This window comes from Camarhynchus parvulus, chromosome 21 (assembly GCF_901933205.1).
Source record: "Camarhynchus parvulus chromosome 21, STF_HiC, whole genome shotgun sequence".
In the NCBI taxonomy this organism is placed as follows: domain Eukaryota; kingdom Metazoa; phylum Chordata; class Aves; order Passeriformes; family Thraupidae; genus Camarhynchus; species Camarhynchus parvulus.
Window position 1 is genome coordinate 4,516,725 of NC_044591.1, and position 70,880 is coordinate 4,587,604.

Sequence of the window (70,880 nt, forward strand, 5' to 3'; positions counted from 1 at the left end):
CTCTCTTCCCTGGGAACTGCAGCACTGGCCCTGCCCCTGCGGAGGATGCTGCATTCCCCCTCTTGGCTCCCTCCCATGAGGCTGCAGCTGGACCCTGGGAAGGAATTTCATGGAGCTTGGGAACTTTCACTTCCCCTTTTCTTTCCTCTCTTTGCAAGCCAGGCTGGCACTCCCTGAGCTGACACTTCGTGCCTCTCTGGCAGGACTGAAGGCAGTTCTTGGCCACCAAACAGCTCCAAATCCATTCAGTGGGGCCCAGCAACCCTCGGTGGTCTCCAGTGGCTTGGGGGGCTCTTGTCCCCCTGCTTTGTCTGCTCTGTCCGTGTGCCCAGGGCTTTTGGCTGGTTGCCACCAGCGAGGCTGCACTGTCCAGTCTCTTCCCAGCCCCCTGGGGATGGGATGCTCGGGCTTTGGCAGCTGCTGCTCGGTGCCACTCAGCTGTCACTGCCTTTGTCCCTGCCAGCAGGCTGTCTCCTTGCTGGGACAGGGGCTTCTCACCCACTCCCAGTCTCCCTGGCACTAAGCGGTGCTGTGGGCTCTGGAGGGAGTTTTCTTGGGCTGCTTCTTTTCCCATCCAGCCTCAGAGTCGTTCCTCTGGGATGTGAGCACAGCCCTGCTCTGCGCTCCCCTTGCTCAAGGAGAGGTGACCTCAGTGCCTTTGGGAGTCAATTACTCAAAGGCAGACAATTCTAAAATCTGCCAGCACTCAGGGAAAGGGGTTTATTGGCATTTAAACTATCAGTACTGGCACCTGGTTTTCAGCCAGGCTCTCTGCTGGACTTGGAAAAATGCTGGACACTGAGCCAGGTTCTGGGATGAGGGACACTGAGCCAGGTTCTGGGATAAGGGACACTGAGCCAGGTTCTGGGATAGCACACTGAGCCAGGTTCTGGGATGAGGGACACTGAGCCAGGTTCTGGGATGAGGCACACTGAGCCAGGTTCTGGGATGAGGGACACTGAGCCAGGTTCTGGGATGAGGCACACTGAGCCAGGTTCTGGGACAGGGGACACTGAGCCAGGTTCTGGGATGAGGGACACTGAGCCAGGTTCTGGGACAGGGGACATTGAGCCAGGTTCTGGGACAGGGGACATTGAGCCAGGTTCTGGGACAAAGGACACTGAGACAGGTTCTAGGATAAGGGACACTGAGGCAGCTTCTGCCCAGGTGATGTGGGACATGCAGCACAGCAAAGCTTCAGCAGGCCAGTGCCTGCCCAGGAGGGGACAGGTTTTGAGGGTTCCTGTCTCCTTAACCCCTGGGAGAATGCCAGGGCAGATACAGCAGCCCAAACATTAACAGCATCCATGGATGCTGAATGGCTTTGGCCAAGAGGCTCTTAGAGCTGATTGAAAGCAAATTGGTGATTGTGGGGCTTTTTATCTCCCAGGGGCTGAGCATGGCTAGCTGCTCCAATGGACAGCTTTATGGACTGTTACATGGATATGGCTCTTCCCATGGCTTCACAGACCCATTTCACAAATGGTGCTGGCTGCAATCCACTGCTCTGTGCCCAGCTGCTGGTCGGGACATGGTCGTGGAGGCTGAAGCGATGAGGAGGAAAACAGGGATGAGAAATAGATAGGGAAAAACAAATGTCAAGCTGTGCTTTTTATAGTGCAGGGGCAGAGTACTGGCTGGGCTTTTAAGAAGGGAAGGATGGCCTGGGGTACCTGCAAGCACTCAGGACCCCTGGCCAGCCAGCCCTGGGCTGGGGTGCTGCATTCTGAGTGCCCACACTGAGCCTGGCTGTGACCAAAGGCAGTGTCCCTCACAGTGCAGCCCTGATCACCCCAGCCATGGAGCCTGCAAGGTTAGAGAGAGGAGACTCAGAGGAAAGGACCGAGCTGGATTTCCAGGCAGAGCAGTCTTCTGGTGTTGCTTAACTGTGGCTTTTTGTGGGAAACAAAACCCTCAAGGCCACACCTGTTAGTGCTGTCCATCGGACACATCAGGTGATGTGCTCCTGTGGCGGTGATCACAGGGGTCCCAGGATGAGGGAAGAGATGAGAATCTTGACTCCATGTTTCAGAAGGCTGATTTATCATTTTATGATATATATTACATTTAAAGAAAATGATATGTTGAAACTATACTAAAAGAAGAGAAGAAAGGATTTCATCAGAAGGCTTGAAAGGAAAGGAATGGAATGATAATAAAATCTTGTGACTGACCAGAGAGTCCGAGACAGCTGGACTGTGATTGGCCATTAATTAGAAACAACCAACATGGACCAATCAAAGATGCACCTGTTGCATTCCACAGCAGCAGATAATGATTGTTTTTCTTTTCCTCTGAGGCTTCTCAGCTTCTCAGGAGGAAAATCCTGGCAAAGTGATTTTTCAGAAAATACCATGGCTACACGCTCCTGCCAGTGAATCCTGGGATCTATTCCTAAACACGGTGTTATTGAAGGCCAGAGTGAGTATCAGGCAGAGAAATCAACTGTTCCCTGAGCTAAGCCAGCTGGAATCAATTGCTGCAGGGAGAAAGTGCGGTCAGCCACCTCAGAGCCCTCAGGCAGGTCAATAAACACACCTGGGAGGACATGCTCGCCTGCAGGGGTGGATGTGTTTCCCCTGGCATTGATGCTTGAGTGATGCCCTGCTGTTCTCTGTGACCTGGGTGCCACATAGGCTTCCCACTGCGATGTCACCTTGCCCCTCCAAGTGCCACCAGGGCTTTTCCCCCTCCTGCTCTCATCCTGCTGTGGCAGAGGCAAGGAGCTGGCTCCCAGGACACCCACCACCAGCTCCCGCCTCCGTCCTCTGCGCCAGCCACAGCACTTATTCACACTTGAAAATTTGCAAGAGAAAGATAATAAACCTCCCAAGAAAGTCTGTCCCTGTTTTGGCCTGACAAGGAACTAAGATAAATGTCAGTTTTCAGTTAAAATCATGCTCGGAGGATGAGCAGGAACAACAGGGATTTCATTCTGCTACGTTTATTAAACACAGAGAGACATGTCACTGCTGGCAGAGCCAAGCAGGTCCCACAGCCCTGGGGCTCAGTCCCTGCCAGCGTCAGAAATACCCAAGATTAGATCCAATACAAGCCTGGCATTTGAAACCTGGGGACTGCATCCTGAGTCCTTAGGAGAAGTCCCAAGGGAAGCCAATCCACCACACAAGTCACGAGCTGATGCCCTGCCCATCCCAGGTGGGCTGGAGGAGATTTTGGGCTGAGCCCACTCTGGACTGAGCCCACCATGGAGAAGCCCCACCATGGGCTGTGTCCCCATGTGCCATGCAGGCTCCTCCACTGCAGCGCCCTCAGGGCTCTTCCTCTCCAAGCCCTCCTGCCATAACTCATCTCTGCGGAGAGGCGTGGCTGCCTTGAACTGCTCATTAGCCCAAATGGCCTGGCAGTAACAAACTGATCTCTCATCTCTCATCATTCACCGGGCACACCGGGTGCGGCCAAGAGCGGTGACGGAGCCGGGCACGTCGGCATCTCGCTGTGCCACGGGGCACCACGGGCTGCTTCAGCGAGGGCAGCAGTGATAAACCCTCTGTTCTGCAGCAGAACTTACTGAGGGATTGTGGCTGCAGCTCTCCTCACAGAGAGGGGTCAGCTAATAATAATAAGGGTCAGCTAATTCCAATTTTAATAAGAGGTTTTGTTCAGGCTTTCTTGTGCCAGGAGCTGGGCGTGTGCTGGGGATTGGTACCTGCCTGGGGAGGGCGAAGCAGGGAGTAGGGATGAGCTGCTGGGCAACCTTATCCATCAGTGTTCCCTCTGCTCTGCTGCTGAGACACTCTGCCTGGCACCACAGGCACCCACATGGGGCCCCCCATTCCTGTCCCCCATCCCCTTGGGGACCTAAGGGCACTCAGAGCATGGAGCTCTTGGCTGTGAGACCCATCAGCTGGGATGATGTACTTACACTTTTAATAAGAAATAGCACTTGATTCAGAACCGTTCCAGCATTTATTGAACCAAAGTGCCTTCCGCTGCTTCAGTGCAAAGCCCTGAAGCCTGTCCTGGATGATTTAAGAATGATCCATCTGGAAAATGATGCAGACAATTTGTTACATCCAGCCAGAGAGCCATAGAAACCACCATAACAAGCTTAAATGATTTCAGCATCACTACATCATCCGGCCCCAGCCAATCTTCCTCAGAGCTGGGGTTGCCTATCCTGCATGGCTTCTCTTCCTGAAGCTGATGCTGCTCCTGCAGCCCATCCTGTTGCTGCATCCAGGCTTTTAGTCAATGCTTTGTGGGACATGTGGGACCCCTTTCCACCTTCCCACTGCCTGTCTCATCCCCCCCAGCCTCCCAAATCCCTATTTTAAGACAAGAAGCTCCAAGCAGCTCACAAACCCTCCCGGTGGGCTCCTCTGGCTGCCAGCAGCACGGGTGCCTGTTGATGGTTACCACCTCGCCCTGGGTAAATCAAGGCTTCGGTTTTCAAAATAGCGTGTTGATTGAAGCTTAAAATATCCCCAGCAATTACTTCGCCCGGTATAATTATAATAATTAAACTTGGATAATGCTTAGTCCTACTTTTTATCAGAACTGTGTGCTGCGGCACCAGTGTGCGGTGTTTTGTTTCCAGCATCATTTTCCAGCCTCGCCCCGCCGAGCAGTGCTGGAAGGGACATGAGCTGGCAACCTTCAGTGCTGACAAGGGGACAGTGACCCTGTCACGGCCCCTCCAGCCCTGGGCACCACTCGTGGCACCGTTTAACCCAGGGCGTGGTGTGTGGTGGCCATGCCCTGGCCCTCGCTGCACGGCGGGACGAGCAGCAGGAGGGGATGCTCCCGGCTCCATGCTGGGGCAGTGGGTGCTGGAGGGAGTAGGGATGCTGGTTCTTCCCTCTGGCTGCTTGCCTCGTCCCACCCCAATCCCTCTCCCACAGCTCAGCACAATATTTCTCCTCCACGCTCCCAGCAGCGTCACTTGGAATGGCTCAGGCTGGTGAGTACGTTTCCGGCTGTGATAAATAGCAGGGAAAGGAATGAGAACCTAACACTGTACTTCATGCCCTGAAATCCCACTTGCATCTGGAAATGAACAGAGTTCTCCGGCTGATATATGCAGCTCTGAGGCCATTCGCATCCTGTTCGCTTGTACACATTGTCTCGGTGATTTAAGCTGGCAATTTGGCCTTAAAATGAAGAGCAGCTCACTTTGTCCCTCCCCATTTTTCTATATATTTTCCTGCAGAATGGAGCTTTTGAAATTTGGCTGGGCTGGGGCTGGGCATCCTCTCTGGTCTGGCACGGAGAGCTGTGGAGGGTGCTGGCACTGCGGGAAGGCTGCTGCCACAGCCTGGGAATGCAGGTGGCTGTGCTGGTCTCTGTCATCCCAGGCCATCCCTCTTCAAAGCCAACATGGACACCAATAAAGGCTTTTCCTCCTTTCCAGGTCAAGATGGCATTGTGAGGATGACAGCCGTGCTGTCCCACAGTGCCCTGGGGAAGGGGGATATGGTGGGAGCCAGGGGGGCTATGGGAGCTGTCCCTGCTGCCTGGCAAGAGCCCTCCTTGTGCTGCCCAGTCCCCACATCCCTCTGTCCATCTGTTGAGCAGCACAGCAGGGCCAGCCTGAGTGTGACCCATCATCACCTGCTCCACACCCAGTGTGCAAACCAGAGCCACCACTTACCTGTTCATGGCCAGGACTCCTCCTTGGGTAAAAGATGTAGCTGGATGAAGTGATTTCACAGCAGAGCTGTTTGTTTAAGGCATCTTTAGTGATGCTTAATTAACTCCCCAACAGTCCCGTTCAATGTCTTCCCTCTTCCAAGCAGCTGTCCCAAGGCACACAGGGTCCCTTCAAAGCCCTGGGGGACACTGGGTGAGCCTGGGGAGCTGGCACCCTCCCACCTGTGCCACGGGGTGTGGAGGTGGCACTGCGGTGGTGGGGACTCCAAGGGGATGCACAAGACCCTCTTCCCAGGATGAAGGCAGGGCCATTTCCCTGCTGCTCACCCGAGGTGTGCACAGCTGGGAACATGGGGATTTCCCCAGAAAGACTCCTTGCTGAGACATGGATCCCCCTGGAGACCAAACCAACCCCGTCCCCTCCCCGGGGAACGCGCGCGGAGGAACCCAGTCAGCAGCGGCTGCGCGGTTCTCATATCAGTTTTAATAGCAACATCAGAGTACTAAATATACAGAGGGCAAGGGGACAGGGTGGCATTTACAGTGCTTCCAAATACACGGCTTCCACGGACAGAGACAAATTAAAAACCGCTCAGGAAGAAAAAAGGTCCTTTTGGCACCGCCCCAGCTCGCGCCGCGGGCGGGTGGGGCAGCCACAATGCCAAAAGGCGATGGCGCTTCCACCGGGTGCCTCCTGGTGCAGGATTTTCCCAGGAAAAGAAAGAAGTACTCAGTGATGTAAAACCGGTTACAAAGTAAAACTGTCTCATGTTAGAAAACGGGTTTTGGCAAAATAAAAATAAAGTGTAAACTTCACTGTACATGTCCTATCAAACAAAAAAATAAACCCCTTGGAACCTAAAATAGAAGAATCTGGGTCAGAAATCTGTGCCCTTAGTGTACATTTTTGTGCAACATATACTTTTTTCAAAGTAAATATTATCTTCACTCGTGACACTATTAAAAATGTACCTACAAATGTTGAGAGTAATTCTTAAAAATGTGTGAGAAGCGTTAGATGAGCTCGGGAGACCAAACCCACAGACTTGGAAATGGCAAAGGATTTCTTGCTGGTTTTGAAAAAATCGCGTACAGATTTAATATCTGGTTGAACGAAAATTCCAACCACATTCATCCTGAAATGGGTGGGCTGAGATAGGATAGATATATTTTTGTTCTATTTTATTTTTTTTTTAAATTTTTTTTTTTACAAAATATATATTATGTGTAGAATATCTACTATTTAACTACCGTTTCAGCTGAACTACCTTCCTTCGCAAACAAGCTGCCAGTGGAGAAGAGGTAACCTGAAATCCGTCCCCGCGCCAGCTCTGCCATCGCTACGGTGACCTCCTGGCAGGCTCGGTGCCCTTGACCCCACGGTGTCCCGTGGAGCACTGGTGTTCTCTGGAGCACGGCTCCTGCCACCACCACCGGCCGCCCTTTCTCCAGCTGGGAAGACAGAGTGAAGGTAAACGATCGGATCTGGAGAGACAGGCGGCTGCCCAAGGCCAGCTCTGCCTGGGGTGCTGTGGGGTGAAGCCGCCTTCGGGGCTTCCAAATATCAGGGGATTGAGGAGCAAACCCTGCCCGCCCTACCTGTTGGTGCCATGATGTGGGAGCTCAGACCTGGAGCCCCAAACCTGCTCAGTTTGGTGCAGGACAAAGCCCACCGGTGCCGGTGGCAGCAGTGGCACTGACCCCCAGCCCGGTGGGAGCTGCACATCCTGTGGCCCCTGCTCAGGGTTTGCAAGGGATGTGGAGGGAGGAGAGTCCCAGACAGCCCTGGGAAGCCTGGGCTTGCTGCAGAGCCCAAGGAGAGCCAACCTCTCCTTGCCATGGGTGGTTTGTGACACACCACTTTCTCTAAGACAGAGCCACAAGTGACACACAGGCACCCCATGACACGTCTGGGGAATGTGGCAGCCTCTTGGCTGCCATGGTGTGTTTCTCAGGGACTGTTCAGGGGCTAAGAAATCTGGAAAATGAACTGAAAACAAACAAGCAGCAGCGGGCTGAGGGCTTACAGCAAAGCAAGGAGCAAAACTTTTCTTTTTTCAAGCTTCCAGGACCTTGGGGTGAGACGATGTGCCCAAAACATGACAAAGCTCCCACAGGAGCGTGTCTGAGAACACCATGCTTCCCTGCCTTTCCACGGTGGGAAGATCTCCTCAATAGACTAAGCCATGGAAATGCGACTTTCTATTCTCATTTCTTTCTTGTTTTTTGGCTTTCCTCAATAGGAGGGAATGAGATCAACACAGTTCATTTCTCTTCACTGTGCAAGACCTTGGGACGCCTGGATCCTGCCTCGTCCATCACTGCATCAGCAGCTCCATCCCAGCCCTTCCTCCTCCTCCTCTCCCTCCACCGCAGTGACCCAGCATGGATGGGGGGAGGCTTCCTCTGATAAAGTGCAAGTGCTGTTGGTCCTTATAAATAAGGGAAGATTGTGCATCTACTTTTGTTCCCTGGTTCACTGCTCAGCTCGGGGAGACCAGGACATGTCCTGCTGCAGACTGCGGGGGAAGCTCATGCAAGTCCTGCCCTCTGAAACCTGTGCCCATCCTCAGGGTTGCAGTGATTCACCTTCCTTCTCTCTCTCTCTCTCTCACACACACACACACACACACAAACACACATTTTCCCTTCCTCTTCCCCAGCTCCACAGGGAATTTCCTGTGAGCCAGGTGCCTCTCCATCACCACTGCCACCATCACCACTGCTTGCACCAGTGCTGCCCTGGCACCTCCCAGCTCTGCCTGACAACTTCCCTGCGGGCAGCAGGTTCCATCCATGCAGAAACACAGAATGCTGCTTCAGATGCCCTGCAATGAAGGAGCTGAGATATATTTCTTGTCACATTGCTACCGCAATTACACTGGAATACCTGTGGGAACGAAATAAATAGGAAGATCAAGGGGAGAAGCACAAGGAACATGGCTCAAAGCTGGCGTGGATGGATTCCCAAGAAGTCACAAAGGGAGGAGAGCCTGTGGGCAAGGGCTGCACCACTGACACCAGCATCACAGGAAAGCCCCAGGACACTGAGATGACCTTGGAGCAGTTGCTCAGACTCCACAGTTCCCAAGGACAGACACTCCCCACGTTCCCCAGGAACAGCTAAAGCTTTGGGGGCCACTGCTCTAGCAAGACACTGTCTCCTCTTCTCCCTGGAGGCATCCAATGCTCTGGAGAGCAGGACATGAGCCACCCAGGAGACACAGCTCTGCCCAGGGGATGGTTGGCTCAAGTCCGCAGGTAATTGTCAGGGCTGGCAAGGAAGACTTCTGTCTGAGGCAGCGTCCAAAAATTCAGGACAAATAATCCAGACTGTGCAATTCCATGGGAAAAGGACAGAAAAGGACACGGGAACAAGAGACCGCACGCGTGGCTATGCGCAACACCACAGGGTTCTACTTTTTTTTTTTTTTTTGTTTGTTTTTAAACTGCACGTTCATTATCATAAAGAAAAGGAGCTGAGTAATCAGTGGGGGAGTAGAAACGTGGATCTGGACAATTCTAAAAAACCACTAGTATTTACCAAGGGCAGTTTACAAAAAGAACTGGAGGACTTTGGTCTGATCTCTGCTGTCGTTTCCACCCTTTTAACATTGAAGGGACCCAAGCGAGACCCATCCCAGTGTCTGATGTGCAGCACGGCATGGCAGCACCTGACTCCATGGAAAGACTTGGACAGAGGGTTTAGGGTCAGCACCCACGAACACCACCCACCCCAGCAGGAGCTGGATGGGCGTGGACGTGTTTCTAGAGCAACACACCAAACTGGAGCCTGCAGAATCGCGCTTCCCTGGCAAAAATTCCCTTTAAACACTACTAAGAGATCTCCAGGATTGTGGACAGCCGGCTGTGTCTTCTCCTGCTGCAGCAGAGCCAGCCAAGACCGGGAGAACAAAGGAAGAGGCTCTCTCAATCCCACAGCCCCAGGCTGGGGGAGGACGACATGAGCTCCTTCCTCTGGTTTCTCACACAGGGCTGAGTAAACTTTGGTGCTGTGGCTAATTCAGAAGCCACATTTTCCAAAAACCTTCCCACACCCCACTCCTAAAATTTTTTCTTCTGTGCCAAGAGAGGCCCATCTTTTGGAAGTCCACCCCTAAAATCTGTCCCGTCCAGCCCCGAGGTGTCATGCCTAGCATGGCAGAAATCACAGCACTGTGGAAAAGGGGCAGGCTCAGGCTTTCCAGCTTCTTCCCATCAACCTTGATGATGTATCGGGATAGAGAAGCCTGGAAATACCTTCAGCACCGCCTTGAGCTGTGCTCTGGATGGTTTTGGGAAGCTTTTCCTCTGCTTCCTTCCGGCAGCACAGCCCCAGCTGTCTCCCACCACGGTCACGTTGCTGGAAAAGCATTTCCAAAAAGAACCAAAATTATATATATATGTATACATACATATATATGTCTATACATACACACACACACGTATATATATGTATATATGTCTACCTATATATACACATATAGGTTGACAGGCAAGCTGCCAAAGTAGAAAACATCAGATCACCCAGTTTGCATGATGCGTGTTAAAGAAATGAGACTTTTAGCCCATGACATCTTCTTTAAAAATGAGTATTTAAGATCTTCAAAAATTGCTACAGTACAAAAAGTGTTTGTGTGTGTATATATATATATATATTTTCTCTCTACATATACCGTATGTATGGACTGGAATGGATGACCCCACCAGAAGAGATGCCCCACTTGTCCTCCACAACATTTCCAGGCGTTATTGTCTCAGCTCTTTGCAAAGTCTTTTCATCGGTTCATGGCACATAATGGTAATTATTGGCACAGGTTCAGAGTCACCGTCCATGGCCGGGCTCCAGGCGCTCATCCTTCCCTTTCCATCCCTTTGCTGGTTCCTCCTCCTTCTCCTCCTCCTCTTCCTCCTCCACGGGGTTCTTTACTCGCACACTTTCCTTCCTCTCCTCCCAAAAACGTGCTCCTTGACAACGCAGTTACCTATAGGCGTGTTCATTTTTATAAAAATATATTTGGCCCATAGAACGCTGCTCTTTGAGTCTCCTACTGGTAAACAGAAATGGTAGGTACAGGTAACCCATTATTTTTTTATATTTTTTACAGGTTCACCAATGGAATCCTGTTGAGGACAAGAAGACAAAGAAAGATATAGTCACAACAGGGAATTTGCACCAAGTCTTGCATCACTGCTTGGATGATCTCCACAGCCTAGAGGTTTCCTCCTCCTTCCCCCTTGGCTGTGGAGCTGTGGGATTCCTGGGGGAGCAGGGTACCAGTGACCTCCTCCTCTTCCTTCTCTGCAGCTTCTGGTCTGTGCTGGGGATTGGGACCACTACTTCTCTCTCCTCAGGGCCTTTTCCAGAGTGGGATTTATTCCGGATCATCCCTGCATTCTGCAGCTTCTCACACTCGGGCCTCGAGCAGCGAGTGCTCTGGCAGACGAGCAGATGATGACAAGCACTAACAAGATTTTCTAAAGTTAAATCTAAAGAATCAATAGGGAATTGGTTAAGCACCAAACCAGAGATCCTATCAAAGTCCTTAAGCTATTTATTTACCATCTACTGGAAGATGTCTTCCTATGCAATCTTGGACCCTCAATGTGAAGACAATCACTCCCCATCACTGGCGTGTGGCCACTTGCTCTACATGTCCGTGACATTTAATGAGCTGTAGCACAGCTGGGTGTGCCAAAGACAGCTGCCAGCAGGTACCTACACCCTGTAAGCCATGCTCAGGATACACATTCCTGACCCACACATCCCTAATCTGTGCCCTCTGCTTCGCTGGGATCAGCATCCAGAATGTGCTGTGCTTTTTGTTCCAGGATTCTTTCTCTAAAAACCCGCTATTTTTAAGCAAGATGCCCAATACACCATCTCCAAGAGCAACCCTGAAGTCTTAATTAGCGAGACAGATTTTCCAGAGTCCTTAATCTCCTGTGCTGGGGCTGTGCTGGGACTGCTGCTACTCCTCCAAAGACAAGCTGGGATCTTTTATGATGACTCATTATCTGTTAATGTTAACACAAACCATTTGCTGTTGTTAGGCAGAACGGGGCCAGCAGCAGCTGCTGCCGTGTTCCAGCGTGGCTTTACCACACAGCTCTGTCAGCTCTCACCGCCCTGTGCCAGGGCAGGGTCAGGCTGGTGTCACCAAACCAGCACAGCTGCTGCCCCAAACTGTCCCCTCCCTGCCAGAGGTGCCCAGCATCCCGTGGCTCCTGGTGGGCACTGGTTAATGCACAACAGCAGGGTGTACAATCGGTATTGTATCCCAAATAGCCTCTTTGTGCAAAGTAGGTCAGCGCTTGATCAACCTTACAGATTTTTGTATAATCTCATTCCATGGGGTTTTTCAGTCAAAGAGAGCGGGATTAAGGACAAGAATAATGCGGCATCTCAAACTTCATTTCAGAAAGCCCCAAAGCCAGGATGAAACCAAGCCAAACCAGCCATCCTGTGCTGTGGTGCCTGGACAAAGCCACTCAAGTCTTTGGCATGTGTCCTGTGCTAGTCTGCAGAGTGGTGCCACTCCTGCCTCTGTCTGGGTGCTCCTCCAGCACCACTGGCACAAGGCAAGAGAAGTTTCCATCCCTCCCTTCAGGTAACTCCTGAGAGCTTCGACTGACTGCTCCACTCCTCCCCTCGCCAGCCCAGGGCTGCACTGAGGCTGCACTGCCACACCAGGCTGCTGCAGACAGACTGACTTCTCTGCCTGCAGGAGCAGCTGCTGCTGAGGTGTGACATCCACCGAGGTGTGACATCTACCAAGGAGCTGGTGCTCCAGAGGGGCCCAGAAGCCAGCACAGGCAATCTGCTGGAAAGCTCCACCAGCTGCTTGCCAGGGGCAGCATTGCCTGCTGTGGGGAAGGATGGGGCCCTGACAGGGACCATGCCTGCAGCACAGGAACCCTCCCCGTGGCTCCTGCTGGCACAGGAGGAATCTGACCCCAGGAAATAGCTTCAACATCTGCTCCCTGTGTACCTGGATGAGTTTTACCAGGTTTTCTGACACAACCGTGGCGCTGCCTGCAGCTCTCTGGGCTGGAGATGCTCTGCAGTGCTGTCCATTATATCTGCTGCCTCAACTGCTCAGCCCAGCCTGATGATGCTGTCGGCATCACCCAAGGCCAGGGTGCCAGCTGGGCAGCACCATGGTCAGCCCTCACACCAGGCTCACAGACTGTCAGATGTGAATTCCATTAACTGACATTAAATTCCAACTTGGCTCCTAGTGGTCATCTCAACATCTGTAGCACCTCTGTCCTGCCACCCTTGTCCTGGGACATGCCACCTGCCTTGTGCCTCCAGCTCTGGCCCCACACCATCAGGAGCACTAATGTGCACACAAGACAGCTCAGAGCTGTGAAGTGCTGTCAATTAAAATGTGTAAAACACCAGGAGAAAGGGGCTGTGAGGAGAAAGCTGCATGTAGCCCCTCCAGCCAGAAAGCTGCACATGCTCCAGATTATCCTTCTCCTCTGCTGTAGTGCAGTGGGTCAACAGCAACTGTCCCCTTCAGGTGACCTTGCTGCAGCTGTGGATGCCAGCCAGGAAATACTCATTCCCCCGGAAATGGTGCAGCCCAAGCAGCTGCATCTCCTTTTCCACCAGCCTCTCCCCTAGAAACAAGAGCTGGAGAGGCATCCTCCATGCCTCCACTCCTCTGCTTCCCTCCATCCCACTGCTCCTCTGGCACTTGGCAGCTGGTGACAGCACAAGGCAACCACGGTGGCAGGGACAGCCTGGCAGGGACAGCCTAGCAGGGAGCTCATCTCCATGCCATCTGCACCTTACACAGTGACACATGAAACTTGGAATGCTCATTTCACCTGAGGGATTCCCCACCAGCACCTGGTCTCAGCTGGGACACACCACTTATGCAAGTGTGCCCCAAAAACACGCTGGTGCAAACACACCTGTGCAGAGTAAACATGCAGAGAACAGGTAGAACAGGTTTGGGATCAATCTCATTTTGTTTTCCTTAATGAAACCAAACAGCAGCTTCCAGAATTGCATCTGTAATTGAAGTGCCATTACAGAGCTAATGCTCCAGGTACGAGCCCGATAGATTTTTCCAGAGCGTGTCAATGTGCGTTTTATGGATTCCATGAAAACAGATCAATGAGAATTTCAAGGATTTAATAAGGCGTAATGGAATGGCTTCGGGCTATTTCAAGAAATCTATGGAGGTGACCAGGGCATAGTTTTGGCCTGGGGTTTCACAGGACCTGGGGCAGGAGCAGTGGGATCCACACAGGATTCCTACAGCGCTTCAAGCTGCTCCTTCCTTCCCTCTACCTGAGGCATGGAGAGCTGTAGATGGCATTGAGTGCAGCTGTGTTATTTCTTTTTAATTCACTTTAAGCCAATGGAAAGACTTCCCAAACTCTAAAACTGACGGTGGAAAAAGCCCAGTGGGTTATTGCTGAGGCTGGTGCTCCCTGCAGATCCTCCACGCTCATTCTCCTGCTGCCCTCACTCCTGGCATCAGCTCCTGCCTGGGTTCCTTTGCCCTCTGTCCCCTGAGACAATGGCCACAACAAGAGTCAGAGAAAAAACATGAGCTTATCAGTGGATGGGGAGTGAGAGCCTCTCACCTTCACCAGTGAAGCTGCTGCAGCCAGAAGAGGCTCTGGGGGGGCAGTGGGGCCATGCCAGGTGAATCCCTGCTCTCTGCCCCACTGTGCTGGCACACACCTCGCCTGTCCTGTCTAGACACCACAGCCCCAGCACGGCCAAGATCATTAACTTTTTATTCCCTTCCATTCTAATCTAATTATATTTCTGTGTTCAATAGCTGTGCATAATGTTAAACAGGCTATTCCAAGTGAGCTGCAGCCAGGGAAGGCTGGAAATTTCATTTACACTGAATATATGATTCATTACAGCAGGGACTTGGGACAGAGCAATTAATTCACCTGAGCACGTGGCTCAAGCGGGCACCGCTGCCCAGGGCGAGCTGGCACACACAGACTTTTCCTGCCACTGCTATCAGCTGTGCCACCTTCAAAAGTGACACAAGGAGGTGAAAACGGCTCAGGCCAACTCAACGAAAGAGAAGGAAATCCCCAAAGATTGTACTGTTGCAACCAGAACATCACCGCGCTCCTTCAGTCACAGCAACACCCCAGGTGTGACCGGCTGCTGGGGACTGTGCTTGAAGGGTTGGCCTTGCAGAGCAGCAGGAGGAGGAGGAGGAGGAGGAGGAGGAGGACCCCAGCACCCTTGCAGTGAGCATGGAAGTGTTCATGACAGCAAACATCACCAAATGAGCTTTCAGATACTGGTGGAGCGTGCACGCTCTGACACGGCGGGCTGTCCATCATGCCACCAGAGGTTAATTACAGATCAGGCCATTTCCCAGCACGGAAATTACTGTGGCTTGCTGAGGTTTCAGAGGTGGGCTGGAACCATGGGATCAGGCTGAACTTCAAGGCTGCCCCAGGCACCCTTTGCTTTTGAGTCCTTGTCCATCCCAGTCCCTCCCTGTTAGTGTTGGCCTGTTTGCAATTAACCTCCCTGGAAAAGGGAGCCTCGTTTGGCTCCCAATGCCCCATCCACAGCATGGAATGAGTTCCAGTCACAGTGAATGAAGTGCAGGAGGGAGGATGGCACCGGGCAGGGCACGATGGGCACAGCAGGGGCACAGGATGGATGCGGGATGGGTGCAGGGAGCGCGGTACGTACCAGGAAACAGCCCGCTGGCGTCTGCCCTGCCCCCAGAAGTCAAACAGGCTTCGGCCAGTCAGCAGGAGATTTCAAACCATTTCTCAGACACAAAGGCCACGGGAATAAGATGCCGGTCAGAAGAAGAGGGTCTGCAGTGAGCAGAAAGAGGGGCTTGTACACGCTGGTACGTAACACACATGGTGCAAGCCGGGGTGGCCTGCTGCACAGTCAGCTGTTCTACATCTCACTGGAGCGATGCTTTGAGTGGGCCTGGGTTCACCAGGCTGCCTGGAAGTGCTCTGGGATAGAAAGCATCCCTGGATGGTGAAAAAGCCATGGTCTCTGCTAGTCATAACACAGGCACGCTCTCTGTCACCTGGCTGGAGTTCATATCAACCCAACAAAATGGTGTGACAATCCCTGCCAGTTCTCTACCTCCCGAGATGTGAAGAAACCCCGGAAAATGCAGATGAGCAGAACCCTGCACACACGCAAGAAATGCTGATTGAAAAGGCATCAACGCTGGCTGAAAGGCATTAAATTGTTGGCTCCAGGCCTGTCCTTGGGGCAGGCAGATCTGGGCTGTGGCTGCCACACATGTCGTGGTTCCTCAAGGCTGTCTGGAGCATCAGCTGCTCATTTTCTCCCTCAAAACTCTCTGCCTGGCTTCCCCTCTACCTTTGATGGGGACACACATTTACCATATGGTGAAACCACACCAGTACCCGGTGAAAGCACTCTGGAGACAGCCTGTGGTGTGGGAAACATCAACCTCACTGCTCCTGATCCCCTCCCTGGGCAGGCAAGGGGCTGGCAGAGCACGGCCACATCCCTTGGCTGCAAACGATGCTCCTTGTTAGCGCTGTGCCATTGTTTTGCAGCAGCCAAACGGTTCATTTGGCTCTCGCTGCCTGCTCCTCCATTAATCACCTGCTTGTTTGCAGCCCGGCAGCTTTGCCGATGCCACTGAGGAGACAGCACGGGCGCTGGAAAAATGGATCCAGTGGCATTTTATGTGCTGGCAGGGGTAGCAGCAGCTGGGAAATGAACGCTGTGTGTGGTGCTGAGCTCGCCCAGCCCTGCAGGGCCAGGGGCTGCTGAGGCACCCACCCAGCCTCACTGCCAGAACTGGGGGTCAAGGGGCCAGTCCCACACTGAACTATGAGTGGGTGAGCACCCGAGAGGTAGGAGGCTCTGCCAAATGCTCCTGGAACATCCCCCCCTGTGGAATTTGCAGGCAACCTCGACAAGGGAAGAGTTGAGAATCTTGACTCCATGTTTCAGAAGGCTGATTCATTGTTTTATGCTATATATTATATTAAAAATGCTATACTAAAACAAATAGAGGAAGGATACAGATAAAAGGCTAGACAAGAATGATAATAAAATCTTGTGACTGACCAGAATATCGACACAGCTGGACCTGTGATTGGTCATTAAGTAAAAACAATCTACATGAGACCAAAGATGCACCTGTGTCACAGACATCTTTTATGAAAAATCCTTTCCTTAGGATTTTTCCTCCTGAGAAGATGAGAGGCCTCAGGAACAAAATGTAACAATGGTTATCTGCTGCTGTGGAATGCAACAGGTGGATCTGTGATTGGCCCATGTTGGATGTTTGTAATTAATGGCCAATCACAGTCCAGCTGGCTCGGACAGAGAGCCCAAGCCACAAACCTTTGTTATCATTCTTTGCTATTCTATTCTTAGCTAGCCTTCTGATGAAATCCTTTTCTTCGATTCTTTCAGTATAGTTTTACTGTAATGTATATCATAAAATAATACATCAGCCTTTTGAAACATGGAGTCAGATCCTCGTCTCTTCCCTCATCCTCAGACCCCTGTGAACACGGTCACACACCTGTTGGTAAGCAACCTCCAAACCACACTCTAAGCAATCAGATAATTATTGTTTACATTTTGTTTTAGAGGCCTCTCTGCTTTTCAGGAGAAAAAAATCCCGCCAAGGGGATTTTTCAGAAAATACATCAGTGACAACCCCTGAGCACCAGACCCCCATCACCCCAGCGGGATGGCGCTGCCCCCACACTGGGAAGCCAGGGCGCCCAGCTCACCTGTTTCCATTGAAGGTGGTTTTATAATCCCCGGGCGAGTGCAAGGTGTCCTCGGCGTAGACGGGCACGGGGGTCCGCACGCACTCGTGGGAGCACTGCAGCGTCTCGTTGTAGGCGGTGAAGATGTCGAGGGCGCTGGGCACGCGGGCGGGGGCGAAGTCAGTCAGGTTTTGGCAGCTCTCCTCCTGCTGGTCCAGCTTGCGTTGGTGGCTGTTGCGCCGGGGGCGCCCGCTCTGCGCACAGCTGGGCACGAGGGAGACAGAATCGGACAGTCATGGGATGGTCTGGGTTGGAAGGAAATGTAAAAACCCTCCAGTTCCATCCCCCTCCCATGGGCAGAGATGCCTTCCACTAGATTGGGTTGTTCCAAGCCCTGTTCAACCTGGCCTTGGAGTCTTCCAGGGATGGGGCAGCCACAGCTTCTCTGGGCAGCCTGTGCTAGGGCCTTACCACCCTCATAAAGAAGAAATTTCCCCTAAGACTTGATCTAAATCTTCACTTTAGTTGAAAACCATTCCCCTTGTCCCATCCCACTGTCTCTCTGTGTAAAAAGTTTCCCTTCATCATTTTTATAAGTCTGTTATGGCCTGAAGGCCAAAGCAGAAGGGATGGGAGGCACACTGTATCCCTGAAACTTGGCAAAGGAAATCACCTGATTGACCAGTCATTACAGATTGTTCCATACAGATTGTTCCATTCTAGATTAGAATTCAGAAATTCTAATTCCAATTCAGAATTGGAAAGATCAGCCACAAGCAGTCATTTGGCTCGATGCTTTTTTACATTTTAGACACAAGCTTTTTCCCATCAGAGGAATGACTTAATGAGTCACACTTTTGTACCTGCAGGAAGCAAAAGCCTTTTCTTAAGTGAAAATATGTAGGTGAGAACAATGAAGCGAAACCCTTTCCATCTGGGAGACACCAACAGGTTGGAACTTCTCAGGATAAATGAGCTAAGGACCTGGTGTGACACAGCAGAGGGATGGCTGGCAGGGCAGCCCTGCTCTCCAGAGGCTCCTCCAGCTCTGGAGGCTTCATAAGGATCTCGTGGCTGCACAACACTTCTGCCTCAGTACGTCAGAGACAAGGAGAACCCCAGCTCACAGGAGCCGCCCTCAATCAGCCTGGTCCTATTTCAGGGTCTAGACACTGATTTAATTAAGATGCCACTTTTTCCAGATGAGACTGACAGCGCCTTGCAGAACGCTGGAGTTTTGGGAGGTGGCAGCTCCGAGGGCGGTGGGAGCTGGCGATGCTGGCACTGTCTGTGGAGGGGCACCCCTGGGGACAGGAACGTGGGGCTCTGCTGGGAGCTGTGCTGGCCAGGGTGACAGCATCTGGCTGCTGGCTCCGCTCTGCTTGATGCAACTGAAAGAGACAGCCCTAAACCAACTGCTGTCTCCCCACGGCATGTGTGCAGGAGGAGCAGTGACAAGAAGGACGCTGGCTTGGCACGCAGCCATCGCTCACCCGTCCTGCTCGAGGGGGACAAATGCCAGCTGAAGGACAGGGACAGCAACTGTGTCTCTGATGGGGACAGAGCCAGTATGTGTGGTGTGGGTCAGCCCTGCCATGGAGCACCTGAACGTGGCCTGGGGTCACCCAGTGAACCGAGGCCGTTTGGGTAGAGTTGAGCAAACTCCCAGGTACTGTTTCTTCACCTTGGACACACCTGGGTGCTGCCCACACTCTCCTGCTGAGGATTTTCTCTGGTGATTTCTCAACTTCACTTACTGTAAAGCATTTCTATTCTACACTGATCACTGGATTTATTTTTTCCCCCTTTTTGGTTTCAGCAGCAGTTACCGAGCTGTTCTGCCAAGCTGTGGTCAGCCGGATCAATGACTCGCACCGCTCACTGCTGCGACTGGAAACAAATCCCACAAGTGCTTTATAAACTCTTCTCCCTGCTCCTTCACTGAAACACTGCGGCAACCAGGGAAATTCAGTGAATTAAATCCCACTTGAGATAAAGTAGGGAGCCTCACTGGCTGCTCCCCAAAGCAAGTTCAGCTGTGGGGACAGAACCTCGGTGCTTTCAGTCGGCTGCTGCTCAGCATTACGGCTTTGCCAAGATGAAGATAGACCTGCAAAAGGCTTCTCCTCTCATCCCACCGAGCCAGCAGGCTCCTCATCAACCCGGTGTTGTAATTGCCTCCTGGCTGCAGAAACTGATTTGCTGCAGCACCCACGCAGAGCTCGGCCAGGCCGGAGGGGAGAGCCACCAGCCAGGCTCCCCCCAGCCCCGTGCTGCAGCCGTGTCGCTGCGCCAGCAACGCTGACCTCAAAGTAGGCCAGTTTCCCTGGGAAAATAGGTAAAGTGAGGAGTGCCTGGAGCGAAAGCTAACCTATTTTGCCATACGCCCAAGCCACACTGAGAGAACAAACCGGAGCAGATGAAGCTGGAGGAGCACAGCAGCGCCCTGGGGGTTGGGGCATGCTTCAAACCATGGCACCTGAGGGGCTTCGAAGGTGCCCTTCTGTCCCTGGGGTCACAGGGAAGGGCAGGAGGTGCAGCTGCTTCTTGCCAAGCCAGGCTGGGGATTTTAGGAGCAGCATCAAAGCTCCTTAGGGAAGGCAGCAGAGGAGCTGCTGGTCCTGGACAGATCCTGGGAACACCCGCTGTGGCCCAACACACGGCTCTGACCTCTCCAGGTGGCACTGTGCTGAGGCACGTGTCCCATGAGACTTGTCCACCCAACCTGGGCACAGCCAAACCCCGATGCACCAACCTGCTTTGACGGTTTTGCTGTAAACCCCCCATTTTCTCCTGCAGTACTGGCAGGTGCCACAGGCTTCGGCACCTGCAGCGGGATGGGCACCTCCATCCCCACCCTGTCCCCATCCCACGCCACCCCCCAAGCCAAGCAGAGCAGGAGGGACCTTACCAATTTTTTAAGACAAGAGTTGTTATCAGCGCAGCTATGACCATGATGAGGGACACGGTAATAGTGATTATCTGATGAACAGCCAGACCTGCAGACAGAAGAAAAGAAACAGTGGGGATGGGAATTGAGGGCACCCTGGCAGAGCCCCCCCCCCACACAGCCCCCCACCACCCCCTCCCAGAGCCAGGCCACACACAGCCCCCAGCAGCGGTGCCGCAATCCTCTCTCCTGCCTTACACAAAATAAATCTGTAAGCCAGGCTCCTCATTTCCTATCCTCTCAAGTATGTTCCTTGTCAGCCCGAATTAGGCACGAAGAACGGAAGAGGAGTGAAGACGTCTCCCCTCTGGGACGGAAAGGGAGACGAGCACAGCCTTGCACCGGGTGCGGGATTCACCAGGGAGAATAATTACAGCGCTGGCGGCTGCTCGCCTTGCAGGTCGGGTGGGCTCATTTCCCCCTCTTCACCTTCCACGGGGTATCATTTTGGCTCGTGGATCATTCCTAATGAGCAGTTTGGAAACAAAAGCAGCTCGCTGTACACTATGTTTGTGATTTTGTGCTGCCTTACAGTTGCAATTTCATAATGAAATGATTTTCCCTGGCTGCAGCCCAAGGATGTGCTATTTTTCACAAACAGATGTTGCAGCTCCTGATGGATGGTAGTTTTAATAAATAAATAAGTCTTAGAATGACAGGAAAATAAGCAGTTTTATATATATATCTGTATGTGTCTGTGGCAAGGACAGAGCCAGTGCCAGGGCCATGGCTCAGCTGGAGCTGGGGGTGCCTGGGGGAGCCAGGGGCAGCACTGGGGCAGCCACTGCTCCTGGGGAAGGATTCACTCATGGCCCCTGTGCTGGTAGGGTGGGCAGCAGCCAATTCCAGCTGCTCCACCTCTGGGTTTCACCTCCCAGGGGAATTCTCAGGGAAAACGCCACACTTGGGAGGCTCCCCACCTCCCACTGGCGCCCCACCTGCTGAAGGTGAGGCCCAGAGAAAGACTTCTGAGTTCCCAGAGGGTGGTGGCGATGGGAGCGTGTCCCCACGGGCCCGAGGAGGGTGGTGGCAGCTCGTGCCCACGTGTGGCAGGTCGGGAGTGACGCCCACCCTGGCAGCAGCCAGCCCGGCCGCATCCTGCACGGCAGCCTTGGAGCAGCTCCCAGTGGGACGCTGCTGGGAAAGATAAAAGGAAAGGCTCTAAAAATAAAATCAAACCAGCCCAGTGCCCGATTCCTTTGAAAACAGAAGCGGAGTCGGGGACAAGACCTTCTGCAATGCTGGGAGCTGAGGCAGTGGTGGCAGGGCCACGGGAGAACCTAACGATGCAATTAATCCTTGCATTTACGTAATGGGAAAGGCACAGGCAGAACAGATTGCAGGTGGCTGAGCACTGGGAAGGATGGCAGCTCCTTGGAGCAGGACACATGGATTTTAAGAAAGGCTGGATAATTTTAGACTCCATCACACGCATAAGTTGCCATATGTACCAGCACAGCAAAGTTCCTTTGCATCATGTATAGATTCTGCAGAAGCCAGGGGGGTTTGAAGGGGACAGGAGACCTTTGTCTCAATGCTGGCGATGGACAGAGGGAAGGCACCCAACAGGTGGCCCGTGATGGTTCCCTGGGAAGCTCTATAGCAATACCTGCTGCAATAAACACTACCAGGTCTTTATTCTTAATTTACAAATATATCAAATATATCAATTTACAAATATATCAAATACTTTCTATTAGGCCCTCAAAGCATGTAGGGCCAAACGGAGCAAGATCAAGCAAATATCCAGTCTGTGAGAGGTGAGGTTAATGTGTGGGGCACTCTCTGAGAAGGGAAAGTCCTGTAAGGGACATAAAGCACACTGGTGGGTGAAGTGAGGTGGACAGAGATGATGCCAAGGGCAAAGCAGTATTTTAGACACAGCCCTCAAAGCCCAATGGGATGGAGGAAGGGGACTTGGAAGAGAAAATCAATAGCTCATAGGGCAAAATCCTCCTCCTGCAGTGTAGGAAGCTGCCTGGCCCAGGCATAACTCCCCATGAGAGCCTGTGCCCCTCAGAGAGAGACCCCGGGAGCAGGGATTACAGCGCCTGGGTTTTGTTTGCTCATCTCCTTGGCAAAAGCTCCGATCCCAGCGGGTCACGGAACCCGGTGGCCATGTAATTACACGTTATTAACCGTGGAAACAGGGAGCTGCAGCAGGGAGGGACACCCGGCCCCGGCCCCTCTCACCTGCGAACGCCTCGGCCCTGCGAGGGCTCCCCCTGCCAAGGCTTTTACCAGGCAATTTGACGCAGTGACCATTTAACTGGAGGGTAATTACAGGAGAAGTATTTAATGGAGCCGAAAGTGTGTCCAAGCCTCTGCTCTTCTGCTAGTGCAGCAGAATTCCGCATGCCGCCTGCCAGGAGGGAAAGCTCTTCAAAGGCGCTCTCTGAACCCTCGGAAATGCTGAAATATCTCTGGGTTTTTCCACTCTCGTGCTGTCCGTGTGCGCTCCGCTCTCACTGGGGCCTCTAAATCCCCAAGGTGGGGGGAGAAGGGCCACAGAATCCCAGCAAGGCAGCACAACCCAGCTCCCGATTCCCCACATCCTGGGCAAAACCCCAATCTTCTCAGAGCAAGGCAATGCCAGGGCTTTTATTTTTTTTTTTTTTTAATCTGTTATTTTAAAGACCATATATTTGCTGCTGAGATGAAAGTGCTGAGGTTTGGCCTTTCTGGCCACCTTTTGAAACGGCTCCCGGACAGCTCTGCATCAATGGAATTAATTCCATGAGAAAAATCCATTCGAGACTAATGTCTTGCTACTGCAGGAGCATGCCATGGCAGCGAACAGGAGATATAAGCTCTTAATTAAAAACAAAGAGAACCTCTATCCCCCAAGGCCTTTATTTCAACAGCTCTGGTTAGGGAGCCTGTATTTTTCATTTTCCCAATAAAAACAGCTACGAGCTGCAACTCTTTGAAGACCCTCGTCAAGGCCTTGAAGCTGCATAAAATTAGAAAAAGGAGAAAACAGCTCTATTTCATTTGAAAGGGAGAAAACTGGAGTTATTCATACAGGCCAGATATTGCTACCCACAGTCTCTTCCCACACTTATGCTGTGTGGATCTCCCTCTCCTCAGCATCCCATCCTCAGTCCTGCCGTGAGTCCCCTTCCTCTGTTCTCACATTCTCTGAGCACCAGGATGCCAATGCCTCCTCCTGAGCATTGTGGAGAAGCTGGGGCAAAGCCGCTGGACTCAAGAGGCTTTACAGCTTCCCCAGCCATCAGAAATCACATCTGAGCCCCAAAAACCTCATCCCCTGATAAAGCTGCTTGCGGACAGAACAATTCAATCAGGAGCGTGGTGTGGCCTCCCTGCTGCCACCGCCGGCCTTTCCCAGGGGGGATCAGCCAGATTTGGCCGTAACATGAACCTACTGCTGGTTAATAGCTTGTAAGGAAAATAATTTACAAAAGCCACAAGGGTCTGATACAGGGGTGGAGAGACAGCAGGAATCTTCTTGAAAAGCCTTGTTACAGTACACAGCCAGTTCCTCTGCTGCCCAATCCACCACGCCACAAACCACTTCGGCTCTGCTCTTCCCAACACCTTCTTGCTGGCAAAGCTGAGGTCAGCAAAGCTGCTTGGGTTTTCACCTGGTAAATCAGTGATCTCTCTGAAACCCAGCCCAGGGAGTGTTAGTCATCCTGAGGTGAAAATGCAGCTTTTCAGCAAAAAACCCACCAAGGCTCCTGGCAACTTCCTGGTATTTTGAGCTGGACTGATGAAAGAAAGAAAATATCTTCCTGTTGCTGCTGCTGCTGCAAAATGTTTTTGCCAAGAAGGAAAATCCTGGAGGTTTATGCTAAAGACACTGGGACTTATCTTCTCAGGTGTTACAGCAAATATCACCGAGCAATAAATACTTGGAGAGCAGCAGAGGGGAGTTTCTGGCTCACTGAGAGGCACGTGGGAGGATGTGCACAGGCACGTTCGCCAGCCGCGCATCCCAGGGAGCGTCCCGACTCCCTCGTAGGGAGAGCTCAGCTGATGGCCATGCTCCTTTCTGGCTTCCACAGCCATCCTCCACCCTTCAGGAGAGCTGCAGCTGATGCACGGCCCTACAAGGGATCCTCTGGATAGCTCCCAGGAAGGGTAACCGTGGTGCCAGCCCAGGAGACACCATCCAGCTCCTTCACCTCCTCTCCGTCCCCAAGCTGCGGCACCACCCCACGCCTCGGCACGGCGGATCAAAGAGGCAGCTCCATCCTCACTGCCCAGGGTTTTTTCTTTTAAACACATTTTATCTTTAATTAATTCCTTTGAAGCTTTTTGCATCTACTATCTCCTCGCCTCCAGCAACCCCCTACTGCACCCTCTTTCTGGAGGCAGGGTCATCACCAGCAGGAAGCAATGCCTCTGTTATTATTTATTGCTGACACACTGCTGGCTGGAGGTGGGGAGGGGTGGCCTGGGGCCACCACCAGCTCAGATCCAGCTGCCAACACCCACATGGCCCCCACATTCCCCCAGGAGAAGCCCAGCCCTGGTGAAGGGGTGTCCCTGAGCACCAGCTCTGCCACAAGCTCACAGACTGCGGTGCCAAATGCGCCGCGACCGGCCATCTAATACCACTAAGAGCAGCAGACAGCACATGGAGTTTTCTGCCTTATAAAGCACTTAAAGGTTTAATTAAAGACGGCTTTATCCTAAAGCTCCTGAAAGGAGGCTCAGACAAACCAGAGCCTCGCACTGACAGCTCTGATTCATTCCACTCTTCTCTGCTTTGGCTGAGGCTGCGGGACCCAGGGATGCTCTGCCTTGCTGGAGGAGCCCAGCCCACGTGGAGAGCGCCCGATGAACGCTCCTCACAGCCCTTCCCACTTGCAGCATGCTGGAATTTTAATTATTCCTCTCTTTCCCTGCTCCAGAGTAAAACGATTATGACAGCCCTGAAGAAGGAAGCACATTTTTGAAAAGCACAAGCATAAACTACGCCTGGGTGAACATCCTGCACGCCCAGCTGATGCCAGCAGCGCTGTGCTGCGCAGCAGGGGTGGCACAGGGACAGGAGCACCTGAGCCACAGGTCACCTGAACCCCCACAGCAGCACCCACTGGGCCAGCACACGCGCCTGCCTCTGCTCTCATCCCAAGCATTACCTGCCATCACTCCTCTGCTGCCTCTCCTGCCTATAAGATGAGTGATTCCTATTCCAGGGGAATTTTTTTAGGCTTGTTTTTGCTGTCAGCAACTCACGGAGGCATTGTTTCTGGCTTTTTTCTCTCGCTCCTCAGCGAGAAGGAAGGGGGGCGAGAGATGATCTGACAGAGCAGAGCTGCTCCCATTGCTCATCTCAGCGAGCACTGCTGCCTCTGCTGAAGTGAAGTGGGTCTTTTTTACCACCCTGCGTGCACCCCAAGGACCCCACGGTCCCACACAACCACCAGGGACCCAGAGGCAAAGCACAGAGGGATACAAGGACCGGGCACAGGAGGGATATGGGGGCAGCAGCACAACAGCAGCCACCTGCTCCGATGGAATTGAGTGCGTGGAATCTGCGTGGCTCCAGGAGCCCTGGGACAGCTCTGGCAGCTCCTGTGGGTGCCACACACAGGTGGTTCCACCCTGACCCCCCCAGGCATGTGCTGGGGACAGCTGAGGGACCACAGGCAGTGAGAGCAGCACCACACCCAGCGCGGGCTCCCGTCAAGGCGCCTCACCGGACAGGGACTGGCAATGCTTGCTGAGGCAAATAAACCGAACAGGCGAGTTACCTCATCCTCATTTGTAGCCATATGTTTTTCCCAGCAGAGAACAAACACTTCCAGCCGCTACAGCTTATATAACAGAGCGGAGCAGGGCTGGGAAGCTGCACGGCTTCGCACAGGCGCCGCACCAGCAAAACTGGCACGGACCCTGCTTTGAGACAGAGCCGGCTGCTCGCTCCCAAAACGCTGTCCTGAGGCATGGCAGGGGCATGGAGCTCCCACTGGGAGCGTACTGAGAGCTCTCCTGGGTGCTCAGCCCCAGCACTGGAAGGAAAAGCGGATCTGGACCTCAGGAGCTTTTCAACGGAGGGTGGATGAGCTGGGATCAAACAGGGCCTTTAGACCCGGGAAGAAGTTTATCACATTCACTGCTTGAAGAGAAGTTAATTAGCAAAAACTCCTATCATGGAGAAAGCCCCTAATGAGAGCTAAAGCGTGCAGATTAAAGCAGTTGGCCCCCTGGGAGCTGTCTGGGCTGCAGCTCCCTTTGTTCTGCGGCCACGCAGGACAGCAGCGGTGGCACTGGCAGGTGGGTGGCATCACTGCCAGCTCAACTTCGCCTAAACAAGCCAGCCCACTCCAGTAAGCCCCAGCACATGCCAGGAGCCACCCTCCCACAGCTGGCGCAGGCAGAGGGGCTCCTGCAGCTGGCTGATGGCAACAAGTCCACTGGACCCCACCCTTCTGAACTGGATGATGCCACTGAGGCCAGAGGCACTGATCCCAGCGGGGGGAGACCAGGCTGATGCTCTCATCATGCAGAGAGCATCAAAAGCCTCAGCCCTTATCAATACTCCCTCGCTGATCTACCCAGCCCATTTCAGCGTTTTGTAAAAGGCGTGTAGGCTGGGAGTTATTTTTCGGCTATAAATAACCCCTTTAAGTCAGGAACAACATCCTGGTTGCATTGTCTCTTTTTGCCAAGCAGGGCAGGCTGGATAAATTAATTGGGATTAAGATTAGGCCGTAAAATTCCTTTTCATTTCGACTAGAAAATCGCAGTGGGCTCAAAGCAGTCGATGCACAGTGAGTAAATTCTGTAAACTATCCACCGGTATCCCACGGTTTAATATCAGCAATAACAAATATAATTTGCAATAAATGGGAAGCAGCTTTCCCATCCATGTCCACGCAGCAGCCGGCGCTGGGGGAAGGCATTGCTGTGCCGAGCGTGATGCTCAGCGCGATTACGGGAGATGGGCTGTGGATGGAGGCTGTAATGGGAAAACACAGCAAGTGGCTGGAAAACGCCTCGGATAAAGGCGATAATCAGCGCCGAGCGCCTGTTTAATGTCACACTAACTCCTGTCCCAGGCAGCGCTGCCACGGGGACTCTTGTGCCGCGGTCAACCCGCCAGCCCTCCTGATGTCCCCGCTGTCCCCCTACCTGTGCTGTCTCCCAGCCCACGCGGCGGGCGAGCATCCTTCCCTCCGCTGCTGTGCCCTGCGGCCGGCTCGGCGGTGCTGCTGCGGCCGGGGCTGCTGCGGGGCCCGTCCCCGCCGGCCGCGGGAGCCGCGGTGCTGGGAGGCACCCGGGGCGGCGTGGCGGCCGTGACAGAAGTGACAGCGGCGGCGGCAGTGCTGGCGGAGGTGGTGGCAGCGGTGGTGGTGGTGGTGGTGGTGGTGGCGAAGGCGCTGGGCAGCGTGCTGCTCTCCAGGGAGTCCTCCTCGCCCGTGGGGCCCCAGACGATGACCTCGGGCAGCGCCGTGGGTCTCCCGTCCCGCGGGGCGAAGCCGCGGCCGCGCAGGTGCCGCCGGCCCCTCCGGGAGCGCGGGCGGCGCAGGGGGCGGCCGGCGGGCACAGGGGCGGCGGGGGGCGGCCGGCGGGAGCGGGGTCTCTGCACAGGGGGAGCGGGGCCGCAGGTCCAGGGGGGGCCGGGGCGTTGCAGCTCCTCCGTGCCCGCCGTGCCCCACAGCGAGCCACGGGACAGTCTGTGCCGGAGCGCCGGCCGCGCTGAGAGCTTCCCCCCGGTGCCCGTGGCTGCTGGGGGCTGGCAGCTGGCAAGGTCCATGGCTAGGTGGAACATGGCTATTAAAATCCAAGCATGGCTTCCGAGCGGGCAACCTGACCTGTGGATAGATAGGGATTGTGTTAGAAGGGCAGTGGGGTAACCCTGCTCTCCCTCTCAGTATCACCCTAGATCTCTGTGCCCAGTCACCCAAAACATCTCCCAGATCCACAGGTATCATTGTCCTCCCTGGTTCTCCAGCCAGAGTCCCCCAAAACAGCATCATAAGGCATACTGTACCCCTCCCACCAAAAACTACCACCACCAACATGGCAGGCTGAGAATCCCCATCACAACTGTGACTTTTCAGTTGGTCTGGGAATGATGGGAATGACCTGAGGATGGGTTTTACCAGGAAACACCCTGGAGGAGCAGCCAGTGCCTGCTTTGCCCAAACTCAGCCCTTTTGGGTGAATTATCCAAAGCAGACGGCCCAGCACAGCTCCAGCAGCACGAGATATCGCTCCGGGGACACTGAGATGCAGGGGTACCAGAGAGCCCATCCCTTGCTTCCCAAGCCCACAGGCAGCATGATGAATCCCTCAAAGGGCTGGAGCAGACGAGTCCGTGGGCTCTGGTGTTTGCACGTGTAGCTCATCTCCCACTGTGGCAGTCACCCACGCCGCAGCAGGAACATCCTCCCACGGCACATCCCCTCCCACAGCGTGGAGCACCCAAGCTGAACATCACCCTGCAGCACAGGGAGGGCAGGAGGAGCAGCCCTTTTTGCTGCCCTTTCTGCCACAGAGCAGCTGGAACACCCCTGAGCTGCTGGCAGCTCCAGCAGTTAGAATTTTGCTTTCGTGTCACCGTCACATCACGTCATGTCACAGCCTTCTCCCTTCCCCAGTGACACCACACTGAGGCTCTGCTCCCCTCATGTCTCCTCCACGATGCTCCCCCACGTAAAGCAGCAAGAAAATCTCTGCTAGGCAAATTTCTGTTGCCTTCTCCCCCCCCCCACCTACCCCCCTGGAAAAAAAAACAACAAAAAACATTAGGCCAAAACCCAGAAATCTTTACTCCATTTTACTTAGCTTTTACAGGAGAAAGACTTTTGTCGAACTCAGCAGGAGTTAATGAGAGCTTTACATGGCTAAACGGGCTAATCCTCTGCAGCAGCGCCCGCACAGTCCTTGGGAGCACGACAGAATGTGCATCTGGTTGACAGAAGCATTTGTACACTCCCTCTGTGCGTGAGCAAGCGAAGCTAAAGGAGCTGACCTGGATACTCCCAGGCACAGGCTTTTTCTGCTCAGAGGATCTCTGCTTTTTTCCTAATTGGGTATTTTTTTCAAAGCGTAACAACATTTATTTTGGGGAGGGAGAAGGCAACGCAAGGAAAGAGCGCAGAAGGAGAAAGGGAAGAGCCAGAAACAGACAACAGAAACCAAAATAGTTCAGGCTGGGGGAGGAAGGATTTCAAGGCTTCAAAAAAAAAAACCACAAACCACCCAAACCGTGGTGGTGGTGGTGGGTTTTTTTAGAGGCCGACAGAGTGGTGGCAGCACGAAGAGTGTCCCCCACGTGCTGCAGGCAATGCCGTGCTTCCACTGGTGAGGAGCCACAAGCTCATGCTCCAGCAGGATCATCAAGCACAGACTCACCTTTGCAATGCTCAGGATCACTCCTGTAGCATATCAGGCTTGAGTTCAGCCTCTGCCCAGCTCCCCAGCATCACCTGAAACATCTCCTTGCAAGGAAGGAAAGGTGCTGGGCACCTCCTGACATGTCACTCACCCCATGTGCCACCTCTCACACCATCTGTGCCCACCCCCAGATCTCATCCTTTCCCAGCTCTCTGTGTTGCTCACACTCAGAACTTTTATGAACAGCTGCTGAACAGAGCCAGGGAAGATGTGCCCAGCCCAAACTTGGCGCTCACTGCATCTCAGCCATTGCCTGGAAACTTCTGAACACAAAATGCCAGTCCTTGGTGCTTGGGATTGGCAGCTCACAGGAAAAACAGATATTCCCCCTGCTTCCATCTCCTCCTGTCTCCTTGTGACATTTCAGGCTGCAGTGATGGCAGCGTGAACTTGCAGGGGCTTGCTCCTGCAGAACCTGCCTGACACAGCTGCATCATTCACAGCAGCATCAGGAGGATGTGTGGGCAGAGGCAACACCCAACCCTTGTCTTTCCCTGGGCCATGCTGGAAATTGTGTCCCAGCATGGCCAGGCAGTGCTGGTGACACCCAGGACATCAGTGTCCCTCACTGCTGCCACTGCTACCCAGGTCACAGGCTCTGGCATGGGGATGGACACAGTAAGGGACACCCAGATGGGGCAGATCCCACTCTGTCCCAAGGACAGCTTGGGTCACCCTCCCACCAACGTCCCATCAAGCAAGGGGCTGTCACCCCAGGAGTGTCCTCCTAGCCACCACACCAGCTGGCATGTCCCCAGGAGATGTCTTCAGCGACAGAAGCAGCCAGTCCGGTTACCTCGGAGGAATTTTGCGTGGCATGCGATCTTCTGAGGGCTTTGCAACAACAGATAAGAGCAAGTGTCCTTCAGAATAAATAGCAGCGTGTAGGAGTTGCCGTTGTCCTGGCAACGCAGCGTGATGTGCCCGGCGCGGCGGCGGCAGCGGGGATGGATGCGGCAGCGTGGCGCGGCCAGAGGCAGGACCACCCGGCCCTCCCCTGCCTCCCGCACCCCCTCCCCACACCAGCACCCTGCCAGGCCGGCAGAGGGAGCGACACGTCCCGAAGGACACCCACGGTCACACACCGGAGCGAGGATAACGCACCACGAGGCGCGCACACACCGGAGCGAGGATACATCTCGCCCGGATCTCCTGCCACCTTGTCCTTGCCCCAGAAAAACCTGGGCTGTCCCAGGAGAGCCCGCTGAGGCTGGCACAGCACGGCCCGGCCCGGCACAGCGCCCCGGGAGTCCCCACCGGCAGAACAGGCAGCAGAGCAGCGCTTGCCTCTCGGGAGCGCCGGCACAAAGTCACCGCTGCTCGGAGGCCGGGAGGGCGTTCCTGCTCTGCCGAGACATCAAACAGCTCAAACACCTCTCCAACGGCACGAGCTGCTCGTCAGGGACACCAGAGGACCCTGAGCTGCTCCCAGCACATGGGAAAGCTCCCTAAGTGCACCAAGAGAGGGGCTGCGGCATAGGGAAGGGAACACAACATCCAGACCCACACACAGCATCCATATGGCTTGGTTTGGGGGCACGGAGCCAGCCCTGGCTGGAGGGATGTGTGGGCCAGAGGGATGCATGGAGCAGGGCTGTGGTTACACTCCTCACTCGGGAATCAGGGCTTTCCTCACCCCCCTACAAGCACACACAACCTATTTTGCAAAGAAATTTGAGGAGCGTGGGCAATTTTCACATTACTTCTTTTCCCATCTTGGAGGTGAATGGGAATGTTATCCCAAAATATTGTTCGAACCCCAGGAAAAACTCAATAAAACTCTGAAACTGGGTTAGATAAAGAAACACAGAGAGGATATATTTGAGAAAATGAAATCCTGTCCTTGATCTCCTCATCCGAGGCCTTGGCTCCCACCAGCTACAAATCCACTCCCCTGGCTCCACTGATGGTGAGGTGGCCACACTCACACACAGGAAATGGAATTCCTAAAAATATTTATCTGCAACAAGCATGAGAGCAGATTCCAAGGAAACTGCTGGGCTAATGACATGGATCAGGCACTCTGGGACTATTTCCTGAGCCAACCTGAGCCCATCCCAGTTCCAAAGGTGAATGGAATAGTGAATGTTGCACTGGAGCCACCACAGCCTCCCCACCCAACGCACCTTTCAAAGCCCTCCCCTGTATGAAACCCCTTCCTGAGTCTTTCCAGGTGCAGCTGTGTGCTTTGAAGAGGAGGACAGTTGGCACTTGATGTGAAAGAGATTAGTTTCAAGGGTGCTGGAGGATCTGAGATCACCACGGTCCTCAGCAGTGGGGAAGAGGCTGCTGTGGAACTTGGCACTACTGTGCACTTGGTACCAACCTCCACGTGCAGGGAGGGAAAGCAGGAGCATCCAGCATGGGACAGAACAACCCCTGCCCCAAGCCTGGGAACCCTCAGGGGTGGCAGCATCTCAGGCAGCTCTGATACTGCAGACAGGACACGGATTAATCCAGTGCACCCGCTGTGCTCCCAGAACCCCCCAGCTCTGGTAATGTGTCTGAAAATTAGCTGGGATCACGGCTCTGACAAACATCAAAACGCCACCCGTCAGCACTAACCCACTTCCCCAAAGCCTCAAAGGCTCACTTGAGTGCAGTCCCTTTCATAAGGTCCTTTTTTGCTCTCCAGCATCAGCCCCTTTCTCCCGTGCCTGTGGAGACACTTCACAGGAGCATTAACTGTAGAATAGGCTGATTTTTAATGCAGAATTATACAAATGGAGCCATTCTTCCATTTCATGCCTCCTGTTAGGTAATCTATCGGTATTGCATAGGGAATCAAGGTTATGTCCTTGTTGGGGTGATTTACGAACTCGGAGCATTTCATATCTCCAAACACCAAGCGAGGCAGGGACAGAAATATTCCTGTGAATGCCTGGAGCAGGAGCTGTGGTCAGAGAGTTGGGGTGATGTTTCCTTGACCCAGGCAAGACAAGGCAGGAGAGCAGGCACCACGCTCTAGGAAAAGCATCCTTGGCAGCGCGGCTGCGTGTCCTACAAAGGCATTGGGAGCAGGGCAGGTTATGAGAGTACACGCAGGAACTCAGTGGCTCCATACGGAATAGAACGAGGCCGCTGCATCCCAGTGGGTGACTTTCACACTGGAGCAGGAAGGAGAGGGGAAAACTTCAGTGGCAGATACTTGGCCCGCAACTGTCTGTCCTCGCCGAGGTGGGGACTGCAGCCACCGCTGCAGCAGCTCTCCTCTCCATCCCGCTGTCCTGTGTGATGATCCCTGCAGTGCAGAGACTGTCCTTTGTTGTCACACTACCAACCATCACCATGGAAATGGAGCATTGCCACTCTGCACTCTGGGCTGGGCCGGGACTCTCCGCAGGGCTGGGAGGAGGGGAGATGCACCATCCCATGGATGAGTGACAAAAGGCACGTGGCAAGTTATGACACAGGATCAGCAGGTGACCTTGTGGACCACTCCCACATGGCATCCACCATGTCCCACCCCACACCCCAAGCATCAGCAGCACCATGGAGACCTCTCTCCTGAGCCATGTTCTGCTACAGGATGAGTTTTTCTGATCCCAGACCCAATGGGAACTGGGAACATACAACACACTCTGCCATCTGTAGCCCCAGTCTCTTCCCAGATAATTATAAATTTGTGAAAATATGGCTGCCAAGCTCTTTAAAGCCAGGACTGGGACTTAAGGCACAAAGGCTGACACACAGTAGCACCTAAGTAAATTAAATGTGCCACATCACTACCTATCTATATTACAGTCCTGAGCTTCAGGATTACCTACTAATAAAAGTGATATTTAAAACAAGTCCTAAGTTCCTTCGCTGCCCCCTTCTCCCCACAAGTAATTAAACCGAGGCCGCTTCCCGCAGCGGAGGGGATGGGATTTATCAAGGAGGGAAATCAGCAGAGGGTGAAATAGGTTGAATCCTCCCCGCCACGCTGCTGCGGCCAGGCAGACAGCAAACACCCACTTCCCTGGGAAAATGGGGCAGGGGGAGGTTGGGTGGGGCTGGGAAGCCATGGATCCCCCCAGGATGGCAATGCCAGGATGGAGGCAGCTGGATCCATCCCTGGCCGTGCTTGGGGGGCAGCAGGGCGGCAGTGACGGGGGGAGCCACTCGCTCTTCTGCCTCTGCCTTGAGCTCACCCAGCTGCAAATAAACAATTTTACCATTTGAATAGCCGCGAGTGCGGAAGGCATAATTAATACCCAGCGGTACCATCAGCCAATGTGCTGATGCGGGAGGTGCAGCCCCTGCCAGCGCCGGCAGCTTTGGCTCCGCAGCGCCGGCCCCGGCTTCTCTCGCCTCCAGGCCCGTCCTCCGCCAGAGGCAGGGGAAGGGCAAAGCCCCAGGGCAGCCACCTGGGGCTGCTGCTGGTGCCCGCCAGCGCAGGACCTCTCTGATGCATCCCACACCCACAGGATGCGGCAGAGCAATGTGGGGAAGAGTAAAAAGGAGCGGGCAGAGAGCAAGCCCACGTGGCATCACTGCGAAGGCAAGAGCTGTGCCCAGTTGCTGCCAAAGTTGAGCCAGCCTTTAACCCCGACTTTCAAATATTTTAAAAGACACTGACAAGACAAAAGGCCCAGTGCCTCCAGCCAGCCTGAGGATGAGTGTGAGAGCTAACACAGCGAGCTGGCCAACGCTGTCCATTATGGTCAGCCTGGCTGAGCTTGCTCTAGAGAGGGCAGGATATCTGCCTGAGAGAGTTTTCTCTGGTCTTAAGGGATTATTTCAGACAGGAGTTGAAAAGTGCCCGGGTGGGAAGCCCAGAAGTTTGGACGCCTCTTCAGACAAAAACATGTCTCAAAATTTTCTGTGCAAGACAAGTGCTTGGTAATTTACCTGCCACCACTCTGGCAGCAGCAGCTCTGAGCCTAGTCTGGCTCCCCTGGGAAGACTCAGAGTGCTGCAGGTTCATCTGTCAGTGTGGTGAGACAGGTCCTAGCCAAGCCAGGGGATGAACTGCCTTGAGTCTTCCCCCAGGGGATCAACACAGTGGCAAGCTCAGGCCCTGCATCCCAGGGTACTGCTGGAGCATCCCTCCTGGCGAGGCAGAGTGTGGGTGCTCCTGGAGCATCCCTCCCAGTGGGCACGGGGCAAGTACCACTGGAATATCTTCCCCTAGCAGCACAGCCTGGGTACCACCAGAGCATCCCCCTCAGCGGGCATAGCTTGGATATCACTGGAGCATCCCCTGTAATAGGCACAGCCTGGGTACCACCAGAGCATCCCCCCAGCACACACAGTGGTGGCACTGCTGGAGCATCCCCCCCAGCACACACAGTGGTGGCACTGCTGGAGCATCCCTCCCAGCACACACAGTGGTGGCACTGCTGGAGCATCCCTCCCAGCACACACAGTGGTGGCACTGCTGGAGCATCCCTCCCAGCACACACAGCGTGAGTACCACCAGAGCATCCCCCAGCACACACAGTGGTGGCACTGCTGGAGCATCCCCCCAGCACACACAGCGTGAGTACCACCAGAGCATCCCCCCAGCACACACAGTGGTGGCACTGCTGGAGCATCCCCCCCCAGCACACACAGCGTGAGTACCACCAGAGCATCCCCCCAGCACACACAGTGATGGCACTGCTGGAGCATCCCCCCCATCACGGCCGTCGCTCCCCCCAGCGCCGCCCGGCCACCCCAGGCAGCAAACACTGCGTGCATTTAGCGTGGCAGGGCTGGACAGTGGGGTGTTTCATCAACCCAGCAGCGATAACACTCGGCTTTTGTCCCTCCTGGATAAAGGGGGTTTGTGAGCACTGGCTTTCCAGCCCAAACTGGCACCTGTCGCCAGCTTACCCCACTGGTCCCCCCCTCGAGTTCCGCAGCAGCGCTGGGGACCAGGCAGCAGCAAGAGCTCCAGCTCAGACACAACTTGCTGGGAAGTTTCAGATTTCCAGATCCACCAAAATCTTGTTGAAGAGCTGCAGTCTCAAGCTCTGCTCTTGCTGATATTAAAAACAGTCCATAAAGTAAGGAAATCAGGGCTTTCCCCCTCATTTTAGCTTCCACCTAAGCCTCCTCATGTGTTCCAGATCCTCATGTGCACCACAGAATCGCTGCCCAGACTTTACATGCTGTTGGTGACCTGGCACACGAGACAGTGCTGCCTTCTCCCATCCCCATCCCAGCAGTGGAAAACACTCCCCTATGTACTAAAATCAGTCTGCTGAGGGAACAGGACTGCAACATACATCGGAGCACGTTAAAACCAGAGCTTAGAGATCATCCCTGGTGTTAGTTAATGCTGCCCACAATAAATAAGGCCAGCAGCTGAGCTGAGTGGCTCCCTGCTGTGGACACAGGCACAGGCAGGACAGTGCACTTCCCCACAGCCACCATCCAAAAAATTTCTGCTTTCTCTGCTTTGTTCATGAATTTTCTTCCATTGCCACACATCTGCCTCCTGTACGATCAACTGCAGGATGATCAGGCATCCCCCTTGGATAAAAGGTCTGCATTGGTGTGTCCAATTGCATCCAAGCAGGATGCAATGCCTGGCACTGTTAGATGGGACAGGATGGAATGGGATGGCCTGGCATGGCAAGGCAGAAGCAAAGATCTTCCCACTGAGATGGCAATAGTCCTGCCAGATCCCAGACCAGAGCTGGAGCTTTATGAGGGGTTTTGTTCCTCTGAATACACATCCACAAAGTGATTCCAAGAGATAGCAACTGAGTCAACCCAGCCCTTAGCTCTGAAGGACCTACAGTGAGGAAAACCATGGCACAAATCTACAGCTTATGCTGCCCTTCAACCCCAGCGCTTTCCAGATAAATAACCCAGCGCTGATCGTATTTTCTAAATGAATGTGCTCAAGCATGTCATTACAATGAAAGCAGGAAACGCTTTGATCTAAAAAAAATAAGTTGGCTCAATACATCTAAAGTAGCAGCTTAACAAGCTTTAAAGCAAAACAATTAAAAGAGGTCTGTGGTGTCTTTGTGACACAATGTGCCTTCGCGGGAGCTGCACATCAGAGCCTGCTGTGGTATCCGTATCAATGGGAAATGCCTCCAACCATGGAACACATCCAGGGAGAAAATACCTCATCATGGGATTTTTAATGATGACCTCACAAAGTGCTCTGCTTTCCCAGGAGCAAAGACAAGTGCTGACCCACTGGAAGCATCTGGATGACCAGCACAGGGCCCAGCCAACCCTTCCCCATGGCAGAGGCTGGATGTCCACATAGGGATGTCCATCTAACTCAGATCTTCATTCCAGCACCACGGTCTCTGGGTGGAGCTGCTCTCAATTTGCCCTGAAGTGACTGAGATCAAAACTTGTCTTTCTCCTGGGAAGTCCCTGGCAGCCCAGAGATGCACAGCCTGCCCGGAAACCTCAGCAGCCATCCTCAGAAATGAACACAGGGAACACGTCAATAATTTCAAAAGCTCCATAAACTCTAACAGAGATGGAGAAGATGAGAGGAATGAAGACTCTGAAAGCAGAAAGAGGAACAGATGGCTTTTATGGAGCAAGAAATACAATAGGAAAAAATGGAGCAGCAGAGCTCTCTTTGAAGGTGTGAAACGTCAGTAGGGAAGCCTGGAGAAAGCCAAAGCCCAGGAGCTGGGAGCTCAGGGCACTGCATTGCCCAGCTGAGGCTCTGGCTGGTGGTCCTGGGGAGCCCCTGGCCCCCCTGGCTCCTGAGACAGCACTGGCTCTGCCCAGCCCCAACACAGGAACATCCCGCTGCCAGAGAAGGGTCAGCGTGACACGCAGCATGGAGAAAGAACAGCCCAAAAAGATGATGAAAAAGCCAAGCTAAAATAGAAAGCAAAGGCAGCGGGAATGAACTGCAGGGCAAAGACTCTTGATCCTGTCACAGAAAGTTCTAAATCCCTTTTAGTACCAAGCAATTTCTGTTCCATGGAGAAGAGCTGTTCTCCCTGCCATGGCCATCTCACTGTGCATACAGCAACCAGGCAGCTCACAAGCTCTCCCACTGCAGCCATGGCAAAATCCTGATGGATCAAAGTGACGGTGAGGATTTGCCTCCAGCACCTCAAGAACACTGTGCCATTGGGGGCACAGCCCCTCGAAGCCCAACTGCCAGTGTGTCAGGGATCACTGTGCTCTGCATCTCATTAAAAAAACCCCAATAATCCCCTTTGCGAGAGAGATTAAACTTTTGCAGCATTATCTCGAATGGGTTGGCAGCAGGGGATGACCTCCTGCATTCCTCAGTATCTCAGCTTCCTTCAAAGGCACCTGTGCCAGCAGCTTTACTTCCATCCTCATCCATCAAAATTAGTAAAATTGATTTTGCCAGAGAATATGTCACTTTGACAGGAGCCCAGAGTAAATCCTGAGTGTGTCACGTCAGATGATGCTGAGGTAGAGCCTCTTACAAAGACAAGAAACAAGAAGATGAACAACTCATCCTTATCCTTTCCATGAAAAACTTCGCAAAAGAAAACCCATGAATGACAGATACTTGTAGAAAAAAGGTTGATTCATTTTGGGTGTTCTCTCTAAAATAACACTTGCCAGCATCCGGAACGGTCACACTTTCCCTACATAAACGCCCCGCCGCTGCGGACTCAGCCAAGCTTTGGCTCTGGCCAGGAAGAGGCAGAGCCAACCACGCTCTCGGCGGGGTGTGTGGCTTCATCTCCTGGCATTCATCACCCACGTTCCGGTGGGTCCTTAAGTGGATGTCCTCGTCCATGTCAATTAACTGCTGCTTCATTACTCGAGTCCTGCAAAGGGAGCAGAGATGCTATCGCAGGCGCCGCGAGCAGGGCTGGGGTCACGCATGGGACTCAGGCAATTACGGAGCGCGTCCCTGAGGAAGCCACGTGTGCTTGTGCTTGCTAGGCAGGCAATTCCCAGGGGGGACAACCTGGGCTGGCCCCGACCTTGTCACATCTTCAACCTGAATGGCGTGCAGTCAAGTGGCAACATCAATTAGCAGCATTTGCTCTCACCGGCGCCTCGAACGCTGCTGCTGAGCAGCGAGTCCCCAGCCTTCCCATGCTGAGCACAGCAGCTCTACACAGCTCCTCAGCTGGCCACATTCCCTCCTCAGCAGCCTGAGGAGTTTCTCCTGGCCGTCCCAGGAGGCTGCAGAAGAGGCACAGCCAAAACCCCCATGGACAGGAGCCGTCAGTTCTCACCAAGCTGTAGGTGAAAGTCACAAATCCGCTCTCCTGTGTGGCACAGTGCGATCCCACACATGGTGTGTGCTGTGCTGCCATTGTCCTGTGGCACACGGTCACCCCTGTGCCAGCACGTCCCCATCTCCATGCTTCTCTTGTGCTAGAGCACGTGCCCTCTGGTGAGCTCCAGTTTTTTCCACCTCAATCATCCAGACTTGCCTTTTGGAGGAAGCGCCTCGCCGCTCCCAGGCTACGTGCTGTTTTTGGAGCAGCTTTTGCTCAGCCTTTATTTGGAAGTCAATGGAGTTGGAAGTGCTGGCATCACAGCCAGGCCAGCAAAGCTTCACTGCTCCTGCCTCGCCACAGCTAAGCCTCATCCCATGGATGCTTCAGCCAGGGTCGGAGCAGCTCCGCAGCCAAGGTGCTGCTTCTCCTCCCTGCCAGCTTCTGCAGCAGGAGCTGAAGAGTCCTTTCCATACCCACAGAGATGCCTTGCCAGGGAACAGCTTCTGCTCCCAATGGCTCTGGCTCATGGGGACACAGCAGCCACTGGCAGCGGGGACACAGTGCCCCTGGGATGCTCCAGCACTGCCAGGAAAGCAGAGCTGCTGAGAAAGACCTTCAGAGCAAACTTCAACAAAAATCATCGCATGTCAAAGCGTATCTCCTGCCTACACATCATTTCCAAGTCACAAGGAGACATTTTGCAGATCGGAGTTGGAAATGAGCACTTTGTGAATGACTGGATTTATTTATTTCCATAAGTCCTCAGGCGAGTCCCAGTGGGTGTTTGGCCCCCTGCCCCAGGCACCCAGCGCCTGCTGACCCCACCCCTGCTCATCTCCATGGTGCTGCTCATCCACCTCCAACCAAGCTGGGTTGTTCCTCCTTTTCTCAGTGTTGCTTGGGACTATAAATGCCAAATCTCTCAGCACTGATGGGAGGACACTCCCACACGGCTGCACCTGGGGCAGGTCCCCACCCTGCCCCTAGAGCATCACACCCAGCATCCATGTAAGCACCCACTGCACAGCACCCAGCCCTGCACCACACCACAGGCAGTGTGGGCACTCTGCCTCCAGCTTGGGCAGAGTTTTGGGAGCACTGGGGGGTGATGGAGCCAAAATGCTCATCAGTCCCCACTGTGTCCCCAGTGAAGGAGCTCAGTGCAGCACTGAACGGAGGCTTTAGTGCAGCTTCGCCCTGCAGAACCGCTGAGGCCAGAGAAAGTAACTGATAAACCCAGAAAGCAGAAGAGATTCAGCAGCAGACAAAACCTCATTTCACAAGGAATCCTCATAAAACCAAATTAATGTTGAAGGATGAAGGCAGGTAAACCTCCCACAGTTAAGTTCAGGCCACTGAGACTCAGTTTAAATCTCTCAGCAGTTCTGATTTAATCAATACATTTCCAAGTGAAATTAGATGAAGTACATCTCCATCACAGGAAATTATATAAGCTATCAAAGTCTGTAGGTGCAAGTCCCAGTAAGGAAGAGCCACAGGAAATATTCATATCGACTCAAATTCCATTTTTAAGGAGTCACTTCAGGTCCAGAGTTTAACATTCTTTTAGTGAAAAAAATCACTCTGATGAAAACAGTGAGCCAAGGCAAGGAAGGGCCAAGCAGCAGATTTGGGAACAGCCCCACATAACCCAGGGTGACTGCTGGGATGCTGGCCTGGGCCAGGAACCCCCCCTCCCAGCATCACCACCCAGTGTGGGAGGGAAGGAGGATGGAAGGGAGAAAAGATGGAAGAACAGAAGTAGACCTCTTAGTTTTAAAGGAGGGGGTGAAAGCACCAACAATGTCACACCATCCACTGATCCACCCAACACAGCCTCCAGGAATTATCCTGCTAGAAGAGTGTTGCTATCAAACCCAAACTCTCTTGGGCTTGAACTGCTGTTGCCCACTTGGTCACCACCAGCCCTCAAGGAGAACAACAGGCACGACAACCTAGAGCAGAGCAGCTCCTGCTCAGCACACTGAGGTTCCATTAATCTTGGTAATCTTTCCTCCCAGTCCTTCTCCCATTAGCTATATTTAAAAGCTTAGGCATGCATACATTTTCATAATAAACCTCAGACCTGCTGGAAGTTCTGTTGCTTATTCACACCCTATGGAGCTGCCCTTGTGAGCCTGCATCCATCCATACCTACAGACCCTGAGGTAAATAAAGCACGCTGGGACAGCCTGGGGATCACATTGGGTGAGGGAAGGCGGAAACACGGCTGGAGATCTATCCTCTGCCTGGCTGCCCTTCCCTCTTTTAGTCTGGGCTCTGAAGGAACATTAGCAGCTCCTTCTTTCCAGCAGATGACCATGATGTGCAGCAGAGCCAAGCCGTGGTGCTCCGGCCGCGGGAGCAGCTGGGCCGGCAGCTTGCCTGTCCCGTGTCCCGCCTGCCCAAGGCTGGCACAGAACTGCCACACAGGACAGCCCCAAGCATCCCAGGCAAAGAGCAGCACCACGACAACTCCCACCTGCCACCCCACTGGAGACACCACAACGACAAGGCGGTGGCTCTGGTGTTATTAGAACAATTATTCACGCCCTGGGAAGCACCGCTCCCCTCGCCTCATCTGGGAAATTGCTGCCAGCACGGAGGTACAAACTGCTGCATAAAAGTGCAGTTTATTCAAGCATTATTGTGCCTGTTAAGTATCATAGCCAGTGACACCAGATGAATTTCTGTGGCAATCAATCCAGCCGGGAGCAGCAAGCTCAGCCCCTGTGTGGATGCAGGATGAGTAAGGACTCCTCAGTGGAGGCCATTAACTCCCACTGCTTACTGCTCTCATTACTTCCCAGACTGCAAGGCTTGCATCTTTGACGAGCGGCTGAATCTACATTTGACAGTGTGAACCTGATGAGTGAAATTCATGGAAAATGTTTGCTTTGGCAGTAACTACAAGGCCCATAAAGTTTCCACGGAGCCAATGTGCAGGGATGTATGCTTTTAATGAGTTGCTTTATACAATCGCCGAGAAATTGCAAACGGTGGTTTTACTCCTACTGCAAATCACTCCAGAGCTCAACGCTGTAAAAACCGTGGCATATTGTTTAAAACATTATATTCATAGCTATGGAGGGGAAGTCCTCGGCAGAGCTGGAAGCCTGGCACGCTGCAGAAAGCTGCCGTGCCCTCGCAGGCGGGCGCAGGCACTGACGCAGGCGTGTGCACGCACACGTATGTCTGTGCACACTCAGGGAGTGACAGAGCCACTGCCACCTCCCAAAAAGAACAGATTTTGCCCCGCAACACCCACACCTGCCAAGAGCAGTGCGGGGCTGGAGCATCGCTGGGACCTCGCAGGGGCTTTCAGGGCAGCGCTGCTCGCTCTGCCCCGCTCGGAAGCGGGGAGCGGCAGCTCCCCTTCACCGAATAATTCTGAGAATGCAATTGCACAGGTCCTGCCCTCCCCGGCAGAGGAGCGCAGCTCACCGCGAGGTCAGGCACTGCCACCGCCCCGGGCGAGAGGGATCCGACTTGAAAGGAGCAGCACGGTACCATCTCCCCGCCGCAGGCAGCCGCTCCAGGCACAGGCTGCGCGGGGTGAAACGGGCGCTGCAAAGCTCCACTGCTTCTCCTGAAGCTATTTTTCTAGTAGTCTTGGAGAAAATGAGGAGAAATGACATGGGAAATGTCAGAAATAAAGCCAGAAGCAATTAGAGTAAGAGAGAAGGGAGAGCAGCAGGCAAGGTTAGCAGTAAAGTTATCTCTTATTAAAAATAAAACACGGAGGGACTGGAAGCTGATGAGGTGGCAGAAAAGACAGCCTGGTGCTGGGGATCCAGGATGCACAGCACAGAAATTCGCAAGGCGAATGAATCGAGGAGGGAAGCAAGCAGAGGGCTCCTGTTTCCATTGCTAAACTCTCCTCAAAAATAACAAAGCAGAGGGCGTCCTCTGTTCCCAGGATTACAGCTTTCTGAGCTTTCTGCAGCGCCAGCCTTGGGAAACGGCCCTCCAGCTCCACTGGGCTTTCACCTGACACGAAATAAATCCAAACGCGTGGCACCCTGAGAAAACCCTCGGGTGCTTTCGCCGGGAGGAATTCCTAAGGTCACTACATCACCACAGACTCTGTTCTTCCCACACGCAGCAGCTCATCCTCGGCTGACGGACGGACAGACAGACATCTCCAGCGGCAGCGTGAATGTGCTCGTGTGCCCGGGCTGTCGGGGGGCACCAGCCAGAGGCACGGGACAAAGGAGGGGGGCATTGGCAGCCAGCTCGCCACGTGCCTCTGGAATATGCGGCGCGGCACGGGAGTGTAAGAGAGAGGCCGAGGGCCTCCCCCAGCTGCTCAGCACAGACAAAACCTCAGTTCAGGTTTCACCCTCCAGCACTCCATCCACAGCCCGGACAGAGGGACAAAGCCTCCAGCAGCGATTCCCACGGGCGGCGGACAAAGGCTTCTGGCATCACCACTCGCTGTCCGGGCACTCGGGGGGCCCTGCGTGTCTCCCTCCGTGCCCCCAGGCTGCAGCCACGTTCTGCCGGAGCGCAGGGGCGCGGGGCGGGCTGATGGGCTCCCCGAGGCGCTGCGAGGGGTGGGGGCTGCACCCACCATCGCTCACCCCCAGCTCCCCTGCCCACGCTGTCCTGCACCCCAGGGAGCAGCCACAGGGCCCGCTGCGAGCTGCGGGAGTGGGGTGGCCGCTCGGGACTGCTCGCCTTGGGACCCCTGTCCCCAGCAGCAGGTGATGTGCCGGATCCACCGAACCGCTCGGTGAAGGGACGTTTGGGGTTTGACCCCTGCACGACACAACCGCTCAAAGCCTGGGCTTTCCAAATAAAAAAACGAGTTGGGGAGAACAAACCAGATCGTGGATTTCACTTTTCCTTAGGGTCTCACTTGTTTAACCCGCTGCTGCTTGCACTCGATGCCACTGAGATGGGCTCAAAGCACCAAAATCCAGGTACTACTGGGGCCCCGGGGCCGCACACAGGCAGGGGCCGGGGCCAGGGCTTTCCAGCCACAGCACCATGGAAATAACAAGATTTCGGCTCAGATGACTTCGCAGCGGTAATGAAAATGTGTTACGTAACACTTTGCCTCCGTCTCCTCTGCTTGGCAATTCTCGATTAATCTCCCAAACACATCCATCCATCTATCCGTCCATCCATTCATCCATCCATCCATCCATCCGTCTATCCATCCATCTGCCCGCACCCCGGACGCCCCCCCAGCCCCTTCCCCCGAGCGGCCCCCGCCGGGGCGGCCAGAGGGGAGCGAGCAGCCGGCGAGGGGATGCTGACCGCGGATCCATCTCCTGGGCAGGGCGGGCGAGCGGGGCGGGGGAACCGGGTGGGGGGAGCCCGGCACGGCGCGGAGCGCGGACCGGCCGCCTCCCCGGGCTGCACCGTGCGCTCCCCGCTCCGCTCCACACACCGCTCTCCATCCATCCCGCACTCGCTCCGCTCCCCAGCCCTCTCCAAGTTCACGGTTTAACTCCGCCGCTCCCCGAGCGCGCCCGGCGGCGGGATGCCCTAAGCGCTGCCCGGCGGGGCCATCGCTCCCCGCTCCTACCTGCTTCCCGGGAGCCGTCGCATCCACATCGTCACGTCTCGGCCCGGCCCGGCCCGGCCCGGCGGGGCTCAGCGCCTCAGCGCTCCATCCGGGCGCGCCGCCCCGCGCCCGCGGCGGCGCTCAGCGGCGGGGCAGGCGGCGGCCGGCGGGGCGGGCATGCCCGGCGGCGGCGGCGGCGGCGAGGACGGGGGGGTCTGTGCTCCGGTGCTCCGCTGCTCCGGCCCCTCAGCGCCGGCGGGGCAGCTGCGCGCCCGCGGAGGCTGCGCGCCCCATGCACGGCTCGGTGCGGCTCGGCTCGGCGCGGTGCGGTTCACCGGGGCTCGGCTCGGCTCGGCTCGGCGCGGCGGGGCTGGGCGCGCGCGCGTCTCTGCGCGCACCCGCGGGGCGGGGGGCGGGGGCCGCGGCGCGGGGAAGTTGCGCGGGGCGGAGGCGGGGGCGGAGCGCGGCCCCTCCGCGCCGCGGCCGAGCGGGGGTGCACCGGCTCGGCACCGGCACTCAGACCCGCTTGCGACTCCGTCTCCGTTGGGGATGCCCGGGCAGTGCCGGGACCCCGCCGGGGGTCGGCCCGTCCCTCCCCGGGACGCCGGTTCCCGGGGCAGCCGTTCTCCCGCTGGAGAGCTTCTTTCTCCCGGACCCCGCCAGCAGCCGCTCGCCGGCGGCCCCGGGCAGCGGAGCCCCCGCTCCGCCGGTGGGCACTGGCCCAGCCCATGTGGGCACTGGCCCAGCGGCTCCGCGCCCCGGGACCGCGGTGTCGCCGCGCGGAGCCCCGGTGTCCCGTACCGCCCGTCCCCGCCCCGCGGGCAGCAGGGGAGTGCGGGTTCAGTCCGTGCTTTGCGGGCAGGGCGAGGGGTCCCCCGCAGTTCGGCAGCCCCGAACGGGGAGCCCCGGCCCGCTGCCCGGTGCAGCGGGCCCGGCTGTTTCTGCAGCGGGCTCCACCAGCCGGCAGAGCGGGCATCCTGCTCCCGGAGCGGGCATCCCGCTCCCGAGCCAACCCTGGGAGAGTTTCCATCCCGATGTGCACAGCTGGCCCGCAGGTACAATGCCGGGCCAGCGGGAGCGCGGGTCCGCCACCGCCGCCTCGGGCCCCCGCACCGAGGGATTCGCAGCCAGCACCGAATTCCCTTCGGCTGGAAGTGCCTTTCGTGCTCCGCGCTCGCCCAAAGACAGCCGAGCACAAAGGGGAGCGAGCGGGGAGAGGCGCTGGTTATTTTGGGAGGTGTTTCATCAGAGCCTGATGCGTTTTCTCTCTTTCCGGGGGTGCTGCCAGTAAGGAGCAGCATTATTCCTGCTGTACTGTAAGAAAAGTGTGCCTCTCAAAAGCAGAGCTGCTTTTCTGTTCAGCTGCTGCAATAAAATAAGTTTTTGTATGCATTTGGGGATAGATTCTTCAAAGCTGCTTCTGGCTACGGGTGAGGAACAGAACTGTGGTACACAGAGCTGGGGTGTCCCTTCACAGGGACAAACCACCTGCAAGGAAGGGGCACACCAGAGACCACAGCTCTGCTCTGAATAGCCACAGCAGAAAGCAAGGCTTGTGTAAAGATGAGTCTCTGCTGCCTTTCTGACTCACTGGGTTTCTTTTTTGCCTCCAGAGAAACTTATTCCTCAGAGAGAAAATCTTCCTGTGAGCAGGGCAGCTGGAGGGAAGGTCAGCACTGTCCCTTGGACACCTTGCCAGCCCCTGCTGCTCACGTGTGCTCCCACTGGATCGGCTCCAGCTGCTGCTGGAGGTGCTGTAGTTCAGCAGCCAAACCCCCACGTTCCTTCCTTGGAGCTGGGCTCCTGGTCAGAAGGAGCCTCATGTGGGAAGGATGAAATGTCAGGGGCTGAGCTGTGGACCAGCTTATGCTGGGAGGTGGCAGCTGCCTGGGGAACAGACATCTCCCATCCCAGCACAGACAGAACCAAGGCTACAAAAGTACCTAAATAATGGCCAGGCTGTGTTTGGTTTCCACTAAGCATGATCCTTGTCTGTCGGAGTGGTTAGGGCTTGGCTCCCTCACAGCCACCAGTGAATCCCACCCTTGGTGGTGCCACTGTCCCCTCCTCACCTCCTGGAGCAGGGCCAGTTACAAACTGGCTGTGGCTCTGTCAAATCTGCCTCTGGGAGGGAAGGAGCCTTGAGCCCCAGGGTGTTCATGACAAAAAATCCCATGATCACAATGCTCACAGCTGCTGATTAAGGCAGCTTTGCCACAGAGAGGTAACAAAACCCAGGGTTGACCTGGGCACACCTTCCTGGGGCTGTGTGTGCAGGGACTTGAAAGGAAGCTCAGCTTTATTGCAAGCCCACGGACTTTATCAGCCATTAAACCCAGCTCACTAACATGAAAGATCTTGAGAGAGAAGAAGGGAAGAGCATGTGATTGTTTCTTAAGAGGCTGAGAGAGATACTGGAACGCAGTTAAGTAAAAGACATTCAATTAAGGCTTAAATAAACCCAAACAAGCAAACGTTAATGGGAGCTATCTTGTATCTCAAACAAATCCTCTTAACTCAGCCTCACTTAAAAAAACATTATTTCCCCATTTGTGCCAAGTGTGTGGAGCTAAGGGGCAATTGCAGGGAGGACCATGCTGGGGATCTGGCAGTGCCAGGGTGGAGGTTCTGAATTTTTTTGCTATAAATATCTGTTATAATCTATACACCTTGGCCAGGCAAATGACTGCAAGCATGGAAAGGCTCCATGCCCTCATCATCAGCCTTCCTCTGGCCCTGAACCTCTTCTCAAGCTTCTGGCCTCCATTCCACATTGCATCATCACCAGCCAGAAGCTTCCAGAAACAAAAGAGATCAAAGGAGAGCTGAGGTTTTCGACAGTACCAAAGCAGGTGTGCAGGCAAAGCTTTTCTATGCAGGCAGTTATTTGGGTTCAGGGCTAGTTTGGGATGCTTGGAGCAGAAACCTCCCAGGGAAGGAGATGCCTGGGCAGAGTGTGTGCATCCTCTGGAGAGCCCTGCCTGTCACCGGCCCAGCCACACGTGCAGCACCTGCTCCGTGCCTCCCCGAAGCAGCCAGCACAGCGTTTTCGTGGTGTTTGAAAAGGCGGGCGGTGCCACCCGGCAATCTTGGCCCCCTTTGTCTCGCTCATCTTCTCAGCCTGCCGCGGGCAGGCGTTGGAGCAGCCCCGCCGCGGGAGCAGGAACCATGAATTATCTCCCCGTTTAAGGAGGAGGGAAGGAAGTCATTAGCGAATTCATTTGTCTAACTTGTTCTTCTCAGAGTCATCGCGCCGAGAGAGTAAAGTTCCTGATGCTGGTGCAAAGCTGCAGGCGCTGGCTGGGGCTGGCTGCTGGGCTGTTGTGCACAGTGGCTCATGCAGAGCTGTGTTTGGGGAGAAAAGAGGGGTTTTTTCCCTTCAATGGGGTCTGCACTTCCCAGATTATCCATAAGAGCCCCCGTGTGTTCACCCACTGTGAGCTGGGCCAGGTGTGGGCACCCCGAGGGTGCTGTGAGCCACAGCAGGGGAACGCTGCCAGCTGCACTTCATCCACCGTGTTCTGAGGCAAAATCTGTTAATTTGCCTCTGAGTGGAGAGAAAGGCACTGTCCCAGCTACACTTGCCAAGGAGGAGTGAAAATTGTCTCTTCAGTAGAAGTAGGTTGTCATTACCCATTTTCCTTTTCATACGGGAGAAGCAGAAGTGTTACTTGGAGCTGGTGAAGCACAGAGGAGCATAATGCAATTTCTGCCTCCTTGTAGTGCCGTCCGTTCATTTTTCAGACCAGTTCTGACAGGGAATAGGATTCTGGAAAGCACCCCGGGGATTGTATACACCGAGCAGCTCTCTTGAGACTTGCATTCCCTTCAGAAATCATCCCCCACAGCCCCAAACTCCTCTGATGCTCTAAACCACATTGTCTAGCAAGGCACAGCTCCAGCTTGGGACATTGGACCCACAGAGAGAGAATCACGAGGCAGGAGAGCGGGAGGGGAGGGCTGAGATGGGGAAAAGCTGGATGGGATTTTGTGGGTCCATTCTGCAAGCCCAGAAGAGTCACCCAAACCTCCAGAGCCTCCCAGCTGTGGGGTCTGCCTGCCTGGAGGGCTCAGCCAGCTTTGCAGGCTCACTTTTCCAGGCAGGTGTGCTCTGTCCCCAGAGTCCTCCCCCAAGGAGGGGAGGCAGAGCCCACCTCACATCCCCAGCCTCAGGAGCCCAATGCTCTCAGACACTCCTGGGACCCAGTGAGGGAGGGAGGGAGCTGAAAATGAGCTGAGGTTCTTATTAACAGGCCCCTTGGGGGCAAATCAGAGTGAAATGACATTAAATGACCGGTGTTTTTATGTGTATATATGTATAAGAGGCTTATTTTAAGACAATTTGGTTGCAATGGAGAGGGGATATGAAGCTGTTTTGGTTATTGTTAATAAAAATATAGCAATATAAAAGCGTAAAGTTATCACTTAAGAAAATAGATAAGGAAAAGAAAGAGAAAGAAGGGTTAGAAGTAGATAACAGGAAGATCTCAGCACCTGGGGATCCAGAGACAAGACTGGATTGTTGCAAGTTAGATGGCTGTTGTTCCAAGTGGTGGTCTCAGTCTTGGTCTGTTGGGGGTGAGGAAAGCCCACAAATCCCAGAGTCCAGTGAGTTAATACAGGCTCAGGTTCAGGTGGGAATGCCCAGGTACCTCCCCTGATGGAAGTTTTACCCTGAGTGTCGCAACACTGTGGGTCCTGTGCAGTCCTCCAGTGGAAGGCCCCAGGAATAACTCTGCAGGGACCTTGGGGGTGTCTCATGATTTATTTCCCTTTTTAAGACACGAGAGCTGCTTCTCAAGCCCCCTCAGCAGGGATGAAACCCCTCAGGCCTATGTGTGAATGTCCTGATTCCTTCCCCAGGGAGGCAGAGTTCTACAGCTGAGCTGGTTGTGCAAGGGAGGACGCTGCCCTGATAAAAAAGCATTATCCCACCTCGTAGCATCTGCTTCCTAACAGCCTTTTCCTTTATCTGGCTCCAAACCCAGCTTGTTGCCAAACAAAGGCTGGTTTGGTGTGGTCAGTGTCCAGCAGTGGGTGCTCACCCCCTCTGAACCGGGGCTGCTCTGATGCAAATCAGTGTCACTGTCATATTTTCTGGAAAAATCCCTTCATGAGGATTTCTTCTCCAGGGAAGCTGAGAAGCCTCAGAGAAAAAGGAAAACAATATAATCTCATTTGCTTCTCCTGTGTTTTGCTGCTTTGGAATGTGGTTTGGAGCTTGCTTATCCAGTATGTGAATTGTTTTGACTTAATGACCAATCACAGTCAGGCTGTGTTGAGACTCTGAAGAAAGAGTCAGAGTTTTAAATTAATATCTTGTTAAGCGTTCTGTAAGTAACCTTTCTCTATTCTTTAGTATAGTTTTAGTAGAATAGAATAGAATAGAATAGAATAGAATAGAATAGAATAGAATATATATAATGTAATATCATAAAATAATAAATTAACCTTCTAAGAACATGGAGTCAAATTCATCTTTCCTCCCCACGATGAGGGACCTCGAAAATATCACAAATCAGAAATTTAGCTACCATACCCCCAAACCCTTCCCTTCTTCCCTTTGGCTGTGGGCTGCAAACCTGGCACCTGATGCTTTGGAAATGTTTCTATGTTTGAGTCCATAACCTTGCACGTGTCTGTCTCTCACAGAGCTGCTCCCCAAAGCTCACATCTTCTGTAGTATTTGTCTGGCCAGGCTGCTCTCATGCAGTTTCTTCCGTTTTCAAGCTAAACATCGCTAATCAGCTTCTTCAAGCTCCAACATATGTCCTATAAATATCCCTTGTGAGAGCAAAATCTGTCTCGTGTGTGTATGCAAGACAAAAGAAAAAATTAGAAAGCGTGAAGCCCTGACTTAGCAGCCCAGCAGCAGAGCTGCGCTAAATCCTCGGATCTTAATGAAGGCAGGGAACATGCCTGCCCCCTCCATACCCCTCCTCCAGCCCCACAGTGAGCCAAACCCCAAAATCTCCATCCCTGACAGCCCCACAGCTTGCCTGGGTTCTGGTTGTCACCCTAAAGTGCCTGCAGGTCCCTTAGGAGCCACCCACAGGCCGCTGGGTGGGGATGGAGCTGGGGAATGCTTTGTCCTTGGAGCTGAGCAGGGAGCTCAGGGCTGCCTCTTCTTCTTGGTATTCAGGAGCAGCCCTGAGGTTCTCCTACACCTCTTATTTCCAGCTCTGGCTTAAGAAATTTATGAGCCCCTGATTAAGCAGAGGTTAGTGTGGGATGGTGGGATGCATGCCTGTGTGTGGGGTGGGATGGGGACACGCTCCTCATGTGAGATATCTCCAGGTACAAGAATCCTGAACACAGGTCCAGGACATCCAGGACATCCAGGACACGCTCCTCATGTGAGATATCTCCAGGTACAAGAGTCCTGAACACAGGTCCAGGACATCCAGGACATGCTCCTCATGTGAGAGATCTCCAGGTACAAGAATCCTGAACACAGGTCCAGGACATCCAGGACATGCTCCTCATGTGAGATATCTCCAGGTATAAGAATCCTGAACACAGGTCCAGGACATCCAGGACATGCTCCTCATGTGAGATATCTCCAGGTACAAGAATGCTGAAGGCAGGTCCAGGACTGTGTTGATGAAACTGCTCTGGCTCTGCCCCTCTTCCAGCATGGATGATAGGAGTGAGGGCTGATAGGAGTGAGGGTTGATAGGAATGAGCTCAAGTCAATCATCTGTCACTCACTGGCTTCCCTGGCCAGGCTGCAAAGCCCTGACTGAAGGAGGACCCTGAGGACAGATGAGTGAGCATCTTAATCACCTTCAGCACAGGCAGCAGGAATCCAGCTGCCCACCCTGAGCGTTGTCCTCAGGTGCCTTTTGGTTTGATGGAGGCACAGGCAGAGCTGGATTCATCTCTGGCACATGGGCTGCACAGCCAGGGCTGTCACGCAGGGAGCTGAGAGCCCAAGGAGGCCAAGCAGAGTCTGGAGAGCCCAGGAGGACGAAACAGGGGATGGAGAGACCAGGAGCATGGCTGGGGTCGAAAGCAGAAGCCTAAGAAACAGCACTTGCAGGAGCCTGGGAAGGGTGCTTTCACCAGCAGGAGAGGTGCCTGCCCTTGTTAGCTCTGCTGAGAAATCCTTGGCAGCATCAGAAGGGAGACACTGGCCTCAGCATCGCCATGGTTTCCCCAGGTTTTGCACTGAGCTGCTGCAGGCTGGAGTGAGGTTTCTCTCCTTCACGGTGGCTGTCAGCTGGGAGACATTAACAACCAGAGAAGTGAAGCTGAAGCAAAGGTCTCCTTGCCCTGTGAAGGAGAGGGAAGGGGAAGGAAAGCTAATCCCATCCTGCTGTGCTACAGAGGGTGAAATAAAGAAACCTGTTCTGCTTCCTAGGACCTTTATCTGTGCTGAATTTTGGGGTTTCGCCTCGATGGGGTGCACAGTGCTCACAGGCTGAGCCCTGCAAAACGCAAAGAGGTTTTTGTAAGAGCAGAGGTCTGACACTGAGCTTGGCTTATCTCCAACTCCAGCAGCAGCGTCCTCATCCTGCATTCCTGCTGCCTGATGAACTTTCCCAGCTCCCCATTGCTGGGAGGTGGCTGGGAGGGGGATGAAATTACAGCGCTGGGTTTCACGAGCAGTGTGCGGCTCTCGAACCCTGCGAGCCTCCCTGGCAGGGCTGTTACAGATTCCCTTTGCTTTGGCTGTATTTGTCTCATCAATCTCACTGATGTTGACAATCGGGCACGGTTTAATTCTGCAAATCTGAGGAATGATCAGGCCAATTTAGTTCACATTTAAAGCATTTGTGTTCACATGCTGGAAAGCCTTTTTTCTTCCTTGCTCCTTGCCCAAGGCCCTTATTATCTGCTGGTGCTATTTATCAATGCACAGCAGGTATATTACAAGAAGGTCTCTTTCGTAAAGCGATACAAAATAATCATTCCTGTTCCTCCTCTGCTCAGCAAGAAAAGTGAGCCTGGCTCTCCTGCCTGTCAGCATTCCCGAGCCACAGCACTTTTATGTTGCTGCAGGAGAAGTGATTTAACTCAATAAGCTTCCCTCATAAATAGCAATGGTTTGATAAAATAAAAGGAGCGTGTCGATGAACACGGTGTTCCCCTCCAGCTGAGTGGCTTTGCGTCCTGCCCTCTGTGTGGGACACTGCAGGACACCCCAGAGGCACAGAACTCAGCCCTTCTCCAGCTCCAAGCTTGCAGTGGGATGCACCTGGGACTGGGAAAACTCCTACCAAGCAGGAGATGTATTATTGGGCCAGAAAAGTTCAATTTTTGCTCCTGAAGCGCATGAAATGGAGGATCAGCCTTTAATAAAAACCCTTCCTCCTCCCCCTCCCAGGTACTGTGGCTCCCCATCCCCTCCCCAGTCCCGATTTGTCTGGGTTTAGCTGCTTTTATCCCATTTTCACTGACACAATTGCCCTGGATGCTGCCGTTTCACAGCAGTGACTGGAGCTGGCTGAGCTGGGTGCTCCTTCCCCTGGAGTGTAATTAAATCCCTGGTGAAGAGGCTGGCAATGCCTGCACACCTGGGAAGCTCTGCGGAAAGGAAGGAAGATCAGCTGGTGCTGGGAGCTGGGGAGAAGCAGATTATGTAGGAAGCACAGAATGCCAACCTGTGTGCCCTGGAATGGGGCTGGCTCCTCAGGATGGGCTCTGTGGGAGCCCTGGGACAGCCAGAGCCCAAGACCTGCCCTTGGAACAACAGGATGCACAGAGCAAAGGGGTGATTTAACATGCTGCCATTCCCTGAGCACCAGGACCGTGTGTTTGTTTGGCTCTCTCCTCCCCCAGGGACTCAGGTGTAATATCACCTTCCCATTAATTTATATGAGAACATTTCCAAATAGTAAACTGCCAATAAATTAGTAATGCTGATCTATAAAAGGGGAAAAAACGGCCTGTTGTGAGTTTATAGCCCTGTGGAAAAGACATTAAACAGAGGCTTCCTAAGCATGAGCACTGGGAGGAGCTGGAGGGGGAGAACTCTGGGCTGAGACCCACCTGGACGTGTTTTGTCTGGCTGGTTTTTAAATCCCTTTGTGAGAGCCAGGCAGGGGGAAAAAAAAGCACTAAAAGATTCCCATTGACCAATCCAAAGGTGATGAAAAATGAATGAGAGGACGATGCAGCCTGGAGAGAACAAACAAACTACCTGGAGCAAATAGTTTATTTTAAGATGCTAACAAATTTGCTCCAGAGGCCTGTGGAAAAAAAGTCCCGTACCACACAGCCACCCTTTCCCTTATTTATAGAATAATTGTGATGATTGATTAGCTGGGATCAGAACTATATTTACGGCATGGAAGTTTTCAGCAATATTTCAAGTAATTTACCTCCTCACACAACTCCCTGGCGCTGTCATCCCAGCTTCACTTTTTCTCCCTGTGAAGCCTGCTTGCTCCAGGATTTATGGCTTTGTTTGTGGGAAGAGAAGGTGTCTTGCTCCAGAGAACAGCAGCAAAACAAGAGCTCAAGGGTAAAACCCTGGTGCTGCAGCTCCCAGCGTAGTGAGGGTGGTCCTGCCTGGCTCTCACGTTGTGGGGTGTCCCTTGGCATGTCACTGTCCTCTGGCACAAGGACACGGCTTCTCCTCAGTCTCCCCAGAGGGAGAGGTGTAAAACACCAAGGCACCACATGTTCCAGAGCATCCTGACCATCCCACGAGGCTCCTTTGCCCCTACAGCCATGGGGCAGGGTGGATGGAGAGGGGACAGCTCTGGGGAGCCTGGCTTGCTGTCCCCAGAACAGCCAGGAAAAAGCTCTGCACATCCTCCTACCCCTCATCCACCCAGGTCCTGCTGCTGGTTTCAATGCAGGGAGGAAGGAAACACTCCCAGAAATGAATTTGGGAGAAAAGCCTAAATATTAGGGCTGTTCCACAAACAAAGCACTTAACACCTTTTATTTTATTTTAATTTAATTTTATTTTATTTTTTTTTTTTTTTTAATTTTTTTTTGTTTTGGTTTTGGGATTTTTTTTTTGTGTGCCACAGCCGCAGATTTTTTCCAGCTGAGCAGCAACGAGGGGAGGGAAGCAGTGGGGAGGACAGGACAGGACAGGGCAGTGGTCTCAATTTCCCTGCGTTTGCCTCCTAAGGGATGCTCCCTTGCTCCTGCAGTCAGTGCCCGAGGCTGTGAGGTGCTGGCCAGCATGGGGCTGAGGCTGCAGACAGACAGACAGACAGACAGATGGACAGGATCTGCTCACCAGCCTGGAGATGCCCATGGCGTCTCCTGCCTCTCCCCTGCTGCTTTCCACAGCCTCCAGCCCTGAGCTGCTCAGTTTTATTTAAGCCCTTCTCCACTCCCGCCTTGTCTCCGTTTCTTTATCTCCCAATAAAAGTAAGCTGTTATTTCCCTTGTGTTCCAACTGCCCTCATTCATCCCCTGGTACCCGCAGGGCCAGCAGCCAGAGACTGTGCCAGCACTTGAATACTGAGGGGGAGAAAAAAGACATCCTACAGGCTGGAGGCCCTTAGAAGTGAGGGGAGCTCGATGCAGCTGGAAATAGAAGCTGCTGCAGCCAAGGTCCTGCTGCAAACCAACCCCATTAGGTCATGTTTGCCTTCCCTCAGGGCTGGCTTATGGCACAAACATCCTGTCCTGTCCTGCTGCCTGCTTTCTCTGGGCATTTTCCCCCGGTCAGGACCTGTCTGGGGAGGTTTAGTGCTGTTTTTAAAAGGTGTTTCACCACCTGAAATGCTGGATTTACAACAAAGCTGGGATCTCAAACTTCCTAAAAGGGGATTAAGCCACATCCCCCAAAAGCTCAGGCACCACCAGGCTGTGTCAGCTCCCTCTTTCTGAGGGCACGGACCTGGGCAAGGAGGCAAGAGGCAATTAACCACCGTTAATTGGCTGCTGAGCCCCTCTCCTGCCCCTGCTGTGGCAAACAGCTTCTGATGGGTTTTACTTTTCACCTTCTGAGAGGAACATGGATTTGGTGAGCCAGGGAGCAGCCACTGTCAGCATTAGTGACCCAGGAGCAGGACCAGCTCCGTGATGGTTTGGGAATTGGATGGACCTGGGAGCAGCCAGAATATCACTTGGCTCATTTGTTAACACAACATCCATAAAGAGGAGCCTCAGGCCAGCCCCAGAGGACAGAAAGAAGGATGGCCCTTGTGCCAGCAGCATTTGTTTTCATTAGCTGGGTGGAAGGGCCTTGATGGAACCAGGGAGTTTGATTGTCAGCTGACCTTGTTGGCTCTGGAAAAGTCGGAAGCTTTCAAACTGGAATTAGCAAACCAGCTTGAAAAGAAATAAAAAACCCCTTTTTTAAAAAGAAATAAAACCCAGCCTAACTCTACACTTCCACATGGCTCAGCATCTGTCCAAACTCTGGCTTTCCCCCAAAGCCCACCCAGTACTGTTGGTGTTGAGGGAAAAAGGCCTTGGCAAAACAGGGAACTTATGGAAGTCCTTGCACAGCTGGAGACCTGGACACTGGAATTTCCTTCATAAAGGGCAACCCAAGGAGAGAAATATTTAATTCCTTTGTCTTCTTTGTTTTGTGTTTGGTCTCACGGCACCAAAATTAAAGGAATTTGCTCACTAAAATGATTTGGAAATTCATGACTTTTTACATGATTCTGTCCTTGACATCCATCTTTCCATCTACTTTTCCCAGAAGCAGAACCTTCCCAGTCTCTTCCTGGAGTTACACATCTTTCCCCAGCCCTAAACCACCCAGAAACGTTTGCTGCACAGATGCCAGCCCTGCAAAAGGAGCTGCTGGATGCTCCTGCTCCTTGGCAGGCTGATGGGGATTTCTCAGGAGCTGTTTGGGATCTGAGGGTCCATCCCTTGTGACAGTGGTCACTGGGGTTTTCAGGATGAAGGAAGAGATGAGGATCTGACCCCATATTTCAGAAGGCTTGCTTTATTATTTTATGATATATATATATATTACATTATAACTATACTAAACAGAAAAGAAAGGAAAGGTTTCCCGAAGCTAGCTGAGCTAAGAATAGAATAGAAAGAATGAAAACAAAAGCAGCTCTCTCGGACTCTGTCCGAGACAGCTTGGTCCTTGATTGGCCATCAACCATAAACATCCAAGATGGCCCAATCCAGACGGACCTGTTGCATTCCACAGCAGCAGATAACCATAGTTTACATCTCGTTGCTGAAACTTCTCAGCTTCAGCAGGAAAAATCCTAAGAAAGGATTTTTCATAAAAGAAATGTCTGCGACAATCCCTGGCTGGTGGCAGGAGCAGCCTGAGGAGGGGGGTGGGTGCTGAGGGTGGGTGATAAACCCCAGATTGGGTTTATCCCCGAGTGATGCAGGCCAATCCGGATAACTCAGTCCCTCTGGGAGACAGAGTGCCCGAATCCCCAGTCAGCTCGTAGCTGCTGGCCACCCTGAGCAAGCTTAGTGATTCCAGCTCTTAGTGATTCTCAGCTCTCTTAGGATTTCAGCTCTTTGCTTGCTTGCTAGGGCACCTTTGGCTGGGGCAGAAGCAGAAAAGACAGAGGAGAATGAGAGGTCCTGGCGTTCCACAGCCATGGTTTATTGAGGGATCTGTGAAGGGTCCAGTGACAGCTCTTCTTCTACCCAATGGGCTAAACCAGCCCCTTTTTATAGGGTATAGGGGGATCCAAACTCGTCCAATGGTAAGGGTTAGGGAAAAGGGGGCCTGTGGGGTTACAGAGATAAGCTATGGGGCGAGAGGCAGAAAACAGGAGCTTATTTTGCTGTCTCATTTTGACTCAGCAGCTCCTCAGCACGCCGTGGAGCTCTAGCAAGCTCCATGGAATCTGCTACAGGTGGGTGCAGCACAGCCTGGCCTTGCTGCCAGCCCACTGCTGGCGTTGGTCAGCACATCCTCTGAAACTTCTCGGCAATGAAGTTGTTCAAGTTGTTTAAATCACTTTTCAGAACACGTAAAGCAGCCCTTTTGCCTCCTTGTTGTCAGTGCTCTTCCCTGATACTTTCAAGGTCGTGGCTCCTGTCCCCCTGTCCCCGTTAGACATGTCTAATTATGACTCCAAGCTTAAGTGCTCTTTGACTAGTCCAGCTTATCCATCCGTGCTTGCTCTGCCATGGCTCCTAATCTCCACCTCAAGTGGCTCCTGGAGGAGTCTGGAATGCCCTGCTGTGCTTGCAGACAGGATCCTCATCCACATAGGGAGCAGGGAGAAGCTTTTCTTAGAACCAGAAACATTTAAGTTGGAAAAGACCTCTTAGGATCATTGAATCCATCGGGTTTTTCTCTGGCTGAGAGGATGGGCACAGTGCAGAGGGATGAGTGACCTCCGAAGGATCTGGGGTGATGGGGGCACAGAGCCTGCTGCTTGTCCTCTCCCTCTATCTCTCGGACACTTCCCTCCTTCCCTCTGTGGGAAAATCACTGAGAATCATTCCTTTTTCCCCATTTCTTTTGGTCCAGGCTGCAGCATCCCCTGAACATCCTTTTACAGCGGCTGCTCTTCCTGCTCTGGCTCCTGTGGGATTCATCCCTTTGTCACCAGCAGTCCATGAAAGTGGCCCTGAGCTGCTCAGAGCCCTGTCCTTCCTCTCAGCAGCTCCAGGGCTGTGCACAGTGAGAGAAAAGGTGCCTCACTGGAGGCTCTGCCATCTCGTCCCTCTGATGCTGGAGATTGTTTTGATAAGCTCCTTGTTTCCCAGGCACAGAGCACAGAACTATTTTTCTTGCACTGAGCAGACAAGATGTTGAAATGTTTTTTCCTGTGATAACTGAAAGTGGAAGGAATCCTGCCTGCGATTCTTGTCAAGTCGCGGGATCTCTTTGTAGTTCAGTGAATCATTTCATCCCCAATGTTAATTTAAAAGCAAACAAACAGAGCTGAATGCATTTGATAGTAGAATTATTTCCAGTACATTTCAGGCTTTTGTTGCTGTGTGTTGTTAAACACCACGGCACGGAGCACTGTGTGGTGGAATCAGGGGACTGGAGGCTTGGCTGTGCCCCACTGAGCCCCACTGAGCCCCACTGAGCCCCACTGCACCCACATCATGCACCCACAGCTCCCCAGGAGCACCCCAGGTGCATCCTCTTGGGAAAGGCTCTCATCCCTGGCACAGCCACAACAGCAAACCAGGAGTTAAAAAAAAACTCCCCTTGAAAACGGGAGCTGCAAAACATCAGCCTCTGTTCCACCTCAAAAGAGCAAGAATGAATCGGAAAAGGGCAAAGAGCGTGAAAGGCTGAATTGTAATAAAAACGGTGTTTAAATGTGCCACCGAGAATTAATCGCTCCTTTCTTTGGAGCTTCCCCTTGGAGGGCTGTTCCTGGGAATTTGTGGGAGGAAGCTGGAGCAAGGAACCAGTTTTATTTTGCATGTAGGCTATACCAGGTGTGGAACTGCCCAGGTTTACAGGTATGTGATTGCAGAGGGGCAGCCGGGGTGCTCAGCCCCTGCTTGGGGCTTTGGAAGGGAACAGGCAATCCTGGAGGGCAATTTTGGCTCTCCTGGGGGCTGGTGGCACCAGTGACTCCCTGGCAGTGATGGAGACTTTCCCACCTGGCAGGGTCCAGGTCAGGAGTGCCCCAGCAGTGGGAGAGCAGGAGGTGCCAGCCCAGAGGGACCCTGCTGCCCTCCAGGATCAATGGCTGCTTAGAACAGGAATTCCAGGCTGGAACAGGAATGCCAGGCTCAGTGACTGCCCAGAACAGGAATGCCAGGCTCAATCAGTGCCTGGGACCAAGAATGTTTATCCCTGGGAGCCAAGGACCGGCAATAACGCTTCCCAGCGAGAGGCAAAGTGCTCCATCTGCTCTGTGCATCCCGGAGGAGTCACTGGTGACTTTTAGTGGTGATTTTTGGCTGCCTGGAGGAGCAGCAGGCACCAAGAGGCCCCACAGTGCCACGCTGGGTGCCAGCCACCCCCTGGCAGAGCTGCAGGGTGGGCAGCTATCGATGAAATTTTTGCCCCTGATGAGGGGAGAGAATGATGCATCTGATTCCATCTTATCAGAAGGGTAATTAATTATTTTATTATACTATATTATTCTATACTATATTACACTATATTACATTACATCTAAACTGAATCTGCCAAGCACTCAACTTCTCTGTATCTCGTGACTGTCAGCCCACAGTCCTGACACACACACACACACGCTTGGCCCTGAAGGGCCAAGGAAATAAAACTCCATCACATTGCATTCTACTTTTGCACAAACACTGGCACAGCAAATTATAAGAATTGTTTTTCCTTTCTCTGAGGTTCAGAGAATGTGAATCTCAGAAATATTCTTGGGAAGAATTGTGCCTTGCTTTTCTATGTGAAGAGAAATGTGGGGCTACATACTTGGCCCTGCTAGGCCAAGGAAACAAAACTCCATCACTTTGGGCAAACAGTCTCCATATTGCATTCTACTTTGGCACAGCAAATGATAAGAATTGTTTTTCCTTTCTCTGAGGTTCAGAGAATGTGAATCTCAGAAATATTCTTGGGAGGAATTGTGCCTTGCTTTTCTCCGTGAAGTGAAATGTGGCGACAGACAGCGAGGTGGGCAACAGCAGAGAGCCCAGGGACATGATGCTTTTCTTCCTCCCCATCACTTCACCTCCTCTTCCCACTCTGTTCCCTGAGTTTTCCACTGGCCACTGGCTCTGTGTGGCAGTGACACACATGGGATCAGTGGGAGGATCAGCAGCAGCAGATCCCTGTCACCAAACCCTCGCTCCCTGCAAGCCCAGGGAGCGTCACCTTTTCAGACACACAAAATCAATGCTGTCCTACATCCCAAAACCTTTAAACATCAGACAGGCAATTTGTCTTTGCTGATGGTGGCTGAGCATTGAAAGGAGCCCGGCCAGATTAAATAAACCAGCAATAGCAATTTGAGGTAGTTTTCATCATATTAATGTGTTTCCTGCCTATGGTAGAAAGGGAGTCAAGGAGATGGGCTTGGATCAGCTCCACAATGGCATTGCTTTTTGTTGAGAAGTTGGTTTTAGTGATCATTGCAACAGAGTGGGAGTGATGAGAAGAGCCAGTGATGGGCCTGGGCACACACAGCATGGCTGGGTCCTGCCAGGGGTGGCACAGCTGGATGGGGACATGGTGTGGCCTCTGTGGACTGCTCCTCTCCTCTGCCAAGGAGCCAATGGGAGGAGAAGTATTTGACACTTGGCTTTTTTCCCCCTTATAATCAAGAAATAAACAGAGTCAGAGCTTTACGAGTCTGTTTGAGTGATTCAGTGCCAAGATGCAGCTCCATACGCCCAGTTCTGGGCCCCTCAGTTTGGGATGGATGTTGAGATGTTTGAGTGCATCCAGAGGGGGCAACAAGGCTGGTGAGGGGCTGGGAACACAAACCCTGTGAGGAACCACTGAGGGAGCTGGGTGTGCTCAGCCTGGAGAAAAGGAGACTCAGAGGTGACCTTGTTACTCTCTACAGCTCCCTGAAAGGTGCCTGTGCTCAGGAGGGGTTGGGCTCTTTCTCCAGGCAGCACTGACAGAACCAGAGGACACAGCCTTGAGCTGTGCCAAGGGAAATATAGGTTGGATATTAGGAAAAGGTTTTTCACGCAAAGGGTGATAAAGTTCTGGAATAATGTGCCCAGAGAGGTGGTGGAGTCACCATCCCTGGGTGTGTTTAACAAAGCCTGGATGTGGCACTGGGTGCCAGGGTTTAGTTGAGGGGTTGGGGCTGGGTTGGACTCAATGATCTTGAAGGTCTCTTCCAACCTGGTGATTCTGTGGATATTTTCTGAGAGGTTTGGGTAAGGAGCTCTGCTATTATGCACACAGCACACCTCCCTCCTCCTCCTCCTCCGAACCAGGGGGAAAAGCAGGGAGGAGCTGAAAGTCTGAGTATTCCTTAGAAACAGAAGGCAAATTTGAGATAACATGAAAAACATCATTTGACATATCTGAAAGCCTTTTGTAAGCACTTTCCAGGAATATTTTACAGCCTCAGCTTCATTAGTAGCGATACCTGCAGGAAGGCACCTCTCAGCGTGAGCGCTCAGCGCTCAGCGCTTGCAAATGTTGTATTACAGATTCTGCTGTAAAACACACAACGTGTGCTGGGAGATAACTCCCATCAAGAGCGGGAAGAGCTGCGTGTGGCTTCTGGGATTCCCCAGCTTCACCAGGCTGAGAAACCCCTCAAAACTCCCCGCCAAGGGCAGCCTCAGAGCTGGGTTTGTTTGCAGAAGGGATCTTGCTGTGGCTCTGCATGGAGCACAGGGCAGCTCATGGGTTCTGGGGGAGGAAAAGGAACTCTCCTGTGTGCCACCAACCCTGAGCATGCAGTGTGGTTTGTCACAGACATCTTTTATGGAAAATCCTTTCCTTAGGATTTTTTTCTCCTGAGAAGCTGAGAGGCCTCAGGAACAAAATGTAAACAATGGTTATCTGCTGCTGTGGAACACAACAGGTGCATCTGTGATTGGTCTCATGTGGTTGTTTCTAATTAATGGCCAATCACAGTCAGCTGGCTTAGACTCTCTGAGACAGAAGCTTTTGTTATCATTCTTTGCTATTCTATTCTTAGCTAGCCTTCTGATGAAACCTTTTCTTCTATTCCTTTAGTATAGTTTTAATGTAATATATATCATAAAATAATAAATCAGCCTTCTGAAACATGGAGTCAGATCCTCATCTCTTCCCTCAACCTGAGACCCCTGTGAACACCGTCACAGAGGTTCACAATGCTTCCTGCAGAAATTTGGGAATCACTGTGGGTCCATCTGATAACATCACTGCCTTCTCACCAGCGACCCATGAAGACCAAGAGAAACAAAGCTCACCAAATACGTGACTGCATGCAGGGGTTTAATTGAAGCCATGTACCAGCAGAGGCTGCCAGCTGGGGCTGTGTGGCATGACAATGGGAGGCCAGTGAGGATCTGGGTCCCAGCCCTTCCCCAGCTCCCTGGGCGATTTGTCCTCAAGGTTTCCCTGCTTCAGCACATTGCCGAGAGAGACAGTGACAGATACAGGAGAGGAGCTGCACATAACCTCGATTACCCAAGGATAATGAGGCCCAGTGCACCCACATGCTATCAGTAATATTTGTATCTATTCAGCTTTTTCAGTGCTAAAGGTAACCATTTATATCCATTAAAAGCAGACAACTGGATGGCAAGCGGGGCTCAGCTCTGGCTGCCTCTTGATGGGCAGCATCTATCACACCTCGTGTCCTCAGAGATCTCCTCCAGGCTGGTGCTGGGCTCTGCCAATGTCACAGCTCCCTGGAGAGCAGCTGTGACATGCCAGCTTTGAGGCTGTTTGTGAGCCCAGCCCATGCCCTGAGTGGTGCCCAATGAGGACATCACTGTCCCAGCCACACTTAATTCCCTTCATCCCTCAGCAGACAGTGCCAGGATGATCCCTGCCCGATGCCATCCCCACAGTGGCCATCAGGTCTCTGTCACCTTGATGCCTCAGTGTCGCAGACATCTTTTATGAAAAATCTTTCCTTAGGACTTTTCCTCCTGAGAGGCTGAGAAGCCTCAGGAGCAAAATGTAAACATTGATTATCTGCTGCTGTGGAATGCAACAGGTGGATCTGTGATTGGTCTCATGTGGTTGTTTCTAATTAATGGCTAATCAAAGTCAGCTGGCTCGGACTCTGTCTGAGACACAAACCTTTATTGTCATTCATTCTTTTTCTATTCTTAGCTAGCCTTCTGATGAAAACCTTTCTTCTATTCTTTTAGTATCGTTTTAATATATATCATAAAATAATAAACCAAGCTTTCTGAAACATGGAGTCAGATCCTTGTCTCTTCCCTCATCCTAAGACCCCTGTGAACACGGTCACACCTCAGGTTTTAGCTTTTATATTTTTCACATTCTGTGCTGCTTTAGTGCGTAAGTCTACATTTCATATTATGGGATGATGAGCTCTCTCTGCACAGAGCAGGGAGACAAAACAATTCCTTCTCCAGCTGGGCACCAAGGACAAATGATCCAAGTCTCAGACCCAAGAGCACAAACAATGTGGGCTGAAGAGAGAAAAACAAGAAAGATGGGACTTCATGGGCTAAAGCTGTAATTGGACAATTAACTCCAATATGCAAATGGAGCAGAACTTACAAAAGTGAGAGACCCCGTGACCAGTTGTGCATTTTTGTGGCCGTTTTGGGTTGTGCTGCCCAATGCAGATCTATTGATAAATAAATCCCTGCTTTATTCTTAAGCTCTGTCTAGTCTCTGTTCTAGGTCAGCCTTCCCAAGGCATCAACCTCCCCTGAGGTGCTCTCACTGTGGAGCCACAGCCAGCACCACAGCCCTCCGTGTCCCCATGGATGCTGTATGGTCCTGGTCCTGCTTAGCACTTTTCCATCTCCTTTCCATGGTGGTATTTTGATATAAAACCAGTCAATCTCTTCCTTTGCCTTCACAGTTTCTATCCCAGCACTATAAGACTTGATACTCTACTTTTAATTAGAAGGGAAATGTTATTAAATCAGGTGGTTGTGCCAAGAAATTCCTGCTTGATGGCTGTATCACAATGAATTGGGACAGATGGTTTGGAGTCAGACCCATCCAACACCTGTGCAGAGTGGGCCTGGCTAGAAAAAATACTGGATTTCCTCCGATATTCATTTAACTGGATGAAGAAATAACTTTTTCTTAGCCTATGAAAATAGAAAATTACATGTATTGCTGCTAATTCCTTTTAGTAATTGAAAATGGTGTAAGAAATCATAAACAGAACTCAAACAATGCAGGATGCTGCAGTTTCCTCAACCAGTAGAGAAGTTGGTGATGAAAACAGACCATGGAATCGCCAGCCCAAGTACATGCTATCACTTTTGTTTTTTCCTGGAGGTCACTGAGTGTTTGATCAACCCTTGCAGATTGTCCTTCTGGTGTGATACACAACACCCCTCAGGTAAATATTTGGTTGTCTTCCCCTTTGCAAGTCTCTTATCTGTCCCAGTGCAGCCCAGCCGCTGGCTCCCACATCCCATCCCGATTCCACCAGTGGCAGGGCTGGGGGGATGGCAACAACAGCCTGAACGTGGTACTGCTTTCCTCTTGGAGAAGGAAATTGCTTCAGCAGAAGAAATTAAGCATTATAATGAAGTGACCATAAAAAGAGGCCCCTCGCTCACTCCCTGGATCACAAATATTGCAGATGTTGCACCCAGCCCAGCGAGGCACAAGTGACTCTGCCAACACCGTTGTGGTTTGTGACCGTGTTCACAGGGGTTTTCAGATCAGGGAAGAGATGAGAATGTTGACTCCATGTTTCAGAAGGCTTGATTTATTATTTTATGATATATATTACATTAAAACTATACTAAAGGAATAGAAGAAAGGATTTCATCAGAAGGCTGGCTAAGAATAGAATCAGCAAGAATGATAACAAAGGTTTCTGGCTCGGGCCCTGTGTCCAAACCAGCTGGGCTGTGATTGGCCATTAATTAGAAACAACCACATGAGACCAATCACAGATGCACCTGTTGCATTCCACAGCAGCAGATAATAATTGTTTACATTTTGTTCCTGAGGCCTCTCAGCTTCTCAGAAGGAAAAATCCTAAGGAAAGGATTTTTCATGGAAAGATGTCTATGACAGTGGCTCCAGGGTACCCGTGGAGGGTTTGGATGGAACCACACCATAAACTTGCCCCTTTCTGCCTTCACAAGCTTCTCATCTTTCTCTCAGTTTCCAGTGTCTTGGCTGGCTGTATTTCCATGCATCCAAAGCGTGTGAGGGGCTGAGCAGCCCTGTGTGTGGCTTTAAAGTCTGCTCTGAATCTCCCAAACCTGGGAAGGGAGGAGGCATCCTTTCCTAGAGGAGACACCCTTTTCTAGAGGACACACACATACCTGAACCTCACTTTTGCAAGCAGCAGGACAGATCACTTTACCAAAATGGGCAAAAGCACTAAAGATATATGAAGGCTGTTTTATCAGCTAGAGCCTTGCAGCAATCCAAACTGGGACAGGGCTGGCTGTGGCCTCCTCTTTTCCTCCATAAAATCCTGCCCAAAGCCTCTTCCTATTCTTCCCAGCCTGCATTTTCCTCCTCAGCCTGTCACTCCTGCTGGGATGCTGCTGTAACCATGGCCAGTGCATCAGCCCCCACCTCACCAGCTCCGAGGAAATTAGTTTTGTTCACTCTGGAGGTGACAAATGAGTTTTGTTCACTCTGGAGGTGCCCTCGAGGAAGGGCCAGCAGCCCCTTTGCTGCTGGGAATCCACCGGAGCAGCACTTTGCCCATTCATCATCTCCTTGGACATTACAAGGGAATCTGTCCACTTAAAACAGGATTATTTCTGGGTGGCAAACTGCAAAGTTAATTTGGCTCTAATCCCTTTAAACAGAACCAGTAATTGGAGTGATAATGACACTCCTGGAGGGCTCTCCTTACCCGGGCAGGGAAGGTCTGTGGGCAGATGAGGCTGACCTCCTGCCTGGCACAGCAGGGACAGCACGGGCACAGCACTGGGGAGAGCACCAGGATGAGCAAATCCCCTCCACAAAGGGCCACAGGGCTGGGTCAGGACCCCCTTAGCACCCCCAGAGCAGCGTGACCCTCCTGCCTGCCCCGTGTCCCTGGCTGCCTGCTTCCAGAGAAAGAGCCTGAGAATAAACAGCTTTAATCATACAATCCCCACTTCCTATTGCTAATAATATTATCATCATGATATTAAGCCAGTTAATTCTTTCTCTCAATTTATTTGCTTTTGTTTTTGTACTCCCATGTTGTAATTTTCAATTTAATTAGTTTCAATGTTTCTGAGGGCAACAGGTCTTGGTTTATCTTTGGAGCTAATAGCCCTAATTGTTTACCCTTTCTTTGGCAATATCTCATTAACTTTATGGGCCATCATTTCCATGGCACCTCCAGAATTAATTCCCTCACTCTTTGAACCATCTTCCTAAAATCTTCACGGCTTTTTGCTTCCCTAATCCTGCCTGACCTTGCCCATCCTTGCTGGCTGCTCTTGTGTCCCACCAAGCCCCAGGGCAGCAGGTGGAGGATGGACCTCCCTGTACAGGGAAACCTCTGGCTCCTGCCCTGACCTTGGGCAGAGCCCTGCATCTGTCACTGGGGTCAACTCTCCTCTCTTTGTGCCTCCCACGAGTGCTCCTGCTCCTCTAGACTGGGTTTGGTCATTGTTTCTGTCTTTATGGCTGGAGTCACTTATCCTGCTGATGGAGGAGGTCTGGATATTCCCCTCAGCTTCAGTGACTGGAAATTCCTTCCCTCTCTGAAGCAAAGGAAAAGCTGCTGGGAAGCCAAGGCATTCCATCACTCTGAGGCAGCTGATGAGGTGCAGATTCATGAGCCCTCCACTGGCCCCTCGAGCGAGCTCTATGTTGGGATTTGGGAGAGGTGGCTGTGCCATTGGGCACCCCTCACACTGGGCAGAGCTCACAGACAGCTTCCCTACTCCAGCTCCTGCCTTCAGATCCCATTCATCACACTCCTAATGACTCTGTGTTCACAGAAGAGACGTTTTTGGCTGCAGAGGCGAGGCACAGATAATATCTCCCATTGATTGTTCCACCTCGCGTGAATGATGTGTACCAGGAAATGGGCCTGGATTTTCAGCTCAAATCATGCTTGGAGGGTGGGCTTGGAACCTGGAGGGGCCCACTTGGCTGTAATGATTGCAATGCCATGGGAGTTTTCTCTGGACATTCCCAGTTCCACAATCAGCTTCACCCTTGGGTGCAATCTCATCAATATCAGAGGGTGGCACACCCTGAGCCCCCTGGCTGCCCACCCAGCTGGAGGAGCAGAGCAGCACAGGCTTTCCCAGCTGTGGGAGGATGCCAGGAATGTCCCTGGCTTACAGCTGCCTGCTCAGCACCAGAACATGATTTCCCATTAAGCAGGCAGGGAGGGATTTGCTGGTGGCCACTGCGAGGGCACGTGAATTATTGATTGGAACACGGCTCCAGCCGAGGCACTGAAGGCAGCGAGAGCAGCTCCTTCCCAGCAAACCTCACCCAGCTCGTGGCAAATCCACTGACCAAACTCCCAAGTGCTGCCTTGTTGGGATCTCTAGCTGGTCAGAGTGACCCTGAGAAAAGTTCAAAAGTCTTTTTTCTCAGCTCGGTGTTTGAAGAAAGAGTCAGGGCTCTTCATTTCTTGGTCTCAAGGTTGTTTATTGTTTCTTATCTATAAAAAATTTTCTCTTGCCCTAGGTCTGCTCAGCAAGACAGTCAGAGGCACTCTGCCTGCCCCCAGGGCAGTGTTATGTCTTTATACTAAAAACTACGTGTACAATATTTACAATTACTTTCTAATACCTATCACCTATGTTAGACTGTGAGCTTCTACTCTAAACCAGTCTAAAAGTGCCAACATCACAGCAGAAGATGGAGGCCAAGAAGAAGAAAGAGAAAGGTTAGACACACCCAGCTCCTTCTATCTTGCTTCCTGAACTCCCATACAAAAAACTTTAAAATCTACTTTTTCACCTTGTGATAACTTCACTAATATTCTACTTAAACTGTTGGAGCCTGCTGATCTTCATACAAAGTTGGTAACTTGCTCCACGAGCCATAATCAAGACTACAGGCATTTTGAGCTCTGTGCCAGGGTCTCTGACAGGGGTCTTGGCTGCTCAGGACAGCCAGAGGGATGTCCTGAGTTTTGACACTGCCTGTTCTGCACAGCCCAGGCTTCACAGGGAGAGCTCACGGAGGGCAAAGGCCATGGCAGGGAAAAGAGGGCTGGAATTGTCCCTGGCGGTCACAGGCATTTGGATAAATGGCTTTGAGGAGCAGCCGAGGGAAGGAGAGCATTCCTAAAGCTCCTCAGCCTGTTACAAGAGGATTTTGCTGGGGCTGAGGCTGCTGCTGGCGTGCAAAGAGCTCGGGGGCGAGCAAACACACGTTTGTGCAACATATGGAGGGGCACACACCAAGTACAAAGCAGCCATATGGGCACACGCTGCTGCCAAGTTCACTTCTCCCATGCTTTCCTTTGGTTATTTCTCATCTTCCATGGGCTGCTCCAAAAGTGCTGGGTCTCCATCCTGCACATCCCAGGCCCAGCACTGACTCCCACCTCACTTTCTGTAGTCTAATCTGAGCATTTTCTGGATGCTTCCATTCCTTAAATTTCATCGTGTTTGGCTGCCAGCTTGCACAGGGTTTCAAAACAGGCTTCTTGAGGGTTGGTGGGTGGGCAGGCAGATCTGATCCAAGCTGGGAGAGGTGGCAGTGCTGGGGAGGCGCATGGAGAACAAGCCAGATGTGGCAGCAGAGGCTTCTGGAAGGGACCCCATGGCAAATGGCAGCATTTCTCTAACCTCATATTGACTTTGGCTTCCAGAATCAATTTTCTTTATTAGCTGATGAATCTCCTCAAAAGACTTTCTGTACTGAGTCTAGATAAATTATTTAACCAGTAAATTCTTTCCGCTCTAGCACTGCTCCAGCACTGGGATTTCATGGAGTAGCAGAGAGGGGTGAAGGGCCAAGGTCACTGCCAGCAGAACAGCAGAGCAGGAATGGGTTTGCCAATAAGTGACCAGTTGAGAGCGACTGTAAAACTGGCTATTAATAAGAAACAGGTTTTTGGCAAAATGCTGGGATTAGCAGTGAACACAAGGAGCAAGTCATGGGAGACTATAGCCTTAATTATTCATGCAAGCAAATTGCTGCAGATGGAGGGAGAGCACAGTACTGATGTGGGCAGGAGCAGGCAGCGGACGTGAGGCTGTCACCTGCCCCTGGGTGAGCTGCACCCATGGGAAGGGATGCTCCAGCCTCCACAGGGACACAGGGATGTGTGATGTCCCTGCGGGAGGATGAGCTCCAAGGGTTTTGGGACTTGGACATTGTGGCTGCAGCACTGTGAGCACCTGGATAATCACCTGGGGAGCAGTGGTGAGGGCTGGCATGGGAAGGGTGCTCTGCCCTGCTGCCCTGCCTCCCCCAAGGCTGGCTGTGAGTGTCTCATTTGCTGTGTAAAATCAGGCTTCACGTGCTTGACAGGGCCAGGCAGCTTCAAGGCCAACACTAACTGATGAGCCGCAGAGCAAGAAATAATTCTGCCTCCAAGAATAATGCTGGCTCACGAGGTCAGAGTATTCCAACATATTTATAGCCAGTAAAGAAAACGATTGTGTTAAACGGCAGCTGAAGTACACGGAGGCCCAGCCAGGGCTGCTGTCTGTGGCCATTTGTTATCAGCAGCTTGGGATTTGCATCCCGAGGACTTCACAGCAATCCCTCTCAGCAGCCACTTTGGGGATCAAAGTGGGTATTTCCTGCAGGATGAAGCTGCACATCCCAGGCTGACCTGGGCCTTGTGAGGCATTGGCAGGTGCAAGGCAGTGGTGCTGCTGAGCAGAGGAGTAGCGGGGTCCTGCAGGTGTGCAGGTGTGCATCCACCTGTGTGCATCCCCCCGTTTTCCATCATAACCATTTTGTGCATCCCCCCCTTGTGCATCCCCCTGTGTGCATCCCCCCTTGTGCATCCCCCCTGTGTGCATCCCCCCATTTTCCATCACATCCATTTTGTGCATCCCCCCTCGTGCATCCCCCTGTGTTCACCCCCCTATGTGTATCCCCCCATTTTCCATCACATCCATTTTGTGCATCCCCCTGTGTTCACGCCTCTGTGTTCACCCCCCTGTGTTCACCCCCCTATGTGTATCCCTCCATTTTCCATCACCAAGCACCAACACAATGCCCAGGGCAGGCAGAGGGACTCAGAGTTCCTCACTGCTGTCTCCTTATGGAAACCACACCGAGATGAGTTCGACCTGGTTCCAATAATCAGCTATAAATAGCAAGCTCAATTAAGACAACCAAACAAAGGCAATGATGGATACCTGCTTGGGAGGCCCTGGGGGACGGGGGGCAGGGAGCCTGGGTTTTGCTTGTGCAAACACCATGTTTTTATGTAAAAACATAAAACACACTGCTGCAACCCAGCAGTGGGTTAGGCACAGGACAAGGACAGGGGGGACCAGGAGGCCACACACCAACCACACACACATAAAGAAAACCACAAAATATCCATATCAAGTGTTGCAATGCCTGTCCCTGAGCATCACCCACTGGGTCACAGCCCGACCCCAGCCCCTCTTCCAAAGCCCCTCTCTCATTCTGGGGCTGTGGCTGCTGTCCCAGCCTGTGGATCAATGGGATCAGAGCTTTGCTGTTGGGTAAGCAGCCTGGCAGCCCAGCTAAGGAGCACACAGGTACCAGTTCATGGACCCTGCTCTGCAGGGAGCAGAGGCACAACCCCCTCAGCCGCAGTGGGTGCTTGGCTGGGTCCTTCTCATCCCACCAGCCACTCTTTAGGGAGCCCATCAGCGTCCCCATTATCCCCCCAGCAGCCGGGGTTTGGAAGCACCAGGACCTGAGCGGATAAATCTGAAGTACACACGACTTACAGTGTGTACATCAACCCCAATTTATTCAGAATGAGCTGCTCAGACACGCTTGTAGCAGCTTCGAGAGCGTGTTTATCAGCCAGGCTACTTGGGAGATCATTGCCATTGATTGCCGTGTCATTGTCACTGCCGGGGCACAACAGGAGGCTGAGGGACCGAGATGACATTGTCTGCAGGAAACAGCAAGGTGGGGAGCTGATGTTTCCTGGGGGGATCAGGCAGAGCTGTGATGTTCCCTGGTGCTCTGAGCTGCCTCCCCAAAAAA

The 70,880-nt window shown here is 52.9% G+C and overlaps 1 protein-coding gene across 1 annotated transcript; it reads right to left on the reverse strand.

Moving 5' to 3' along the window:
• Positions 1-6,078: 6,078 nt before the first annotated feature.
• On the reverse strand, positions 6,079-44,421 carry AJAP1 (adherens junctions associated protein 1). Its single transcript, XM_030963777.1, has 6 exons — positions 44,330-44,421; positions 27,410-28,092; positions 20,261-20,348; positions 17,371-17,613; positions 15,311-15,441; positions 6,079-10,737 (listed from the first exon to the last, which is right to left on the reverse strand). The coding sequence occupies exons 1-5, from the start codon at positions 44,356-44,358 to the stop codon at positions 15,369-15,371; spliced, it is 1,116 nt and encodes a 371-aa protein (XP_030819637.1). The 5' UTR covers positions 44,359-44,421; the 3' UTR covers positions 6,079-10,737; positions 15,311-15,368.
• Positions 44,422-70,880: the final 26,459 nt, after the last annotated feature.

Bases quoted from the DNA above. Each gene is read 5' to 3' on its own strand.
- AJAP1 (XM_030963777.1), bottom strand. From the start codon at position 44,358: ATGTGGATGCGACGGCTCCCGGGAAGCAG. The intron at 28,093-44,329 runs GTAGGAGCGGGG...ATCTATCCACAG, and splicing joins CGACGGCTCCCGGGAAGCAG to GTCAGGTTGCCCGCTCGGAA. The intron at 15,442-17,370 runs GTGAGCTGGGCG...TGCTCACTGCAG, and splicing joins ACCACCTTCAATGGAAACAG to ACCCTCTTCTTCTGACCGGC.